This window comes from Dreissena polymorpha, chromosome 3 (genome assembly GCF_020536995.1).
Source record: "Dreissena polymorpha isolate Duluth1 chromosome 3, UMN_Dpol_1.0, whole genome shotgun sequence".
Lineage (NCBI taxonomy): Eukaryota > Metazoa > Mollusca > Bivalvia > Myida > Dreissenidae > Dreissena > Dreissena polymorpha.
In genome coordinates this window covers 69,396,095-69,468,183 of record NC_068357.1, presented here as the reverse complement: position 1 = coordinate 69,468,183, position 72,089 = coordinate 69,396,095, and the positions used below count along the sequence as shown (strand labels likewise).

Below are 72,089 nucleotides of genomic sequence, written 5' to 3'. Positions count from 1 at the left end.
ATGCCTAGCGTCTAGAAAAAAAGGCATTGGCAAACAGCGTAGACCCAGATTAGACGCCGCATGATGCGGCGTCTCATCAGGGTCTGCGCTGTTTGCTTAAAGAAATTTCTGTAAGAAATATTCAAAATATAGAAATAAATATACTAGACATCACTAATTTTGGAAATAAATGGATTCAATTTAGAAGGATGGGAGTGTCCACCAGACATAAATCGGTTAATGTGATTTACATGTGAAAATTACCAGCTGGCCTATCACAATAGCATTTAAAGCCCATAAACACTCAGAATCAACGAATATTTTGTACACTATTTCGAAAACTAAAGTTAACACATATTAAATCAATGTTCCTTATAGCAATAGCAAAAATTGCAAAGCTATATGTGGTCTGGTAACATAGATTTAACAAGATACAAAATGCTATTTTTTGTTTTGTTTTGTGTGTTAATATATTCAACTAATGTCCATGTACCTTGTTAGTGTTCGGGTGTCGTATGAATAGATCTCGTTGCAGGAAATTAAAATGGAATGAATTGCGCCACAATTTTTTTATATGAAAACCAGCATTTTGTTTATCGTTAAATCTATGCTACCATACCACGTCTAGCGTTGAAATGCTGCCTATGGCTATAAAGAACACTGATTGTGTATGTGTTATCTTAATTTTATGAAATATTTTGCGAAACATGTTCGTTGGTTTCAAGTATTTATGTTACATAAATAATGCAATAGTTAAGTATTATATAAATAGATACACACACATCCATGCCATTATGCTTTGAAAACTTGAAATTGAACTTGAATTTCATTACTTCTAATATTTGAATTTTTAACTCAAAATATTTGGAATTGTTATGAATTAATTTATTCAAAATGATAATAATATTTAATATGCCCCGCGCGTGGGACTTAACCCATTTATGCCTAGCGTCTAGAAAAAAGGCCTTGGAAAACAGCGTAGACCCAGATGAGACGCCGCATGATGCGGCGTCTCATCTGGGTCTGCGCTGTTTGCTTATAGGAATTTTTGTAAGAAATATTCTAAATATAGAAATAAATATACTAAACATCCCTAATTTTGGAAATAAAATGATCCAATGTAGCAGGATGGGAGAGTCCACTAGGCATAAATGGGTTAATATCGTAGTTCGGTGTCCGATAATGCCGTTTAAGCGAGTATTGATGAGCACTTTCTGTTAATACAAAATGTACGTTTGCAAATTAACTTGCAACATGTTTGTTCCGTAAAACTAACTTACTAAATATCGTAGACATGTTTCGCGGAATATATAAATATTCCCCTAGGCCCTACCCCCTCGAACATGTGCAACTACATGCTTATTAGTTTTATTTTACATCGGTAAGAAATATTTGCTATGTTTGCAATAATTCGTACACAACCTTTTTGTATAGCTCTATCAAATAATATATGGACTGATGTAATTCTATCATAAAATGATACTGTCTTGTGTATGTAATCATGATATGTGTTGAATATCCAAAGCTTTGAACCCTTTTTGTTTAATACATATTAAAATATAATAATCATCGCACATGCAGGTTACTGGGTCGGTTACGTAACGTTACGTCAGTTACTGGGCCAGTTACGTCGCAATCCATCACCGAGGGGTAACGCGTTGCTAATTTGACTTAATTAATATTAGGCCCTTCAAAAATGCTTCTAGAGTTTATCGTCCCCGGGCGGGTAGGTATTTGGTTGCATGAACGAGAAAACAGGTTATTTATAATGTGAACAAGTTAAAAAGTGTAAAAGCAATGCTTAAAATGATCCATTTGCCGAAAATGCACATACGGTTCGATTCAAAAACTTTAATAATAAAACAATTAAAAAACATATATGTAATAGATTTTTCTTTAGTCGCTTAAAAGGCTTAAACGTCTGTAAATTGTTGACGGTGTTGTTGTTTTTTTTAAATTAATTTTTTTACACTTCCAAAATTCTCATTTGAATGGTGATTTTTTCCAACAACTTCATTGTTTTAAGCGTTGCGGATGGGTTGTTTTATAAGTTGTTTTTTTTATATTTTGTATTTCGCTTTTAAGACGTGCCTTCAAAAATGTGTCTAGTCTTGTAGGTCTCAAAAGATTCTGTTGTTTGTTTACACCCATATACAATCTATACTGATCCTCTGACATCGTTTTGATTATTTTACCAAAGTAGTAAACTGCAAGCCAATATTGCAGTAATTTTAATATAGAATTACTTTAGTAAACTCCACAATATGACGCTTATATTTATAGTTCAGCGTGCTAAAATTGTTAAATGAAAATGTAATCAGAGACAAACTTTTGTATTGGCTTGTTGCTTGTGGTTTGCTGCCTGGATGGTAGGTGTCGAAAAGTCACGGGGACCCTAAAAACAAGATCAAATTTGTATGGCTCGTGTCCATCAGAGCGCAATCAGACGTAACAATGATATTGGGCTAGATACAGCTATATTGGAGTTATTGGTATTATTAATGATCGTTGATTGGGGTATAAACAAAAGTCTTTTGTTGTTATCAGTTTGAGTGTAATATACTTGCAAACTCACATTTAAATTTCAAAAAAAGTTTAATAGACCTATTAACTTATCGCCCCAATGGTGCAAAAAGGCACCATTGACTTAAGAAGGTACATAGTACCGTTTTGCACCGATGGGGCGTTATCATGTAAAAAATAAACTCAACGACAGCAATTCTTATTAATTAGTATTATTGATCTTGAATTTATATTCGAACATGTGTTATATCAATATTGTTTTCAAATGTAACCGGTGCATACCACTGACTTCGTTCGCATGTACATCGGACTTGGTTTATGCATAACATATCATAACGTCGTATCAATCAGATACAATGTATTAACCTCTGAAAAGCCAGCTATCATACTGGTACTAAAGGCCATAGCGTGCCCATAAGCATCTTTAAGCCATTAAACGGACAAGAGTTCTTTCATTTCAAAGCCGGCAATAATTTTAATATAAATACCGCGCAATCATTAATTACACTAACAGACGAAGACTTCAACTGCCATCGCTACAGGGATTTAGGTCGGGGAGCCTCACCGGCACGGGGAATTCGTGCATCTGGCCAATGATGTAACCATCTTGCCCGTCTAACATCGTCTTGAATATGAAATTGCAATTATTTCACTCGATTGCAGTAAAGCACGCCCATTTATCATGCATTAGCGAATGCGCGCTGTTCCGCATGATTACCAGGATGTGACAAGGCGCTGGTCATCGCAGGTCGAGTAGTGCACCGGACATTTCAACGGTCAAGATGGCACCCAGCTAAGGAACTGAAATAGCAGACCCAGGCATCACAACATGAGGCATGCACTGGAATTTCTTTGACACTTGACAGCATTCATCGTGTCGCCAAGTGAGGCACTTTGAAATCGGTGCCCGTTACATTAATTTATGGAACTTGCTCAACACTCGGGAAGTCATCACGCCAGACTAATTTTGTTTAGTCTTGGCGGCTAAGATCTTGCTGACCATGATTGCGTTCTAAACCCCAAAACCACAACTTCCATGGGAAAATGAGCATGAGAATTTGCGTATCGATATTCCAGAAACATCAAACATGACCATTGCATTACATGTACACCCTTAATGAGAATAATACGGCTGTAAATTACACGTTGCCATACTTTCATTTGGATTGTTATAATCAAAACATATACATTTGTAGAAACATTTACGGGCATAACGTCATTTTGTCAACTCTTCTTAAAAGAAATGCCTAGAAAATTATTGTTCAAATGGTTTAAATGTGTAAATGTTCACTTTACTGTGTACATCTAGAAGTGAGATTAATGCGCATGTCCGCGCATGCGCGTGGTCGACTATCAGCACGTGTCATCGGAATAATTTCAAATTAGATACGAAACTTCTCCAAATATCACCGCTTGATAGCTTTGATAAAACATTTCTTCGGCTATAAATCAAATGCATTCCCTTTGAGTCCTTCTCGATTCGGCTTTTGATAATTTGATGAACTTTATTGTAGCTAATGGCCGTATAAATATGTGTCTTTAGTGAATATTAATGTATCTTTCTGATCGCTTATTAAGATAAATTTAACGTTTGGATTGCCACGTGTGATTTTACACGTCAACAAAGCGCTAAAAATAATTTGTAAATCTTGTCATAGGTCAGGTGCGACGAATAAAGACACATGTATACGTTTTAACGTATGCTATATATAGCAGTTCAGTTGTGAATATGAATCATACTTGTTCCTTATCCTTAATTCCGGCAATTGCGGTAGTAATAGCTCTTATGAAGAGTGGGTAAGGAATGTATTTCAAGCATCGAGAAAGAACCCGCCTTGTCTTAAACTAATACTTACCTGCTTTTGTATAAAACCCGGATTTTTTACTTTTCCGTTATGCTGCTTTTACGTTTAGTAGAGAGTCGTTTCCATGTCATACACAAAATACACATTCATTCAGCGATACGATCAATTAAATGTAGGCACATATTTGCATGTAATTCATTCTCAAACGTATATTCGCTTCAGATATAAACCTTACTAAGTTTTTGAGCCTAAACAAATTTTATGAAACATTGTTAGTAAAATCAATATATAACAGTATTTATAGTCCAATATTAGGAATTTAGTATTAGTTTATTAAAGAATAAAAAGTAATGAATCAATGTGGCCATATAGCGCCCAGCTGCTCGAGGAGTTTAACGTGAGATCTAAAATGCAAAATCTCAGATTGCACCATCGAGTTGGGCCGGGATAGCGTACAAATACGTAAGTACCCTAAATTCATAGCACATTGCGGATCTTTTAAAGTTACATTTCTTTGGAAAATCTTTCGGTTACTGTCGTGAGATGTAACACACGTTGTGAAGAGCAAAGAGCAAAGAAGGAGTAATAAAGCGTTTGAGAAAAATGATGATCGAGATACATGTATCTGAAAGAACAACTGCGTAAGATAACTGTTATATGTTAAAACAAAAATGCCAGCACCAGCTTCAGTTCGGTAATCTATATTATATAACGTCATAGGCACCAGATGCCAATTAAGATAAACTTTACGTAGAACAGGTCGAGCGTAGGTGAAGTTGCGTGAAACGCTGGGCAACATCATATATTTCATGTTATATCGATGGGAAACACGCTGATGGTATTTCCGGGAATATTACACCAGCAGTCCGCTTGATCAAACACGAAAGATAATACTATAGGAATCATCTTGTAAGTATTTATGCGATAGAAAAACATTTGCAGGATTTTGTTTAGTCCCTAGAAACGATTTCGAAACTAAGTAATGTTAAGGCGGAAACAACTTAATGTGTGTCTCATCCGATCAAGTTACATTTCCAGGGGAATGTTTCCTTGTGAGCATTGCTCGCCAATTTGATGTTTTCAATACGGATTCAGTAAATTTCAAAGACCAAAATGACAAGCACTTTATACAAGAGCCAAGCAGGTACAAAGCAACACAGAGCTATACCAATATATTTCTTATAACTGGCATTAAATTCACATGTTAAATTGTTCATGTACCCACCCCTGCAGCATTTTACTACACCATGACGTACGAAAGGAATGCACTCTATTCACATTCTAATTGTAAATATGCTGAGCACGTGGGTCAAACAATAGCAACCATGATTTTCCGAAAAATCCACATGAGGTTATAATCTGGGGCGTTCATGAAAGTATCTAAACGATGCTCAATCTAAATGAGCCTTTGATTTTTCAATCCTTTCTGCACTTTTGTTGTTTAAGTCACAATGTCTGTTCGTTATAATATGAATATCATAAGCATATTTCGGACTACAGTAAATATTTCCATCCTACCTCGAGGCCTTCAAACTCGGTTCACATCACTCTACTCGGGATGCAATATTGTTTATACTCCTCAACTGTCTATGATAAGTAATAATATGCGATGTATTTGTTTGTAGCCATTGATGGAGGGGTATCAAGATAAGAATTAACCATTTAAAAACAAAGAGTTGAGCAGTTGTTTAAGTTTGGGTAAAATGGAAACCAAGTTGATACCAAATGATGTTATGGCTTATCTTAAAGCAACATTCATTAAGACTTGGTTTTATAGTTCATGTCACAGGTGGTTAGCGTGTGGCTATGCTATTAATTAGTGAAAACATCATTTTGAATGATAAATAATCATATTATAACAAAAAATTAACTTTTCTGAAAAAAAAAAATTTCACTATCAAATATATATATATATTTGATAGTGAAATATTTTTTTTCAGAAAAGTTAATTTTTCGTTATAATATGATTATTTATCATTCAAAATGATGTTTTCACTAATTAATATCATAGCCACACGCTAACCACCTGTGGTTCATGTATCATTCACATTCCTTTCACGGCGTAGCATGTCTCACTTATTAACCAATTATTTTATGTGAAATATCTAAAGGTGTGATAACTGTAAGTATCTAATTTCGTTCGTTTTTGTCAATTATCGATTATCATTGGTTTCTTTAATTATCAAAAGGTACACTCGAAAACGTACTGAAATTAATTCCGGAAGCAAATGGTACTTTTTAGAGACGCAGCACACACGCGATCTGCCCCCATTAACATACAACCATTAATACATGAAGAAATACATGGTTAAATGCTATTATCAAGCGAAGGCATGTATGCCAAATCAAAGCATCAGCGAAAGTGTATTGTCAGTGAGTAACCGTGCATTATTTAGTATATGGTTATACAATTTAGATAGAATTACGTAAGAAATAATAAGCTTATTTCATTACTTCACCTGCCTGGTTGAACTGACCTACAGGCCTAGCGATCTCGTGCGTAATGAATGTTTGTCTTGGCTAAACCCATTCATGCCTAGCGTCCTGAAAAAAGGACATTGCAAACAGCGTAGACCCAGATGAGACGCCGCATGATGCGGCGTCTCATCTGGGTCTGCGCTGTTTGCTTAAAGGAATTTCAGTAAGTTATATTCTAAATATAGAAATAAATATACTTGACATCCCTAATTTTGGAAATAAATTGATCCAATTCAGAAGAATGGGAGAGTCCACTAGGTATAAATGGGTTAAATGAGGCTGTATCATGCGCTGCCAGAAAAATTTCTTCAGAAACGGTTACGGTGGCCTGTGTAAAAAAGGTATGTATCTTCATGTTACAAGCTTATTCCATATCATCCTGTAACAAGCTTATTCCAGTCAATGTACATACCGAGGTTTATTTATCGCTAGAGTGGAAAGTTTGGTATATTATACACAATTTTGCGCGATAAATGCATGAACGCAGAGTGGCAGTGTAAGATCGTTGCCAGAGGGACACCTGATCAAACCTTTGGTAGCCAGTGGTCATTTTCAATTATCTTGATCGTGGTGTGGTACATCAATGCGGTCATCGTTACGGATTTAATCAGGCGACTGTTGTAACATGACTTTAATAAGATCCAACAAATCATCTGTATGCGATTGTTATCGATCTGTCTTCAAGCGTTTGGTTACGATTCGAATACGAATTTATTATGCATAAAAACGAATGACCGTAAAATTACACCATCGTTTTACTATTGGCATTTTAGATAAAGTGTAATTCCACGAGAATGATAAGCGAGTGAAAAACATTTGCATGACTGTGACTGTATTATATTTGAAACTAATAGTGTTGCACAGACGCTTGACTTGAAATATCGTTTGAATGGAAGTATTATAACGAACAAAGTACAAAATAAAACGCATTGAAATAGGTAAACTACCGGTAATATCGATGTGGTAATCATTAAATTGTATAATTACCGTTCATGTTATTGACGATGAAATATCTTGATTACCGTTAATTATTATTTCATGTCCATTATATGAATAGGTGCGTAAAGTGTCATCCCACATTGGACTGTGCAGTCCGCACAGACTAATCATGGATGACTTTTCCCGCTTTAATGGATTTGTTTGTTTCAAAGAGGTATCTTCTAAAGAGAAATAAGGTGAGGTCGGAAAGTGTTTTGTCTGGGGCGACAGTTTACGAACATGCAAGTCCAGTTTACGAGAACGAGGCTTATATTGTAACGTTAAACTTGTTTGCTTGTATTTGTAACAGGCATTATGTGTCATCAGAGGCATAACAAGCCGTGGTTATGTCATATACATACGTCTGTTTACATAATATTTCTTTTAGTTTTACGCAGAAAAAAATGTATATTGTATTCAAGTCTTGAATACAGAAGCGTAAGTTATCATAAACAGATCCAACCCAGTTTATGTTTTGGTACGATCTCAAATTACGGCGTCTTATTAAAAATGCCGAAAATCCTTCATTTGAACGTAATTATACAACTGCAGTAATATGTTACCATTAAAAATGAAGACTGAAAATTCAGTAATATGCTTTCCATTGGAACTCGGGAATAAAAATGCAATAATATGCTACGTGAAAAGTGCCACTTATCTCAATCGCATCAATTACTGAAGCAGATGAAAATTTTGACAAGCAAGTTTCAATACGCACCGCGCATGAACTTATAATTATGAGTCCGCCAGGGTCAAGCAAACACAGACTTTTGTAAGATCATATGATTGCCGATGAATCAGGCTTTTGGTTAACTGGGGTGAAAGCTATCAAATGCATCTTACAAAGACCCCGGCAACACAGACATAAAACTGGTAAAAACGTTCAAACACTGATAGATTCAAGACGGACATGCGACTGTTGGCTGTAACAGATTTACATCTTAGGCATGACCGTCATAAAACACTAGGTTAGGTCGAAAGTGAAAACGTCGCTCAATTTCATGTGAATTATTAAAAGAGGAAAGTCAAAAGTTTAAAGGTTACAAAAGGTTTATAACATTAAAAGTGAAACACCGGATGAATTTCTGTGTTATTTTGACGGTTATCATTTTTACAATCAATTGTGGTAGAAAGTTCACGCAGAAGTTGAGATGACAGCTAATCATGAATAGTATTTACGCGTAATCATGAGGCAATTATAATTATCTGAAAATTTTTACGATAAGAATGTCATTTTCGCGCTCTAAAATTACTCGCGTCGTGCCTAATCTGTTCCGATAACGCAATCTGGCTTCTCCTATTGGATAATCATGGGTCTGATAAGCCACGCCGTCGTGAGTTATTGGTTAGCGAAGACGGACGCTTGTTAGACAACCATTACGGAGATAATTAGCGAATAAAATTCAGAGCTCATTACAGATAATTTCCGATATTTTTCAGAACCATGTGCATCGGGTACAGACTCCGATATGGTGCGTCCACGCAACCACCATGGCTCAAATTAAAACTGGAACATGTAATATGGCGTCAGATTAGAAACCAATATCAGGCATTCTTGTGATATTAACTAGTAACGTAAATTCTTCTAAAGGCACTTTCTTTTTTTTTTTGCTTTTCTAAAGCTATTAACAAACCACAGTTGTGTGCCAATTATTTCAGCATTCCGGTTTCGATTCCAATGGTAATGGCTGCCCGTAGAGTTCTGCAAACAATCAGGCAAACATGCAAACACACGTGGGGTCATAACAAGGCTAAATGACGGGGTTGGTTCCTTTGATGGTACGGCGCCTGGTTCCCATACGTCACAGACACACCTGCCGCGGGATTTCCATGCAAGATGTTGACCCGTGATATGATTGGCAGGTCATGGGGAATGACTTATAGCCAGGATATGTTTTACATGTATTAACATGGAAACAAATGTAAAATGTCGGTCTCGTTTTTCGTTTTACACGTGTCATTGAAAGTTAAAACTCAAAATACATCTTATGTTAATTTTTCGCAGTTGAGGAAATTTTAAAGAACTCACGAATTTGAAATTACAAGCCGCAATATCAATAATCAGATTGTTTATCTGTATAAATAAAGATGGCGACTTATGGACATTCAGCGCGAATACCTTAATGTGGGGTTGTAAGTGAAAAGGAACAACATTGTGCCTAATGCGAAAACTTGATGTTGCATTTACGTTCAATATAATGTATCTTAACCGTTTACGGCATCGACCACCTGACGTTATAAATACGAATCGTGTTGTAAAATGCATGCGTCTTATACATAAAAACAATTCGTACTATCGATGTTATATCTCGCTTTAAAACGAAGTAACCATATTATCGCTCACGTATTAAAGCGAGATTATACGATTTGTGTATGTGTTAAATGGTAATATAATGATAAAAATAAGTTACAATAACACAAAAATGGCAAGAAAAAGTATACATAAAGACGAATTTCATAAAACGCAGCAAGGACAAATTAGCGCCCCGAGCCGATTGTGGCGAATATATTTCGTACATATTTTCCTACAATAACCGAATCATTCGTCTTTTTACTAGGATCGGAGTTAGTGTTCGTGTGTCGTATGTATAGATATCGTTGCAGGAAATTAAAAAGATCAGTAAAACACAATCGTGCCTTCGTGTCGTATGAACGAATCTGCATTTAAACTAAATTTAGATTCACATCGTACATGCATGATATACATGCTTGCGAATTCGACTGTACATACATTTTCGATTTCAGAATTAAATATCTGGTTTATTTCGGGTTTTTAATACATGTTCTTCTTAACTTTTATTTTAATTTAAATTGAAATATGTATAATAAGTTTTTTTACACATTTTATATCAATTCATAAATATTTGACAAAATCGTATAATCTCGCTTTAAAACAACTATTTATTTAGCCTACATGAGCGCTCAATAAATAGTAATTACTAAGATTCCATTCACGAGGAACTTTACGATCAAAAAGTGCACATACTCGTTGAGCAAGCGTTTAGTTTCGATAATTTTAAATACTAGTCAATGGTGAAATTATATTCGTAAACGTACGGTGTATGTTAATTTCATTTGAATTGCAATTAGGTTGTGAATCTTTACAAGCGAGCCTTTTATCAACCTTTTCACCTGATTCTGACCAACGTATAATGTTTAAAATAGTTCACCAAACTATACTACATTTTTGAAAAGAGTTATTAAATTCTATCCAAATTATTGTAGTTTTATCCGTGTAGTAAGAATACGCTATTTAAATTATTACTGATATAGTATATTTCGTAAAATAACTATGTACACATTTTTATTTTACTGACAAATTTATTTTTATTTTATTTAGTGAAATAATTATGTTAATGTTTCTTTAAATTAAAAAATCGGACAGTACCAGGTCGTTTTTCAGTATTCCAATCCCAGATATTAATTTCTGAGTAACCGTTAAATGTGTTTTAGTTCAGATAAGTGTTCTTATAGTGTTCATAGAATCTAGGATCCGAGTTAAGTTGTTTGGTGGCGACATCACAAGTTGTGGTCCAAAAGTCACTTAACCGATCATTTGTATGTGCGCATGTATTTTGAAGCCGTTTTTTTAAGACATTTCTTGATTATAATTTCCTTAGTCACGAATGTTATTTTGCTTGTTTAAATTATATAATGCATTTTTTATTAATCTTCAAGCGCTCGGTTATATTACCTAAGACGAAAAATTGTGCATTTATTATGAATAAAAACGAATGACCGTAAAAGTACACCATTTTTATCGGCATTTTAGATAAAGTTTAATGCGACGAGAATGGTAAGCGAGTGAAAAGCATTTGTATGACTGTGATTGTATTAGATTTGAAATTACTATTTTTTCGTAATAATACTCACCAATACGCGCTTCTGTTGCGCCGACGCCTATATGAAATTATTTCGTGGCTTTTTAAATACTTTGTTATGAACACATACTTATGCAACTCGAAATATCAACGTTTTAAGACGTTAATACTGGTAACATGCATAATGGTAAAAGTCAAGTTTAGTCTGTAATAATCGCGTTAATAGGCCTAGCGTGCAAAATTCAATGCAGTTCGCGCCGGTTGTTATATCCATACGCAGTATAACCAGAACTCCTTATGAACCCACGCGCATAAGGCACGTAATCAAAGCCAAGGGGAGTGGCCGTTCCGTCTCCGGGTACAGTGCACGATGACCGTGGGATGTCACTTCAAAAGGAAAGCCCGGGTTTGAAATGGTAAACCACGCGGAGCGAATTGAGGATTTAAGCGTATGAAATATTACCATCGCTCTCTGGTAATCGTGTAATTATTGGACATTATGGGTTTCTGCTTCTGGTTTTGCACGTGGATTATGACTATTATATTATATTTTATTGAATCTTGATTCGTGTATAATTAAATATAAGAATAATTAAGTCATGCAAACGTTTACAAAGCAAAAAAATATCTTTTTTTTTTCATTCCGTTGAGTGTTTGGTAAAGTCGTGCAAAGATCACGAGTTCTCTTCATTTGGCCCCTTAGAAATAAGTATCAGAACGGAATAAATGAGTGCTCATTCTTGACATCGTCCACCAGTTGATATATTTCCTAAGACAGAGCAAAAGCTTTTGTACAGCTGATAAACATAATCACTGATTTGCATTTTATTTAACTAGTAATCCGAAAACCTTAAAGGGATCTTTTCACGGTTCGGTAAATTGACAAAATTGAAAGAAGTTGTTTCAGATTCGCAAATTTTCGTTTTAGTTATGATATTTGTGAGGAAATAGTAATATTGAACATTTACCATAGTCTAATATAGCCATTATATGCATCTTTTGCCGATTTAAAAACCTAAATATTATAAAGCGTTGCAACGCGAAACGATTGAATAATTTGGAGAGTTCTTTTGTTGTCGTTTAAATTTACGAAACTACGAAGATTGCTTATATAAGGTATAAAATACGCCATGCATTAACACTCGGCAGAATAGCCGAGAGGGCTAATGCGTTTTTACTTCAGGACTCCGGGGGTCACTGGTTCGAGCCCCGGTGCGAGCTACATTTTTTCCTTTTTTTTATATGATTCTTGATTTTTCACTGAAGCTTTTAAGATCCAAAGTTTACATTTATCAAAATAAAGCATTTAATGACTAACTTCAAAATATGCAAAAATCTGTGAAAAGGCCCCTTTAATACATATTTTAATACTTGCCGTTTTAATATTGGGCTGTGTAAGTACCGGTATAATACATGTTCAACATACTAATAAAGCGTTGTAGTAAAAACCGTCTATTTAACACCAGACAAGAATACTTGCTTTTTGGGTAAAATAATGCACCGAGACACTATCTGACTATCAGGACACTATAACTTTTGTATACATGTAAACATAAAATGGTAAGGTTTTTTTGTCGTTGCCATGGTTATGTTTTGTGTATTTTACATCGATAAAATTGACAGCTTTTGAAATTAACTTAAATAATCCGTCGCAAGGAATAAACAAGGGATTTTACCTAAATAATGTATCAAAAATATTATTCCAGGAAGTTATATTGTTATATATATATATATGTATGAACTATCCCGTTTTCATCGTTTTTTTAACAAAAATATTTTTGTCGCCATTTGCTCAATCTATGATATAGAAGCAAAGCGCAATATTTTCACTCTACGCTGGTATGTACGCTGATTGAAGGTCTTCTGGGCCCACATTCCCACCACGCAATTCGTGGACCTAAGCCTAAAAATAAAGACTTTTTTCAAATTGGAATATTCAAGAATTTCTTAAGTTTTGAGTCAAACTTGGCATTAACCACCTCAATCTACAGCCCGCACTTACAACACGTTCTTAATGACATACATTTGCAGTGGTGGCCTGTATGTATTCAAACGCAGGAAGTATTTTTCTTGGTTCTTAGTCTGTTCTCTATTCTGAAGTCTCCGCTGGACCTCGATAGCGCCCAAGAACATATAAATCGTGTTCTGAGAAAACTGGGCATAATGCATGTTCGTTCAGTGTCGTCCCAGATTAGCCTGTGCAATCCACACAGGCTAATCAGGGACGACACTTTCCGCCTAAATTGGATTTTTGCTAAGAAGAGACTTAATTTAAACGAAAAATGTCATAAAAGCAGAAAGTGTTGTTCCAGATTAGCCTGTGCAGTCCGCACAGGCTATCATGGGACGACACTTTATGAACATGCATTATGCCCAGTTTTCTCAGAACGCGACTCATGTTGACTGATAGGTGCGTTTCAACGTTTATTAAGAACGAATCGGTAATGGTCGAGCCGATTTTTATTGTAACAGTTTGCAATAAATTGCTACATAAAACGTGTATTGCATTGCAAATATATTTACCCGCAATAAACGTAGCGCAGTTTGCACAAGAAACGATGCGACGAACTTGAGTCACGAACAAACACAGAATCTTTAGCTTAAAGCAGTGCGGTATTGACGAATAATGCATAACGAAAATAACGGTTTTGATTATAAGTGACTTCCACCACCGTTCCCATTATCAACAATGTTCATATTATAAGTCGCGTTCTGGAAAAACGGGGCTGAAAGTCATATGTATAACGTGTAGTTAGCCTGTTTGGATTGCACAGGCTAATATTGGAAGACTATTTCCGCATATATACTGGATTTTCGTTTAGAAGAGAACGATTAGCCTGTGCGGACTGCTTTTTCCAGAACGAAGCTTGTAGTATAATCGTTCCTTATCATAATTACGATTAATACAAGCGTATATTAATGTATGTATTTCGTAAGCAGAACAAGTTGTTTCGAACAAACAATTATAAATGCAAACAATTGAATATATTCAATGAATGATTGATGCAACAATGTATTTGTTGCGTATTCAAATGGTCACAGCTTGATGTAACCTGGTAATAGTATTTTGTTTTCAAAGGCACAAGAGTATTTAAAAGCGGTTTCGTCTTTTTGTTTCCAGACCTGTGAACCTACCAGCCCATATGTGAGTCTCGTTCTGGGGAAGCTTCGGTTTATTTATGTTCGACAAGTGTCGTCCCCGATAAGCCTGTGCAGTCCACGCATGCAAATTCGGAGAGCACTTTTCGCCTTCACTGGATTTTCGTTTAGAAGAGACATTGTTCAATCGAAAAAAATCTATAAAAGTGGATAGAGGCGCACCGTTACGCCTGTGCCGACAGCAGCGGCTTTTCTGAGATGACAAATTAAGCAAAAGCGTTAACCTAGTTTTCCCAGAACGCGGCGCATTTTCTTAGATCGTATTATTTGATGCAACACAAAGTCAGAGAACACAGTAGCCATGGCCAATTAAGTCTATAGACCAGCAATAATAGTCGACAAATAAACTTATAGTGCGCTGTTTCCTTGTTCGATATTTGTTGTGAATCACACAATACTAAGGACGTCATTATTAATATATATTATGTCATTATGTTATCAGTTTATACTCGATAATAATCATTTATTATAGCACATCACACATTTTCATTGGATCACTTGAACGAAATGTACAATGGCTCTCATACTGGGGTTGATGTTAACTACTTAGTACTAAGTGGCAACAATCTTTTATGAATCAGTTTTATTTCAACGGGAACCATTGCCGACCGGAAGTGTTTCATAATTATCATTGTTGTACACTAAAGTGGTTGTCAGAATATTCAATAATTTCGCTTAAAACAAAATTAAGTGTATTTTCGCGCTATATTAAATATTGAGGAAACACAGATAACTTTTAATGATACGGCCATTAAGCATTTTGTTACGCTGTTGTCAAGAGCGCACAGGCAATAAATGCGTTAAGTTATACTCCTGTGAGATATTATTGAAGGTCCTGGCCGTGTTCGTAAGTGAACAATTCCGGTGCAAAGTCATCCGAATTTATGGTGCATTATGCCATTTATCGGCAGTTTGTGCGATTGGATCCCGGCCAAACCATTGTCCTTATCTAAAATGTCCTCAGTGAACTGAGCCGAGTATTTGAGTTCATGGATAATGGTAGATTTTGTAAGAAGTTAAAATGCAGTTAAACTTTCTTACATCTCTTGAAACTTTAATTTGCTTACGGTAAAGCGGGTGTCGCGACCCCAGTTTTGTGGGTGAAAGGGGCATGGCAAGGTCAGACTGGAATGGTGACGCTGCATATGTGTAGCAACTTGTTTTTAGATCTTTGCGTCCATACACCAGCAAAATTATAATTATTATTAATTTTTATATTTAATGAAATAAAGCCTACAATAATAGTGCTGTAGTGGTTCAATAAAATATTTAGAGTACATGTACGTGGTTAATTAAGTAAAAGACAAACACGTACCAATTTAATTTTTAACCCATTTATGCCTAGCGTCCTGAAAAAAGAACATGCGGCGTCTCATCTGGGTCTACGCTGTTTGCTTAAAAGGAATTTCTTTATGAAATATTCTAAATATAGAAATAAATATACTTGACATCCCTAATTTTGGAAATAAATTGATCCAATTTAGAAGGCTGGGAGAGTCAACTAGGCATAAATGGGTTAATTCGCCGAAATATCGAACCTTCACCTGTAGTTTTACGATATTTACAAGCTTTGCTTCCTTTGGCGTTGTACAATTTCTTCGGTATAAAGAGTATCACTTTTATAACATAGCCTTTATTAAAGTTCAGTCATTAACACCATCTAAATGCGAGCTCGTTTAGTCATATTTTAATTACGTTTACGACGGAAACCGTAGATGAAATAGCACCGTTCTTCGTTTTAAGAACAATTAAAACTTTACAAAGACAGCGCGCACGATCCTCCGCTTTGATAGGATAATGTACATTTTTTGTCAGTCACCTGATGTTATGACCACAAAGACATATTTGGCACTGAATATCTGTAGTATTTGTATAGTTTATGTAAAGCTGCAAATTTCTAAATTAAAACAAGAAATGCAGCTATAAAGGAATCTAAATTTGAAATGTCTTATCAATTAATTTAGTGGATTTTTTTAACTTTGAAAGCAAGAAGTGTACATCTGAGCTACTTCCGCACTCAATTAGAGTATAATTACCCCTTCAAAATGCGAGGTTTTAAGCAGATTTCTTTTTTTCTCCTTTTTGAATAACAACTGCACTGCGGGGAATCACGTGGTTTTATTTTGATATGGAACACGGAAAATGGCGGCGTCATTGTCTCGGTAAGAGTATTATTTTTTCTTCTTGTAACTAAATGTTTGGTTTTAATTTGTTAAGATGTAGCCTATCATAGGCGGAATCGAATTCAGCATGTAATGGTACCTAACATTTCACGTGTTACTGAGTAATTTTCTCGCTTACCCTTTGAATTCGTACACATGCGAATGCATGACAGTGATAGTTTTCACGGATTTAAATGAATACTTCACAAATATGATAAATATCGACATTCCTTTAATCCTTTTCTTTTTAAATATATACCAGGTTTTCTTTACATTACAAACAAATTGTCTGAGAGTCTGAAAACATCGCAGTTTCTGCATAATAAATCAAAAAAACAAAAATGATATGTTTCACGGAATACAAATTTATGATATGTTTCACGTTAATTGCATGATATGTTTCACGTATTGTCTAAAGGCGAAAAATAAAACGTCGGATATTTTCTCAGTTACTAGTATATGTTTTAGCACTTAGTACCGGTAAAGCCCAGGACAAAGTACGGTTATTTTAACCGGCAGCCGTGATACGTATGATCGACCATGTTTTGAAAATGGCGTAAACTCTAACACATAAATTAACCGCGACCCTCTCTTCACTTAACTGAAGTTTTGTCTTAATAATGGAATATCTAACCTTAGTGCATTGTGTTTAATGTGCGTATTATGCTTAATTTTCGCAGATGTCTCTCCTACCGCACGAGCCGCTCGCACTTCTACAACCTTGCAGAAGAGTCCGAGGAAATCGTATTTGCGCCACCAGGTTAATGCAAAATCTGCGTAGAAGGCACCCCTGTTTTGACTGTGTACGAAAAAAAGATCGAAAGGTCAGAAAGAAGATGGGCACAATGTGCTCTCAATGACGTCTTTACAGCTCGGGTCCTTCGGTTTACGCTGGGAAACGCGCGAAGAAATCCTGCTATCTGACAAGATGGGCATTAATTAACGAAAATAAAAGACCGTATGGCAGAAGAAATAATTTTGATCTGACAATTTTCAAAAACGGCAGTTTGCTTTACAAATTAAAAGTTAAAACTATTCAAAATCAGGGTACAATTTATTCACATATTGTTTATCATTCCCACGTCTTATATAAGCGTTGTTTAAGTTATTATCACATGCTATAGAGTTTGAGACATAGCCGCCGATGCAGCATATTGACTTATGTCTAAGAAGTGTGTTGTGAATATTCATCCAAATGGTGAACAGATTTTCAATTTAATGCTGGTATGTTATTATATATGTTGTTGCATACAAACGAATTTTGTAACATTGTCATGTACTCAATATGCCAGATTAAATTCTATACTTTCAAAAGGGTGTGGGCTAAGTTAAGCTATTCAAATGTAAACTGCCGCCTTAATTTTGATGTCTTATAAATTGCTGTTTCTAAATGATTGTACAATAACACAACGCTGTTTTTCTTTATTTATTTCAAAACAATAATAGGAAATATGGATTTGCGTTTATGTGTTCACTAATCAGCAATATCACAGATAATTAAATTAAATCACAGAGTTAATCACGAGAACATAGCACAACAAAATCACCATAATCACCTTCAAAAACTAAAATAATAAACAAAAGCGTATCACTCTCCCTGAGGATAATCATCACGATATGGCTGTGTACAAATTGCATCTATACGATCAATTGACATGAATCACTTACTATACATTGGGTCAAAATTTGTTGCAGTTTCTTAAGCTGATGGCGTATAATTACGTGCAACTGCATTAGTATTTCCCTTTTTATCATGTTTGCAAAATTTCTGATGCCTATACAATTCGGCGTGTGAGTGTATGTCTTTCCTCATTTGCATGCATGATTCTTGGCCCCAAGATGCATAGCCATGTGATCATCATATTGGTCTCTCCTATTCATTTGATGTCTGCATGTGTCGCATTTAAACGTCGCTTCTTGAAGGTGTGCCATGTGCGTTCTTATGTCTGCCATTATTGCGAAAGACCTCCCGCATGTCTCGCAGGCAAAATCTTTAGTTTCGTTATGTCCTGCGCACCGACATGAAAGAAAAGACCAGTGTGCATATGAAAACATACACGTAAAAACAAAAGATCTACACGTTAGACTTTGGTGCCTCGCATTCCTGTAGTTCAATACATAACATTGCTGTGTAACCATTAAACAACTGGTCAAGTATTTCATATTTTATGGGGTGATTTGACGTTTTATGAAGCAAAAAATAGTAGATTTAACTTTATCCAATGCGAATGTTTTTAAAATTTTGTCATTCTAGAAAATACGAAATTTGTCACATCCGCCACTAAAAACGGTGCAACGAAACACAATCGAATAAACCTGGTGATTTTGGTTTTCTTTTTCGAAAATGCTTCGTACCAATGGAGTATACATTCCGTGTGTTGTCAATGGGTATGTACATTTCTAAAGAGCAATCATCAGCAATTACAATAATGACAACGCAAATATTTTACCGATTTCGAAATAATTTTGGTTGCAATGTGTCGGAATAATCGGCTATACACAGTTATAAAATATAATTGGGGGGGGGGGGGGAATAGTCATCTGTGCTTAAATACACAATGTTTTTCTAACTATCATTTCTGAAAATGCCTAATATTCACAATACCATCTTACCTGTGTCTTGTTAAATTAGCTTTGCTGTAGAACATCCGTCCACAACATTTGTATGGCGCTACCCCCGTATGTTTTCTTTCATGATCTCTTAACCCTGAGGCGCTTTGAAAAGCCTTGCCGCAAATTCGACACAACCAGTCTGAAAATAAATATTACCCTAGCTCTCTAACAATTGTTACGTGAAACATATCTTACACAATGTATTCCGTGAAACATATCATTTTTTATTTACGCGTTTATTTATTTACATATTAAGTGGTAAGCCGTCCAGAATATCATACATATTCCAAATTATGTTTCTCAAATTTCTCATGCAATAATATGGTATGACCTATGTTAATTTTATGAAATATATGACACAATGTCTTTATTCCGTGAAAACTTCCATTTTAAATAATTTACTTTGAAATAAATTCAAAGGTGATATGAGAAAAGTAGGTAGTTAATTTATAAAAGTAAGATATCATTAGACGCGGATTTCGATTCCGCATATGATAGGCTACATCATTTCAAGCTAATATCTCGAATTTAAGTACAAGAAGCAAAAAAGTTACTCTTACCGAGACAATGACGCCGCCATTTTCCGTGTTCCATATCAAAATAAAACCACGTGATTCCCCGCAGTGAACTGGCTCCGAATGCAATCCCACTATAGCTCTTCATGACAGCCACAACAAACAAAATTAAAGAACGACATCAAAACGAGTTATTTAGTGGAAACATCTTTTCTCATTGTTTAAGTATGAGTTACATAGAGTAATCAGTTAGCTACCTACGTAATAAGAAGCATACATCTGCTACATGGCCGGTCATTTCATGAAACTTGATCAATGCCCTCACACAATGACCCCAATCATGTTCGAAGTTTTAATTGAACGTATGTGATAAAATCAGTGGTTTGGAGAGGTTGCACGTTTACCTGTACAAAAAGTACCAAAAGTATGCATAATTCAGTCGGAAGGCGAATTTTATTGATGGATTATTCCATTATATAATACAACGCATACTACAAAGGGCCATCATTGGAAACATTATACAGGTAGACAGTTGATGGGACACATTTCGAATACAGACCTAAGTAAGAGTATTCAGAACATCGTCGGATGCACACGATCGACCCACTCCACTCCTCTCCGTTTAAATGTTTCCAATTCTTGAATGCGATGGAAAGATTAGTCGTGACAGTTTAAATGACTTCTTAGCGATGGTTTTTACGCGGGGCACTACTGCAAATTGTGTTCTCCGCAAAAATGGTAACATTTCATTATGCGAAGGGCACTTTTTGGAGCCGATTGTTAGAAAATTAACGAGCGCCACTCATTCCTTTTACAAAATCAATGTTTAAATGCCTCATACTACGACGAACAAGTTGGCACTCTCGCAATTAAATGCGGTTGCTTTTTCAATCTCAACAGATGGACAATCCAAAGCCCATTGTAAACTGGTAATGGTTCAAAAACTGAAGTTTTATTAAGTAACATGGTTGAAACCTTGCTGTCAGAGCTTAATCAAAGTCTTTAAAACGTGATCGCAGTGATCGAATCATTTAAAATTTACGAAGAACTGCTGAGTTACATTGACTTCCCAGTATGACGCAGAATGTTGTTTTCATTTATCGAAATGTTCTATAAATACAATCACGTTTGACCAGATATCTTTACAACGAGAAAAAAAGTGGACTTTTATCCGGAAACAATATATGACTGAATATTTCAAAGTAACCAGATTGAGATGTTTAGTCTTGGCGATGCTACATAAAACGTATTTGATAACAACTCAGTCTACTATCCTTTTGTCACAAAATCGAGCATTCGCATTAACGTACAGAAAATAATTGCACACGTAAAACATAACTTAGTCGATATGAATACGTTTGCATGCATATCATTTTATCAATATAAATTAAATAACAATTTTAATTTTATTGCATGACAAAGTTGGTTAAGGAAAAACGAGTGTACACGAATATAACTATAGTACATCATTCCTTTAATGATAACACGTTCAAAACTCCTTTCTGCCGATGACCATGCCTTACGAAATTAAACAGTAATGATAGTGATGTCAAAACAATAACGCGATGTTTAAGAACCATGACGTCAGTGAGGAAACGACCTGGGACCTTTGACATAGCTGTCGTCTTATCAAACCACACCATTACGAATGTGACAGAAATGAATTAGATCATTTTGAAAACGCCGAGTTTAATTACCAGCGCAATAGGTTGAAATCGCCGAACAATCGCCGTAGCAGTTTGCAGTCGCATATTACATTAACATTTCGAGAGATTGTGCCCATGTGTTAATTTCGTGTCACCATAAAGGCATCGTTTTCAATTAAGACATCGTTCCGTTCCTTAGTCGGACATATTGCATCTGGCCTATTTTCGTCTCGTGACACGCTCAAGTGCCCGTATATGCGCACACACCTGCGCAGTGTTACCGCATCGCTGGTGCAATACCGGGTCAGGTCAAACCAAAACGAAACGACCAGTTTATAAAGGTTTAATTATAGAAATTACGATGTGTCAACACGCAGCTGTCCAAGACAGAAATAATCAAGTTTCATTCTGAAAATTTTCATACTCTTTTGAGAGGCCCTTCTCACACTTTGGGTAAATCGGTCTATAGCCTTCAAAATCGAGTCGACACTATTGGGTCTTATTTTAATAAGTTGTTTAAGGCATGTTTAGACCTGAATAAGCTCTTCGATGCTTAACACTGACCATTCGAATCGTGGGAACTTAAGTTATCTGTTTTTTAAACGCATTGTTCTTGTACATTTTCAAGGCGACGGATTGGCGTTTCAGTCGTTTCATGGATCTTGCAATTAAGAGTGTAATTTGACAATGACTTTTCAGTTACACTAAGGTTTTTTTTTGTTAATGGTGTCACTATTGATTTACCGGTAATTTAAATGCCAGAACGCAAAAACTAATTTATTTTTTCTTTCATAGTTTAGGAAAATGTGTTTTAAAGTGCATGATACTTTGCAGAGGTTGTTGGTTAAAATGTAAAACAATCCAAGTGAAAAGCCAACAAGATTGGAAAAAATAAAGGCTAGTTGCATCACAATTTTCATATGCATACATGTGTACAATGTATACGTAAAATAAACATGTTCCGAAAAGATGTAACACAGTTCGGCAATTGGTCACTTGTGATAAATAAAGGATGTCGTAAATTTTTTGTTTATCTCCTGCTGCCCTATGCATCTGACGTTTCACTTTTATTATATTTGTTTATAAACAAAACGTACAACTATTGTTCAGTCGGTGAACTACTATGTTAGGGCCTCAATAAGATTATATTGATACTAAAAATACCCAGTCATGTTCTTGAGTGTTTCAATTAGTGGTCCCGCTTTGGATGCCGATATGACGCGAAGTGTTGCGGACAATGGGCGAGAATTACACGCAGTATTGTACAAGGTGACATATGGCCGTCCGGTAGGGGGCATTGCACACCCAATCTGTCCAAAAATATTGGGCCCGGCTAATAGTTCCCGGTATGACCCTTAAATAGCCCTTTCCGACAACTTTCCCTCCGTATATGCCGTCGCAGCATTTCAATGGGGGCAAATTGGGAATAATAGCGGAGTGTTAATTATAGTGCTACGTGCTTTTGTAAATAAAATTACGGAGCGAAATTGAGACGTTTTCAAAGATTGAAGAAAATAATTGAGGCGTTTATGGATCTTGGTCCCTCGACGAAAAAGTCATTAACATGCACGTAAATTACCTTTTATCAACTTATCGTCTCGTGCGCCTCAATACAGAGAAAAAAGATTACAATACTGTCGCGTATTGGACTTTAATTCGTATAAATATGTGCTAAATTTGAGCAATGTGTTCTACGTTAAGACGCTTTAAATATAATTAACGAAAGGTCACAATGCCAAGGAAAGTTCAAGACACTCGTATTCTATGTATTTGACCATGCACATCTGGAAAGGTCATTGGTTCTTTAACTTCTTTTGTTATGGATCATGATGTCGTAATAACACAATCGCGTTTTTAAGCTCAACTACATCAATTAGGTCGAAGATGGTTATCCATCTGATCCAACATTAGAAACGAATTCTATATTTGGGCCGTGCTCTGTGAAAAAATGGGTTTAATGCATGTGTGTAAACACTAAAGTATCGTCCCAGATAAGCCTGTGCAGTCCGCAGGGACGAAACTTTCAGCCTAATCAGCATGTGCGGACTAAACTTTCTAATCTGGGACGAAACTACGCACATGCATTAAACCCCCTTTTCACAGAGCACGGCCCATTTAACAATTTCACACATGTGCATGTATATTGGAAAGGGCACACTACGTCTGACGTAAACACGTGCAGTCACGTCTGCCGTAAATACGTGCAGTCACGTCTGACGTAAACACGTGCAGTCTTTTCTGCAAAACGTGGAATTCATCAAATATTACCAAGTGATACTTTGCTCTCGCTTTTTCAATCCTTTTAAAACACAAATGTTTGACAAGGAAATCTAACTCGGTAATGTTTGCCCCTTCTAATATGCTTCTAATATACAATGACTGCCATTTTTCGCATGACAATACAATGTTTCAAGTAAATGTAAACCTGGAAATGTGAAAGATGACACAGTAAGATCTACCGTTACTCGCAAACAGTAATATGCCTTTGCTTGAATGTGGGCATGGGCCAATAACACGTCTTTATTACCGGTATATGGGTGGTGCACATTATGTGCTTTTTTCACGGGTTAGTAACGGTCAAATAAATTCCTTTTTACCCGTGCCTGTTCGGGGATTGTTCTGTGTGGGTTTCTATGACGTAAGAAGCACACTACAAACGTTAGACAAATGTAAATTATGTTCGAAAAGTTGTAAACCCAGAACTCAGTTAATGTTTGCATTTCTTTAGCTGTAGCGTTTGCAATAATTACTGGCGTTACATTGAGTTTATGATTGTTCGCGACAGGAAGTGCAAAGATCCATGAAAGCCTAGGCTCCAGTTTCTCAATCATGTGAACATTATCGTCTCGTGCGTTCTCTAGTACAGTGTACGTACCGGTAATTCGCAAGAATGGTTCACGTTGACCGATGCGGAAATCACCTTAACATTCTTGAGACTCAGTCCAGAACAGATGTATTGCTTCGTTGGCATTTTTTTTTCTGGCGTACCTATATTTTACTGGTGGTATAACGTCTAATACCGGTAATGAAAACGTGTAATTACGAAATTACGAGGCTATCATTTCTGGAGTTTACGCCAGCGTGTCTGTTCTCGGACCAAACTGACCGATCCCGAAAGCCAGTTAGCTTTCTGATGATGTTAGAAACTTGCCGAATATGATAATATTTACATAACAATTTGGAAATTTTCCAGAACCAAAGGGAAACGCCGCAATATTTCATGTTCTCTATTTACATAACATGAAAATCTCGTTAAACACATCTACACCGCCTGGTCTTGCAAAAGGTCAAGCCGACCGCTGGGCGAAAATTGAGGCAATTTTATGGATGCTTAACCCCATGCAACTTGTGGTCACTTCTGATAACATCACGTCATTTTTGAAGCACCGATCTGTCCAGGTACTCGTAATTATGGTCATTAAAAAGCCTTTGACTCGCGGACCGGTCATTTTATTATTTTTATTGTTTTACAACTCAATAGACGAGTGTATAATAAACAGCAATGATATTTGAAAGTTTTACGGAGAAAATCCATTTATGCCTAGCGTCTAGAAAAAAGGCCTTGGCAAACAGCGTAGACCCAGATGAGACGCCGCATGATGCGGCGTCTCATCAGGGTCTGCGCTGTTTGATTAAAAGAATGTCTGTAAGAAATATTCTAAATATAGAAATAAATATAATAGACATCCCTAATTTTGGAAATAAATTGATTCAATTTAGAAGGATGGGAGTGTCCACTAGGCATAAATGGGTTAATGTTCGAAATGCGATCAGGATAGCTGCCAAAAGATGTTCATTTGCGAACGCGCGTTTTGTTTTGAAGCAAAATTAATTTTATTCACAATGAAAATACAACTATTTAAAAGCTGCAAAAGCAAAAACACGTGTGTTGCAGCTTTGATTCAATAAATGGTTAAGAAAGCGCTCTTGGAAATTCAATGAAATTATGAGCAAATGTTCTTGGAAATTCAGTGAAATTTTGAGCAAATGTTCTTGGAAATTCAGTGAAATTATGAGTAAATGTGTACTTGCGAATTAGTTTGTTTTCAGACAATAGTCTGAATATACATGACAAAGAGTACGTTATTCAATATAACATTGTTTTAGAAAGTATCAATTAACTTTCGTTTGTACTTAATAGCTTATGAATTATAGCTGCAGTATCAAGCCTTGTGAATTTCGTGTGTGAAATACAATGCACGTGTATATTTTGCGTGATCTTGAGCTATAGGGTGTTGTTATGGACGAGAGTCAACCAACATCGGCTTTGAATCTAGTGGCTTTAACGCGCCGCGACTCCGGCTTATCAGTTAAGGGTGGTACATAAGAGTAATTGCTCAATAATATCACGTTGTGTCAACTGGAACGTCATAACTGCGACACGAATATAAATCTCCCCGCGCTAAACATGCGCCGGCATGCACAAGTATGAACTGGTAGTACGATACTGTTCATAATATAGCGCAAGATATAAAACAAACTTATGCGAATGTGTATGTTTTATTGTCATTTTCGCTCTCTGAACATGAACTTAAAAAGTTTATTACGAGACAAGTGTTCTAAAAATGCACGATCTTTTGAATATATATATGGGCATTTAAAGTAACAAAAACCATATATACATGTATAAATATGTAGTGTAATAAAAACGAGTAATTTTAATGTTCAAACATTCAGAGAAAATGAGTTTTAAACAAATATTTTTAATGTTTCATGATATGCTTTATGCTATGAATGTCACCAATTTCCTCATATTCAATATACAAAAAGAAATGTTTTTTTACATTTTTGTCGGGGTGCGAGGGGGAGGGCAACAGTTCACAGTTATTTATTTAATTTCCATTTCTCCCACCAACTCATATTTCTTTTAAAATTCGAGTAAAAAATACATAAATGTTGGCCATCTTTTGTGAATTTAGTTTTATTAAAATTAAATGTATAAAATGTAATGTAAATTGTTTCCTTGATCTTTATCATACAATCTGTATTTGTGTGTTTCTCTGGTATTGTAAAAATATCGTAATTTGGAGAAGCAGTTTTCATATACAACAGCCGAGGACTTCGAAGTAACTTACATAACAAAGTCCATTTTTTTGATACTATTATTCACGTAACTGTGAAACGTTAAGTTGTTATGAATATAATAATAATATTAAACACAATCTACATGTACCAATTTTTCATCGTCTGCCGTTAGCAGAAAACAAAAGAATATCGATTTCACCTACTACTTTAAAAGAACCCAGCTGTTTCCAAAGTACAGCCGTTTGTCCCACAGCCAAATATTACGTCAAGTGATCGAATATGACATCGCTGTGATAACATGTTGAGCAAACAAGAAGGGTCAACCCGGGGTCATTGGGTCATGAAGAGAGGTATTATTAGATATTGCTAAATACCGATATATAAAGCTAGCAATGACTTCTACAAACACTTTAAATCGTTAGGTAAACTTACCCAACACTTTTAGATAGAATAATATTTAAACATTCGCTGCAGTGAAATGTAGAGCAAGAATTGTTATCGAAGTCTTAACATTTTGTATGGTTAAGTACAAGGCGGTCAATGAAAAACAAGTCGAAAATCGCGTACATATGAAAATCAATTCTTTAAGTGTTTCTGTAACAGCAGCTTAAACTAACGTTTTGCGTATAACATTGGAGTGTAATGCTGCGTAATTTTTAACGGATTATCTCCTTAGTGAATTACAACCCTGTTATGCACTTCATCAGTAAACGTACTTAATAAATACTACATATACTGTATGTATCAAACATATTTGTACTATATTATGATGAAAACGTACATTTAGCCGACACCACACAAATAAACTTCAAGTAAACAGTATTTATATTTATTTTGGTCAGTTGGTTTTTAAGCCGTTTCAAACAGAATTTCAGTCGATCACGTCGGTCGGTTACCGGTATATTGCGTTGTATTTTTGAAATAATGGGAAACGTGTGCATAAGGCAGATCAATTTCGCGTGGCCAGTTGATTTTTTTTACCGTTTTCAACCGAATTTCTGTCATATCGTGGCGGTCAGTTGTGTAACGTATCCTTTTTTAGATATTGGGAAGCGTGTTCTTTTAGATATTGGGAAGCGTGTTCTTTTAGATATTGAGAAGCGTGTTCTTTTAGATATTGAGAAGCGTGTTCTTTTAGATATTGGGAAGCGTGTTCATACGCTTACCGGTAAGTATCAAAACCAAAAAACCAACCAAGTTGGCATTCGGACTAAGTAAACCCGGAGCTTGATTAAAAACAAGAACAGGCTTTAGAACGAAATATAAGCTAACGATGGTTAACAGACAGTAGGTTAAAATACAAAATGAACAAGATGTGTTTGTGAAACACAATGTCCCCCTATATGATGTTTGACCTTGTAGGATGACCTTGACCTTGTGAAGGATGACCTTGACCTTTCACCACTCAAAATGTGCAGCTCCATGAGATACACATGCATGCCAAATATCAAGTTGCTATCTTCAATATTGCGAAAGTATTCATAAAATTAGCGATTTGGGCCACATATATTTGACCTCTGACCTTGAAGGATGACCTTGACCTTTCACCACTCAAAATGTGCAGCTCCATGAGATGCACATGCATGCCAAATATCAAGTTGCTATCTTCAATATTGCAAAAAGTATTCATAAAATTAGCGATTTGGGCCACATATATTTGACCTCTGACCTTGAAGGATGACCTTGACCTTTCACCACTAAAAATGTGCAGCTCCATGAGATGCACATGCATGCCAAATATCAAGTTGCTATCTTCAATATTGCAAAAGTATTCATAAAATGAGCGATTTTGGCCACATATATTTGACCTCTGACCTTGAAGGATGACCTTGACCTTTCACCACTCAAAATGTGCAGCTTCATGAGATACACATGCATGCCAAATATGAAGTTGCTATCTTTAATATAGCAAAAATTATTGCAAAATGTTTAAGTTGGCGCAAACAGACCAACAGACAAACCAACCAACAGCAGACCAACAGACAGACAGGGCAAAAACAATATGTCCCCCACTACTATAGTGGGGGACATAAAAAGGCAAAACTAACATGGGGCATATAACCGCTAATTTGCTGAGTGATATTGGTCTAAGAGGGGCTCAATTCAAGACATGTTTGGTGGGCCAGTTTTAAAAGATGAACACAAAGCGGAAAGATTTACAAAAATACATTTTTATTTCAAAACAGAACAATCACATAACAAATTAGCCTACAAACCAGTCAAAGCATAACAGTAAACAATGAACAACGTTTTAGTTATTTCAAAATTATAAGAATAAATTAAACACGGGTACATAGTTGACGCTGGTTTGTTTCTTTAGAAATACTAACCATGACATAATCCATGGAAGAAACGTTGAACCAATTTAAACATGCTAAAAATGCATTTTGGATTGGAAGATATTTAATAAACTAAATAACTAAATAGTGGAACAGAGCATTTTAAGAACTGTTCACTAGTTTCTTTAAGTTGCATTATTTACCATTATTGTATAACAGGGGGGGGGGGTATTCAAATTAAGGACATACATGTGCACCTGAAATAGTAATCTTACTTTTCTGGATTTTACAAGATACATGATTGCGTTGTTTCTATATCCCTTCAGTACATAAATAGCAAAATCCACTTGAGAATAAATCTCACAATTGAAATAATACAAAATAAGAGTTTATATACGTCAGCACCAGTATTTGTCTTCTGGATTTGCAGATTCATAACATAAACAAGGGCTGTTTGTAAACCATGCATGCCCCCATAAGGGCTGTCAGTTGTAGTGGGAGCCATTGTGTGAATACGTTTTTTGTCACTGTGACCTTTGACCTAGTAACCTGAAAATCGAAAGGGGTTATCTGCCAGTCATGATCAATGTACCTATGAAGTTTCATGATCCTAGGCCTAATCATTCTCAAGTTATCATCAGGAAACCATTTACTGTTTCGAGTCACTGTGACCTTGACCTTTGACCTAGTGACCTGAAAATTAATAGGGGTCATCTACCAGTCATGATCAATGTACCTATGAAGTTTCATGATCCTAGGCATAAGTTCTTGAGTTGTCATCCGGAAACCATTTTTCTGCTTTGGGTCACCGTGACCTTGACCTTTGACCTAGTGACCTGAAAATCAATAGGGGTCATCTGTGAGTCATGATCAATGTATCTATGAAGTTTCATGATCCTTGGTGTAAGCATTCTTGAGTTTTCATACGGAAACCATTTTACTATTTCGAGTCACTGTGACCTTGACCTTTGACCTAGTGACCTGAAAATCGATAGGGGTCATCTACCAGTCATGATCAATGTTCCTATGAAGTTTCATGATCCTAGGCCAAAGCATTCTTGAGTTATCATCCGGAATCCATTTTACTATTTCAAGTCACTATGACCTTGACCTTTGACCTAGTGACCTGAAAATCAATAGGGGTCATCTGCCAGTCATGATCATTATACCTATGAAGTTTCATGATCCTAGGCCTAAGCGTTCTTGAGTTATCATCCGGAAACCATCTGGTGGACGGACCAACCAACCGACGGACCGACATGTGCAAAACAATATACCTCCTCTTCTTCAAAAGGGGGCATAATAAATGTTATGGCCTGACACGAGTTTTATTGTACTTTTTATATTCTAAGGGAGAGCATCAACAAGAACAACTTAACAGATCCACAAAGAGTTGTCCATCTTTATCTGCATTTGCTTTAGGTTTCCTACATAGTTGCATTCAGAAAGTTCAGTAACTCTTCCCTGTTCTTGTCCCTCTGCAAACATTAAACAAACAAATCATATTGTATAATTACCTTTTCAGACAAACAATCTCAGTTGTGTAAGAACGTCTACCAGTATTTTCTGTAACTCATAGTCCATACACAGATATTCAGGTCACTGATAATCAACAGATCTGCTAAATAAAATACCTACCAAAGTGAACGTTTAAAGGTCTTCTTCCCAGATTTTGGAATTTGCTCTAGTTCCTCATAAAATGCTATAAATGTATATATCATAACTGAGGAGATCTAGTATAAAACAAGAATATGGGCTGTGCTCTGGGAAAAGGGGGTTTAACGCATGTGCATAGTGTTGTCCAAGATTAGCCTGTGCAGTCTGCACATGCTTATCAGGGACAACACTTTCCACTTTTATGATATTTTTCCTTTAAAGAAAGTCTTTCCTTAGCAAAAATCCAGTTTAGGCGTAAAGTGTCGTCCCTGATTAGCCAGTGTGAATAGCACAGGCTTATCTGGGAAAACACTTTTCACACATGCATTAGACCACCTTTTCACAAAGCACGGCTCAATTTATGGAAAAAAAATCGCCACATGGGCTTGAACCACTGACCTTTGGATTAAAAAGATCCACCATGGGGTCTGTCACTTAACAGTGTGCATTTATACTTAATATAAGCAATCCACCAATTGTCACAAAATATAACAAAAACAAAACAAATTAGAGTTATTTATATTGTGTTTGTAACGCTTCATTATTTCATCAATTTCTAATGAAGATTTCTCAATAGATATTGTATTTTCAATATTAGTTTGTCAGTGTTTTTTTGCACAATAAAGATACATTTGTTTTTTCTGAATCTATAACAAACAAGAGGGCCATGGTGGCCCTGTATCGCTCCACTGTTTTTTTTTATGCGAAAAAAGCTTGCAATGCGCATGGGTTGAAATGTACTCAAGCATGTGACTTTCTCTTTCTATCACTCATCCCACTGGGTGCTTAAAGTTGGAAGGGTTTATATATGGAAAATGTTACTAAGGTGTTAACTAAACAGACTAAAAAGCTCGGGAATTGTCACACAGGTCCTTTGCTTATAACGTAGGTGCATTTATCTCTCCAAAAGATATTGTCGTTCTTTCTATTTCATATATTTTTAGATGCTGAAGATCAAATCTACGCATGTTCTACAAGATTAATGAAAGTTCCTTCATTCATTCATGAATCTTTTTCCAAAATTCCAAAAAGTGTTTGTGGGTTTCAAAGTTTCTGTTAGTTATATAGTTCATGACATATGCAAAATACCTAATGACGTAGATCACCTGAACTTTACTCATTCTTGAGGCATTAGTGAGTGTAGCAGGATCGTTAACGTGGTGAAGAAATTGTTTATTGTACAAAGAAGATATTTGCCTGAGGAAACTTAAAGTTACGAGTTTTTCAGGTTCATGAGGTGCCGAAAGGCAGTAGGATTGTTATTACTTTGTAGAGCAGGCTTTTTCAACGTAAATGTTTATGAGACAAAAAATTGAATTATAATTCATCAAGATGTTGCGATTATGGCAAAACTACTTGCATATGGCGTGAGGTTTAAAGAGATATCATGACAAACAATTAGCTTGACCTTACTTCCTTTACTTTTTACATCTGATGTTGGTTACCTGTCATGTTTGTTTTTGAAAAATACTAGGATTGTCATATATTGAAATAAGGTATCTGACCTATTCTCTGATAGGTTGCTAGTAATAGACTTAGCGGGATTGTTCATGGCATCGGTAGAATATACTTTTAATAGATACATCTTTTTTTAAGTTGAATTTCCTTACTTTTTTGCTACTGAATATTGAAATCACTTTATTTCAATGTAACAATTTGTTGTTAATTTTATCTTGAACAAATATTTTTTGCAATCTGTTTATAAATCTGTTTATAAATCATAAAATGATTTATTTTTTTTTCATAAAATGATGTCATTCATTTTTTTTTGGATAAATATAATAGAACAAGAATTTTGAGAATGTTAACATAAAAGAACAAGGCTATTGTCAAGCAATATGGTTCCCTACCGGCTCCACCATTGTCAGAAATTCCACCATTTTCAGATTATTTTATTTTTGGTTGCCATTGCAACCACAATTTTTGACGTAGGAACAAAATGAAATGACGTGCATAATGTCCATATTGCCATCTATCCATGTTACAAGTTTCATGAACAAATTTAGAGCTTTTAAAGTTATCGCAGGATTCAGAAAACCACCATTTTCAGCATGTACTAACCATTTGGAGAAAACAAACTAAACAATACAAATTTTATATAAAATGTTATATACAAACAAGGTTAATGGACTAAATATAAACAAACACACTTAAGTGTTCTTCTTGTGTTAATGATGTATTAAACTGAATTAAATTAATATATTTAATTTGTTTACCTTTCAATACCTTGCATTTCACATCTTTAGTTCAATGCTATTTCAATTAACTGAACAGCGTGACAAACATAATAAAGCAGAATATGCATATGAATCTGTTTATACACAGATCCACTATCATATAAATCTAATCATGTTTGTCTATTTCCATGTTCGAAAGATCCTCTTCTAAATTGTTTTACCTCGCAAGTAAACTGAACTCCAATTTGCAAACAGAAACACTGGTTTCCGTGACACAAATTCACTGTGCACATTTCTAAACAAAATATGTGTTTCTTGTATCTAAAACGTAGTCTTTTTCGTTGACAAACACATTTCATTATTCCTATCAAACTTTATGATGTCAGTCGTTAATTCGATTGGTTTTGTCATTTCAATAATCTTAATTATCGCTTTACAACAGCGCCATTTGCATACGAAATACCGAACACATTTTAAGAAACCGATTTTAATTGGAAGATTGGGAAATGACAGCCAATTATATCGCTCGTTTTAAAAATGCTTAGGCAGAATCTACTAGTGTAAAATGCGGAGAGATTTCGCGGGCCGCGAATATATTAAGCGTATGTTCATTTTTGTGACCCCGGGGCAGGGTCAAATTTGACCCCAGGGGTATAATTTGAACAAACAAAGTAGAGAACTATTTAATGTCACTACATACCGAATTTGGTAGCCCTAAGCCCCACAGTTATGGACAATTAGATTTTTTAAGTTTGCACAAAATAGGCTTTATATAAGCATATGTTCAATTTGGTGACCCCCAGGGCAGGGTCAAATTTGACCCCAGGGGCATAATTTGAATAAATTTGGTAGAGGACTATTAGATGTCTCTACATACCAAATTTGATAGCCCTAGGCCCAATGGTTATGAACGAGAAAATTTTGAAAGTTTTCACAAAATAGGCCTAATATAAGCAATTTTTCAATTTTGTGACCCCCGGGGAGGGGTCAAATTTGACCCCAGGGGCATAATTTTAACAAATTTGAAAGAGGTTCACCCAAGGAACATTTGTGAGAAGTTTTATCAGAATTGGACTTGTAGTTTAGGAGAAGAAGATGTTTAAAGAAAAAGTTAACGCACGCACAACGGACACAGGACCATGACATAAGCCCCGCTGGCCAGAGGCCAGCGAAGCTAAAAATTAGAAAATTGAACTTTCAACAATCTTTGAACAATTCCCTCTAACGGCTACAATACTGTTTATTGAAAACATAGATCGACATCTGAATGCCACTTGAACCAATATAAGAATCATGCAGAAGTCAACCCGATGCCAACGTGACGAGTTTCAAACATTTGGGCCGTGCTCTGTAAAAAGGGGTTTTAACCCTTTGCATGCTGGGAAATTTGTCGTCTGCTAAAATGTTGTCTGCTGAATTTTTTTAATTAGCATTTTCTTCAATTTTTTTCAAAGAATACTATCAGAATAGCAAACAGTTTGGATCCTGATGAGACGCCACGTTCTGTGGCATCTCATCTGGATCCAAACTGTTTGCAAACGCCTTCAAAATTCGGTCCCAGCACTGAACAGGTTAATACATAAGGGTAAAGTGTTGTCCCAGATTAGCCTATGCAGTTTGCACAGGCTAATAAGGGACGACACTTTCCGCCTGATATGGATTTTCTACAAGAACAGTCTTCATTTCAAGGAACAAGAGGGCCATGATGGCCCTGTATCGCTCCACTGTTTTTTTATGCGAAAAAAGCGTGCAATGCGCATGGGTTGAAATGTACTCAAGCATGTGACTTTCTCTTTCTATCCCTCGTCCCACTTGGCGCTTAAAGTTGGAAGGGTGAGCATTTTTATATATGGAAAACGTTACTACGGTGTTAACTAAACAGACTAAAAAGCCCGGGAATTGTCGCACAGGTCCTTTGCTTATAACGTAGGTACATTTATCTCTCCAAAAGATATTGTTGTTCTTTCTGTTTCACATATTTTTAGATGCTGAAGATCAAATCTACGCATTTGATTTGAAACAGATTCACAAGACCCATAGGAATCAAAATGCCTTAACCCTTTACCAAACGACACATTTTGGACTGTCCCAATTTGAAAGAGGTTGCAGACGACAATTTAATTGTAATGGAATCTGAAGGAAATGATCAGGTAGGGTAGAAATAATTGTGATAAAAGGAGAAATTACTCATCTTGAGCAATTTCTCATTTTATCACAATTATTTATAAAGTCGTCAGCTACAAACCCGTAAAATCCTGTTAGTGTTTGGTAAAGGGTTAATAATCTCTGGTTCCTTCTCAGAGCCTTTCACAAATTTATAACAAATACAATAGTAGCATCTTTCTTTGTAAACAATCATCTCAAAATATAATCAACAACCCACACATCCCTAAGACCAACAGGCCTGAGAATATTATGATAATCTAAAGATTATTTCTTTATATTTATAAATGTATTTAATAAAGTAATACATTTGACTTCTAAGATCAATTCATAACTTATATGAAGAAAATTATAAAATGGTCAGAAATATATATATATGGATCATTGATATATGAATCATATCCACAATTCGTGAGTCACGATGCCCAAATGGAACAATGAATCATTAGTAATTAAAAAGCAGCATATACGATAGTTAAGAACATTGCACATCATTAATTCCAACACCTTCTCTTGGATACAAAGTTTGAGTTTACCATGCAGTATTATATATTGACTTTTCTTGAAATAATTATGTTCATGGAAGATGTGTTTTTAAAATCAATAAGATATTATTAAACTGGTTTAAACACTACAAAAAAAGACATGAAATTAACATGTCATCAGAAATATTTTTATCCGGATATATGGTCACTTTCGACATATTTAAATAAAACCAGACTTTTTTCAGTTTATAAGAAAAAAATGCATAACACATGTTCTTACTTCAATTCCTTTGTAAGCAATCACCATCTGATCTAAAATGGCACTAAATGACAGAGTTTTATCTCATGTTTAAAAGATGTTGTTGGTCAGAGCCACACAGCTGCAGTAATCACCCCTGGTAAAGGTCATATGTTCAGTTTTGTGACCCCCGGGGCAGGGTCAAATTTGAGCCCAGGGGAATAATTTGAACAAATTTGGTAGAGGCCTATTAGATGTCACTACATACCAAATTTAGTAGCCCTTGGCTCTATAATAATAAACAAGAAGATTTTTAAAGTTTGCACAAAAATGGCCTTATTTAAGCATATGTTCATTTTTGTGACCCCCGGGGTAGGGTCAAATTTGACCCTAGGGGCATTATTTGAACAAACTAAGTAGAGAACTATTACATGTCACTTCATTGTACATACCAAATTTGGTAGCCCTATGCCATATGGTTATGGACAAGAAGTTTTTAAAGTTTTCCCAAAAAAGGCCTTATATAAGCATATGTTCAATTTTGTGACCCTTAAGGCAGGTTCAAACTTGACCCCAAGGGCATAATTTGAACAAATTTGGTAGAGGACTATAAGATGCCACTACATACCAAATTTGGTAGCCCTAGGCCCAATGGTTATGGATGGGAAGATTTGTAAAGTTTTCACAAAATAGACCCTATATAAGCATATGTTCAATTTTGTGACCCCCGGGGCAGGGTCAAATTTGACCCCAGGGGCATAATTTAAACAAATTTGGTAGAGGACGATTAGATGTCTCTACATACCAAATTTGATAGCCCTAGGCCCAATGGTTATTGAGGACAGGATTTTGAAAGTTTTCACAAAATAGGCCTTATATAAGCAAATTTTCAATTTTGTGACCCCTGGGGCATAATTTGAACAAATTTGAAAGAGGTTCACCCCAGGAACATTCCTGAGAAATTTCATCAGAATTGGACCAGTAGTTTAGGAGAAGATGTTTAAAGAAAACGTTAACGCACGGACGCACGCACGACGGACACAGGACCATGACATGAGCCCTGCTGGCCTCTGGCCAGTGGCGCTAAAAACACAACAAAAGTGGAAAGTATCATCCCTGATTAGCCCGTTCGGACTGCACAGGCTAATCTTTGACAACACTTTATGCACATGCATTTAACCCCTTTCTCACAGAGCGTGGCCGATATCAAATCTGGGCCGGACTTGGGGTACCTGTAAGTCAATCTTGGTTTTCTTGATCTTGCGTTGTATCTTCTTCCCTGACAGAGCACTCCTTTCTTCTTTATGCTTCTTATTTTTGTGCTTCTCTCTCATGAACTTAAGTTAAGAAGTTGAGAAAAAAAATTGCAAAATTGTTTCTTATAACAATCTTATCAAAATACAACCCAAAATGCATTCAAATTGATAAAACAATACCAATTTGGTAAATTTTTAAATCGTCTATTTCCAAACAAGCAATATCTGTTGATTACCTTGGAGCAAATATGACAATTGAACAAAGCATATTCTAAATTAAATATTATTGTACAAAGTTTCTCATAAACATGTATGATGCAGAGTTGAAGAAACACTAATGCCCCTTGTGGAAGCCTTGTAATGAGTCACCCATTTAACCCTTTGCATGCTGGGAAATTTGTCGTCTGCTAAAATGTCGTCTGCAGAATTTCTAAAATTAGCATTTTCTTCGATTTTTTTCAAAGAATATTATCAGAATAGCAAACAGTTTGGATCCTGATGAGACGCCACGTTCTGTGGCGTCTCATCTGGATCCAAACTGTTTGCAAAGGCCTTCAAAATTCGGTTCCGGCACTGAAAGGGTTAAATTAGTATTAGAGCATAAATAGGTCAATGTCAAGGTCAACACGAGGTCAGGTGACGAGAGTGAGTTGAGTGTTGATTGGTTAACTCTTTCCCACTTAGATACCTATTACGACGCATTTGTGGTCCCTTAGAAAGTTAAATTTATGGCCTTTCTTACTAGATTCAAATTTTTATGGCTTCATTTCCAACCCTTAGATACTGATGAGCAGCAAACAGCATAAAACCTGAACAGACTGCGAGTTCTGAAGTATCAAAGCACTGTAGGAAGCATTAATGCTGCTGGATGAAATAAGAAACAGTCAGCGTGGGTTAACTCTTTCAGTGCTGGAACCGAATTTTGAAGGCCTTTGCAAACAGTTTGGATCCAGATGAGACACCATAGAATGTGGCGTCTCATCAGGATCCAAACTGTTTGCTATTCTGATAGTGTTCTTTGAAAAAAAATCGAAGAAAATGCTTATTTTAGAAATTCAGCAGATGACATTTTAGCAGACGATAAATTTCCCAGCATGCAAAGGGTTAACCAAGTATATGGGCCGTCTGAATTTGAATAAGTCTTAGTCCAAAAGACGGTCATTGTCAATATCAAAATGAGTTAGGGGTGATGCGGGTGCGTTGAAAGTATGCAAGGCATCATCAATGCAAGTATCAAATAGATTTGTATCAAGGGGTATTGATGTTATTCCACAAGTGTCACTTTTAAATAACCAAACATTTTGACCTACTGAATTGGTTATTTGACCTTCTGAAATAGTTTAGGTTCAAAAGGTCAATCAATGTCAAGGTCAGAATGAAGTCAGGTAATGTTGATGTGTTCAAAAGACATCATCTAAACAAGAATCAAAGCATCTTTGAAGCGCTATTGATGCTAGACAAAACATACCATTTTCGGTTAACCTTGTATCGACACAAAGACTGATGAAAAGACAGTGAGACAAGCGTACTGGCCAATGGCTATTTGCTTCCACCAATCAGAAGAAGTCAGGACAAATAAATACTTTGCAGTTTAATAAACATCAACTTTTGAACTCGCACCCTTTTAAATGCATTGAATGATGGTCTGTTGAATAAGCTTTTAAATAAATACTTGTAAGGAAACATTTGGAATCAAAAATGGATGATTGACTGAGTATTGCTGAGAATTGAGTGAAGGGTATCACAATTCTGTCTTTGTTGCTAATTATTTGGTTATGACTGTTTAATAGTATCTTCATTGAATAATGAATCAATTTAATATAAACATTTTATGCTTTAAAATAGAGTTTGCAATAATAGTCTTTTCAAATGTCATTGAACTTTTTTAACAACATATTTACTTATGAAGGGAACTTATTTCTATGCCACCGCCCCAATTTGTAACTCTTTTGGTAATAGTGTTACAATAGCTTATGGATTGTTATAAATAGGGTTATGTTTTTAATTTAAAACTAAAAAAATATTGATGTTTGTTTGTCCACTCAACCAGTCAATGCTTGCAAATGAAACAACTGTAAAGAAATATTACTGAATGTATGACATTAAAAAAAACACCTAAGTTTTCCCCACCTGCGACAACTGTACCGGTCCTTTCTTTTCTCCACTTTTACGTCTTTTCTTGCTTTTCTTTTTCCTCTATGCAATATATGTCGATTCAACAGCAACGGTTGATACATGCCCGATGCGCAAAGGAAGGGTATAGCAAGACGACACAGTTCGCCATCATGTGTGTAAATTGGCCCAATAGAATTGTCACCATTTCCAGAAGTGAGTGGAAATCCATTAAATGGAAAAAATATTGGTTAGTATGGGGAAATCTAATAACAAACAATAAAACATTACCTTTCAATTCACAAAACAGGCAAATGGACTTTTGTGCCAATACATTTATTTTTTGAGTACCATTTATAATAAAAGCACCTTTAATAGCAGGAAACATTGAATGTCTTGAATGTCAAACTACTATTGAGTACAAAGTATTCGTATAAAATATTCTAAAAACAATAGTACAACTTTTAGTACCGTATTGATTATGTTTTATTTATGTTGAAACCTTACATTAAAATTATGCATAGCTTTATTAAAGACGTGTAAACACTATGTCAAATTCCAGTCAAATTTATTACAGGTTACTACAACACTTGTTCTAGTCTGAGACAATGTCTTCCAATTGTAATAAAATTTACAGGTAATAAAATCCAGTTTTAAGCAGCATTACATTTAAATTTCTTCAAAGCTACAACAGAAAGAATGAAGGACAAAACAGATATTTCTTTATAGAAGTTTATAACAAGTACCTCATGCTTTTCTTTACTTTTGCTCTTCTGTCTCTTTTTGTGTGAATGTTCTAAAATACAAAATTGTTTAACAGTCAGACGGAACACAATTTTTTAATTACAAGAAATCCAATGACAAAACATTATAATGTCTGGAGATATGACACTTTTGGAAATGACTGGTTAGAAAGTCTTAAATATTCATTGTATGTTGTGTTTTTAGCTGGGCATTTCTAAGCTATTCTACTTACCCCGGCATAGATATCAGTGTCCGAGCCAAGGAAAGGTTTTTCAATAAGCTAATTTCTCAAGAATGGCTTAAAAGATGTTATAACAAGAGTGCCAAACTGATACAAGATACGCCCGTTCAAAGGTTTTGAACACCATGCTCAATGCTTGAAATGCACTAAGTAACCTCGAGACCTAGTTATTGACCCGGCATGACCCATATTTGAACTTGACCTAGAAATCATTTAGACGTAACATCTCACTAAATTCGGTGAAGATCAGATGAAAACTACTTCAATTAGAGAGCAGACACCATGCTAAATGCTTGAAATGAACTAAGTGACATGGTGACCTCGTTTTTGACCCTGCATGACCCATATTTGAACATGACCTACATATCATCTAGACACAACTTCTGACCAAATTAGGTGAAGAACGGATGAAAACTACTTTGTCACAGACGTGATGAATACCCCCACATGCCGCATTGACACATAATATTTTGCATGTCGTCTTCACAAAAAACAGCAGACACCATGCTCAATTTTTAAAACGCACTAAGTGACCTCTTGAACTAGTTTTTGACCCAGAAAGGCCCATGTTCTAACTTGGCCTTAAGATCATCTCCATAAAACTTCTGACCAAGTTTGGTAAAGATTGGATGTAAACTACTTGAAATAGAGAGCGGACACCATGCTGAATGTTAAAAAACGCACTAAGTGACCCCGTGACCTAGTTTTAGGCCCCGAATGGCCCATGTTCAAACTTGTCCTAGAGATCATTTAGATAAAACTGGTGACCAAGTTTGGTGAAGATTGGATGAAAACTACTTGAATTAGAGAGCGGACAACATGTTGAGGTTTAAAACACACTAAGATACCCCGTGACCTAGTTTTTGACCCAGCATGATCCATATTCAAACTTGACCTAGACATCATCTAGATACAACTTCTGACCAAGTTTGGTGAAGATTGGATGAAAACTACTTGAATTAGAGAGCGGACAAGATTGTGATGTTTAAAACGCCCTAAGTGACCCCGTGACCTTGTTTTTGACCCGGCATGACCCATATTCAGACTTGCTCTAGACATTATCAAGATACAACTTCTGACCGATTTTGGTGAAGATTAGATAAAAACTACTTGAATTAGAGAGCGGACAACATGGTGAGGTTTAAAACAAACTAAGTGACCCCATGACCTGGTTTTGACCCGGCATGGCCCATGTTCGAACTTGACCTACACATCATCTAGTTACAATTTCTGACCAAGTGTGGTGAAGATCGGATTTAAACTACTTGAAATAGAGAGCGGACACCATGCTCAATGTGTAAAACGTACTAAGTGACCCCGTGACCTAGTTTTTGACCCGGCAAGGCCCATGTTCAAACTTGGCCTTAAGATCATCTAGATACAACTTCTGACCAAGTTTGGTGAAGATCGGATGAAAACTATTGAATTAGAGAGCGGACAACATGCTGAATGTTTAAAATGTACTAAGTGACCCCGTGACCTAGTTTTTGACCCGGCAAGGCCCATGTTCGAACTTGGCCGTAAGATCATCTAGATACAACTTCTGACCAAGTTTGGTGAAGATCGGATGAAAACTATTTGAATTAGTGAGCGGACAACATTGTAATGTTTAAAACACCCTAAGTGACCCTGTGGCCTTGTTTTTGACCCTTCATGACCCATATTCAAACTTGCTCTAGACATTATCAAGATACAACTTCTGACCAATTTTGGTGAAGATTGGATAAAAACTACTTTAATTAGAGAGCGGGTGAGGTTTAAAACACACTAAGTGACCCCGTGACCTAGTTTTTGACCCGGCATGGCCCATGTTCGAACTTGATCTACACATCATCTAGTTACAACTTCTGACCAAGTGTGGTGTAGATCGGATTTAAACTACTTGAAATAGAGAGCGGACACCATGCTCAATGTGTAAAACGTACTACATATAAGTGATCCTGTGACCTAGTTTTTGATCTGGCATGGCCCATGTTCGAACTTGGCCTTCAGATCATCTAGATAAAACTTCTGACCAAGTTTGGTGATGATCGGATGAAAACTACTTGAATTAGAGAGCGGACAACATGCTGAATGTTTAGTACTAAGTGACCTGTGACCTGGTTTTTGACCCGGCAAGGCCCATGTTCGAACTTGGCCTTAAGATCATCTAGATACAACTTCTGAGCAAGTTTGGTGAAGATGGGATGAAAACTACTTGAATTAGAGAGCGGACAACATGCTGAATGTTTAAAACGCACTAATTGACCACGTGACCTTATTTTTGACCCGGCAAGGCCCATGTACGAACTTGGCCTAGACATCATGTAGATACAACTTCTGACCAAGTTTGGTGAAGATCGGGTGAAAACTACTTGAATTAGAGAGCGGACACTTAATACGGACCGACCGACCGACAGACAAGTTCACTCCTATATACCCCCCTAAACTTCGTTTGTGGGGGTATAATTATAGATCAATTTAATCTTAGAAATTAACATCTGCACTTTATAGGCAGGTGCTTGTTTCTGGAGAATGGCCTGCCGACACACGGATTTCTTTCAAACATAAAATATATACGCTTCATATTCAAATGACAATATTGGTCAAGGTCTGTAATTCTAGGTTGAATATAAACTTATATTTGCTTAGACACTAGATGCATGTAGATAAAAGTAGCTAGTCTTTCATACTGTGCACTTGAAATGAAACTTGATACATAGATTCCTAATATTCAAGGACTCAACTTAAGGTGTGAAAAAAGTCAAGGTAACTGATTCTTAATACCTAAAGAACTGATTCAAAATACCTAAAGAACTGATTCTAAATACCTAAAGAACTGATTCTAAATACCTAAAGAACTGATTCTAAATACCTAAAGAACTGATTCTAAATTCCTAAAGAAGTCTAACACTTAGACCACTCGGCCATCTGTGCTCTTACAATGAGTGATGTATGTTATACTCTATCAGGGGTGTCAATTGGCCCAAATTTGAAATCCGGAAAATTAAGCCGTAGGATAAAGTGAAGAGAGGGCCCAACCCCCCCGAGCCCTAGCTTATTGTTCTTTTTTTATAGTCTTTCTAGGTGCAATTTCTGGTGAGTACAATGCGAAGTATTATAAACCAAACCATCCGTAACACCGCAGGTGTATTTGTCATTCTAAACAAATGATATTAAGAACTTCGAAATGTAATTAACAAACCAGCGTATCCGAAAACGACTTTCCGAAAACATGTCGCGATACATCATTTGCAAATGAAATTAAATATGCATATCGTTTGACTGCAGAAAATGAAAACCAGTAACCTAGCAAATACGCAGTCAATATATAATTTGATTAACATATTGTTTTAAAATATGATATTGCAGTGCTTTACTTAGCCAGTGCCTGCTCATGTCAGTGCCAGCTGCTTACCAATCAGAAATCAATAAATAAAATCGGTACCAAGCGCAAATGTCCGGAATGCCGACGATGCTATAACAATATTCGTTCTGAAATGATCCCGCACTAAAAGAATTTTGTCCCTACCCCCACCCGCCTTAAACAAACTCATCGGATTTACATTCACATCAAAATCAACCCTGGACGGCTCAAATCCGGATTTCCGGAATAATCCGGAAAATTGACAACCATGTCTATATATAAGTAATCCTCAAAGTGTCACAAAATATAACGACAACAACAACAGAACTCTCCAAATTATTCAATCGTTTCGCATTGCAAGGCTTTATTACTTTCAGGATTTTAAATTGTCAAAAGATGCATAAAATGGATATTTTAGAGCATGGTAATTGTTCAGTATTACTGTTTCCTCACAAATATCATAACTTCAATGAAAATTTGCTAACCTGAAACATTTTTTTTAACTTTGTAAATTTACCAAAACATAAAAAGGCCCCTTTAAGGTTAACAGTCAAAGTCATTGTTACTAAATATTTGGTGAACATTGTTAAATTAATTGTATAAGCTTTGTACAAAATTTATTACCAGCTGATGAATCTGAGTCAGTCGAATCTGAAGATGATGTAGATGAAGATGAGGAGGAAGAGGAAGAAGAATCTGATGATGATGATGAACTGCTGGATGAGTCTCTACTTCGATGTTTTCTTTTCCTTTTTGAAACTGAAATATGCATAAACAAAAACCAAAACAATTTTGATGTCTTAGTGGTTCACAGAAGTGAAAATACCAGTTTTAATGCTTGTGGATCACCATGTTTTTATTATTGAAAGTAATTGCAGTACTAAAGAAATCTGCATCCATATGACACAGAGGACACCACAGGACATATGATCAAATGTGCATGAAAAATCACCATGTTATGATGACAATTAAAGGGGCCTTTTCACAGATTTTGGCATTTTTTTAACTTATTCATTAAATGCTTTATATTGATAAATGTAAACATTGGATCATAAAAGCTCCAGTAAAAAATCAAGAAAAAATTTAAAAAAAGGAAAAGAACATTGCCCGGAGCAGGTTTCGAACCAGTGACCCCTGGAGTCCTGCCAGAGTCCTGAAGTAAAAACGCTTTAGCCTACTGAGCTATTCCGCCGAATACACATTCTTGACGTATTTTATACCTTATATAAGCAATCTTAGTAGTTTCTCAAAATTTAACGACAAAAACAGAACTTTCCAAATTATTCAATTGTTTCGCGTTGCAACGCTTTATAATTTTTAGGTTTTAAAATCGTCAAAAGATGCATATAATGGCTATATTAGAGCATGGTTAATGTTCAGTATTACTGTTTCCTCACAAATATCATAACTAAAACGAAAACTTACGAATCTGATACAACTTTTTTCAATTTTGTCAATTTACCAAAGCGTGAAAAGATCCCTTTAATGGTGCAAACCAATTTCAAAATCTTGTTATGCACAACATAGTCTCTAATAATTTCTGCTTTAACTACACACAGAATGTCTTTATATGTAAGTGAAAATATCTGTTATTTTAATTTATAACAAGTTATACAATATAAATGTATCGAGTTTTTCATAATTTTTTCTTTATATAATATTCTAAAACTAAAAAAGTCTTACAATGCTTTACTTTGTATTTATTTATTGGTATTACTTAGTGCATTTGGTTCATCTCTTGATGCAGAGGAACTACATGTACTTCCAATGCTGTGCTTTCTTTCATCTGGCCTATGCAGCCTCCTTATATCATGGTCTTCTGAAATAAAGTTCATTTAGAAAATTGAACACCTTCAAATCAGAACCCCATAACTCATGTTTGGACACAGACAAATAAACTATACATTTTACATCTGATAAAAAGACAAAGGCTTATGAAAGGTGAAACCAGTCACAGTTAAAAAACATTTCCAAAATGATCATTATTTGTTTAATGTAAATGCCACTCGCTTTCCTGTTTCCAGCCATATCAGCAAGAAAGTGATTAGCGTTTATTTCGTATTTATATTTGCTCTTTATCTTGTCTTTACTGGCTGCAAATTGTCTGTAATTTTGTAACCCACAAAGAAATTTCCATGGTGTGAATGCCTGATAAAATAAGTACCGTAATTACTCTATGTTTTCGGACACTCTAAGTTTTCGGACACCCCCTTTTTTAGCAAAAATAATTATTTTCGTGACTCTTTATTTTCGGACACACGAGTTTTCGTCCGTTATTTATGTCTCTAAGTTATCGGACAGTATATTTTACAGCCCTATTTTACCAAATTTCGAACCTGTTTTCGATATCTAATGACACTTCGATCATGTCGTTTTACAACCAGATAAACATCATAAAACATTGCGGGTGCATGCCTGAGGGCAATGGACCATTACATTTGCGTTATTGGGTAAATAACCTAGTAAACCGGTATTAAACAATGGTTTCGCCCGATAGCATAAGCGTTATGACAATTACCAGGGGTAGTGCCAATTACTAGTAACATTTCAATTATCTACCGCAATGGTACTATCCCTTCTCAGCAGTCTTCACGCTAAATATTTTAGCCAAATAGCCCTTCGGGCTAATAAGATGGAATTTTTAATAGCCCGAAGACATGTTCAATAGCCCGAGGAGGTCAGTTTAAATTTTATGACTTTTTTGGCCAGGAACACCAAAATAGTTATTAACAATCAGAAAATCTACTTCCATTAGTAAAAACAGATGCATGTGATTACAGTAATAAAGGGTATAATGTTTCCTTTTGAAATGCATTTTATACAAAATGCACCTGATAATTATGCTGTTTATTGTAACTTTATTATTACACATGTTCTCATTCAATGATTCCATTAATCAGTTTGACCGATGTTTGGTTTTATTTTAAAGCAAATGAAATTATTATCATGTTTAAAAAATATCCGAAGAACTTCAAAAATACATCAGGCTATTAAAATAACAGATTATAACCGTATTATTACTAGGACAATCGCCGGTGAATTTCTGAATTGTCGGCATGTGGCTTCAGAACAAAAGGCCACTGGGTGTGTTAATTGCCCAATCTACCAAGTGACAATGTCTGCTTCTTTAATTTACTCCCGATGTTTTGATAAGCATGTGTCAACCGTGAAAAGTATTGTATATTCGTAAACAAATTATAAGTAGCAAAATAGGTCACGTAGCAGAACGTCAGATTACAGAATAAACGAAAGTACTACAATTATTAATAATACATTGTAAAACTTATTCTAATACGCAAAAATAATTGATTAAAACACATGGAAACCTAACTGTAATAAGGATCAATTTGTTTTAACCCAATGCGTACAATATCCCTTACAGACTCTTTTATTTTTATTGAAAAATTACTTGTCCATTTTTCATGAATTATAAATACATTTTCGGAAAACGCTTCTTAAATTAAATACGCTTCTAGATTGGTCATTATTTTAAAACATTACGAAGTGCCCGATGCGCGAACATCCCGGAACGTGATCTACGCATGTTCAGTTTGAATAACCTCATCTTGATTGGGCGTCAATTGCATCATTACTTAAAATAGCAACATACCCGGATGTTTACACGACGGTTTAGAAAAATGGCGGCCGCATGCTTTAAAACGTATAACTTTATTTTAGGCATTTAAATAGCAAATTTAAACGTGCTTCTTAAAAACGCGTATAAATCAGGTTATTGATATGACGCTCAAATATTTAATCGACCGATCGGGCTATTTTATAAGCATTTAGGATCGACCGACCGGCCAAAGAATCGACTCGGGCTTCGGGCTTATAGGCTAATTCGAAGACTGCTTCTCAGTAAAATAACTGTGACAAATACTAAATGTTTCAAATTGTGATGCACCCTATTACAAGTTTTACGAACAATCGAAGGTGTTACACAACAACTATTGGAAATGAACAAACAAAATATTCATAGTTTGCTTTTTTTATTGCGCTTATTACAGGTTCATACAAGCATGTATCGGTACATCACATGCTCATTTTTGAACTCGTTGGTCAAAGTACAACCTTGAAGTAACTTTCTGTCAAATAAATTAAGCATTTACAATTATTTAAAATGCAGTGCAAACATGTATAACTGTAATTTATACTATACGGCATGGTATTTTACAAGCGCGTGCTATTACCGGTAGTCGTTGATACAATTGACGCTATTTTCGGACACTTCCATTTTCGACTCTAAGTTTTCGGACACCTGTATTTTGTTAATATTTTTTGTATCCAAGTTTTCGGACACGAAAATTTTTTTTATTTTTAAGTGTCCGAAAACATAGTGTTATTACGGTAATTTGCAGATAAATCGCTGATAAGGAGTCTTCAATAGCAAACTTGTGAACTTATAGAATGTACGCCGTTTTTTTTTACAAATGTCAAATTAAGGCCACTCAACTATGAAAGTTTGAACAAGATATTTATCACAAAGTTGAAGAGAAGGCTTCAGGAGATAGGTTCTTAGGTTCGGACGGATGAAAAAGTGCAAACCTTAATTCCTACAAATGATAATTATAAACATCTTTAAACAATCAAAAGTACTTCTCATGCAGTCCATATGGCATAGTGCAGAAAAGTTGGTTTGGGAAACAGGCCGTACATTCCACCGATTGCCAAATACGAGAATTTTACAAAGCTTCGAGTTACTTATATTTTCATTCTTATTTCAAGGCAGCTTAACGGCCGACATGTTTTCCGGATTCAAAACAAGTTCACAATATAATAAAAGCATGCCAATGAAACAATGATTCAACAAGGTAACCAAAAGTTGAATATAAAGCGGAAAACCTTACCTGCCATTTTCTTTGCGGTTACAACACACTATAAGTTCTAAACTATGTTTCCTGAAGTTTGCTTACAATGCAAAACTGTTTACGGGATGACACGGTGTAGATGCATATCGGTGGCCTTTCTGTCAAAATGCTGACTCTCTGTTCATTCTCCGCTGCCTCTCTGTCATAAACAAGAAAAATGGATGATCGTAAGTTACTAAACAGTAAATAAAATCTAAAATTAAAACCCTTAAACACATTTGTGCATAAACAGAGGTCGTCTATGAGTTCTCTGGAGCGCACTGGCAATGGTTTTAATATAGTTGTTCGTTCAATTTAATAATCTTTAACATTCATATTTACATCCATTAATAATTTTCACATATGCTTGTTAGCATTTCATCAAGTAGAGAAATGTTAAAAAATAACACTACACTCGATTATCAAGCAAATATTAAGTTTCTTGATAATAATTATCGTTAGATTTTTATAACATTACATTTTAATAACATTTTCCCATTGTGGAAAGCAATTAAGTTATTAAATAATAAAAGGTTAATAGGAGTCAAACCACAATTTTAAAATAGACGGTCTATTGTGTTTATAGATTCAGCTTACACCAGTAACACCCCGAGAGTGAAGAATCAACGGGGTTTTCAGATATACCACCAAGAAACCCACAAATTCATTATTACAAATCCAAATTGAACATTCTCTGTATCAACTGCCAATCGATAGCGAACAAAAAACTGGAGTTCCAAAACTTGATCCACACACGCGTACCAGACATCATCGCCGCAACAGAATCCTGGCTGACTAAGGACCACTACAACAGTGAAATCTTCCCCGAGTCATTAGGCTACAAAGTCTTCCGAAGGGATAGAGTCAAAGGAAAAGGCGGTGGAGTCTTCATACTGACTAAAAACACCATTCTCTCATCTGTACTGACTAAACTTAACACTGATTGTGAGATCCTATGGATCAAAATACCAATAAAGGAAAGTCAGCCACTCAATGTCGCAGCCTACTACAGACCACATGAGTCTGACATGGAAAGCCTTATCGAGCTAGAGAAATTCCTTGCACTGGCCAGTAAGGTCAAAGGACCAAAACTCATCCTAGGTGACTTCAATTTCCCCAAACTCCTTTGGGATACAGATCACACACCATCCCCTAAACCAGGATGCAGCACCTCCTCTGTATATGACAAATTTCTCGAGGTCATAGAAGACTTTTGCCTCACCCAGATGGTGAACGAAAGTACTCGGCAAGGAAACATTCTGGATCTGTTCCTTACCACAAACCACACCCTTGTTGACAGAGTTGAGATAGTACCAGGAATCTCAGATCATGATATTGTCTCTGCAACTGTCAAAGCAAGGCCTACAATCCTCAAACAGATCCCCAGAACCTGCCGTCTCTATAAAAAGGCAAACTGGCCTGAATTTAGGGAATACATACAGGATGCTACCCAAAAAACCCTCCTGCAAGCGGACACACTTACCATCGAGGAACTCTGGAGTCGCTTCAAATCCATGATAGAGGATGGTATCTCCAGCTTTGTCCCGACCAAACAAATTGGGTCCAAAAAGTCTCTCCCATGGGTCACAAAAGAAATCAAAAAGCTTATCCACAAGAGAGACATGCTCTTTGCCAAATACACAAAATACAAAACAAAACAAAAGCACAGTCCAACCTGGCAAAAAGTTAAAAATCTAAAAACACTCATTAAAAATAAAATCAAAAAAGCCTGCAACTCCTACTTGGAAGGTATCCTGGACATCGCAGCGAACAACACTGAGGATGGCAAATTTTCCTCAAAGAAGCTGTTCACCCTCCTAAAAAGCTCAAAACAAGATTAAGAAACTATCTCTACCCTAAAAGACCAAACTGACTGGAACCCTTAAATCCGAAAACAAAGAAAAGGCAAACATTTTGAATATACAGTTTCAGTCTGTATTCTCAGGTACCACTCCCCTATCTCTGAAGCAGTCCTGCTTGCAGAAGCTACGCAGATGGATACCTCGTCAGTTCCTCTGCTATCCCCAGATGGAGGACATCTCCATCAGTAAAGTGGGCATCCTCAAACTCCTAGGCAACCTCAAGGTAGACAAAGCGGCAGGCCCAGACCAGATTAGACCAGTGGTACTAAAGGAACTACGACATGAACTTTCTGACTTTATCAACATTCTTTTTCATAAATCCCTGTCAACTGGTGAGATCCCACGTGAATGGGCCAAGGCAAATGTATACCATGTCTATAAGAAAGGAGACACCAGTGACCCAGCAAACTATCGTCCTAATTCTCTGACCTGTATCCTTTGTAAAATCCTGGAACATGTAGTTGCTTCTCATCTTTCCAAGCACTTCAACACCCACAACATTCTGTACGAACTTCAGCATAGCTTTCGAGACCGACGCTCCTGTGAGACACAACTGATTGAGTTAACGGACCAGCTTGTCAACAACCTAGCAACAGGCCGCCAAACTGATCTCATCCTTCTTGACTTCAGCAAGGCCTTTGACAAGGTAAACCATCTAAAACTCCTCTATCTCCTCCAAGAATATGGCGTCTCCTCTCAGGTTCTAGGCTGGACCCGTTCCTTCCTCTTTGGCAGAAGTCAGACAGTTGTATTGGATGGTGAGTGCTCCACAGAAGTCCCAGTAACCTCTGGTGTCCCCCAAGGCTCTGTCCTTGGACCACTTCTCTTTCTTATATATATAAACCAACTCCCTTCTTCCGTCACTAAATCCAACGTTCGCCTTTTTGCAGACGATACGGCTATTTACCTCACTGTAAACTCTCTCTCAGATTGTGCATCTCTGCAACAAGACCTAGACAAGCTTCAGGAATGGGAACAAGAGTGGGACATGGAATTTAACCCATCCAAATGCCAGGTCCTACACATCACAAGGAACCACAACGTCATTGAACACAGTTACTTTCTCCATGGCCAAGCTCTTGAGTCCGTCTCTGATGCTAAATATCTTGGACTCGATCTCTCTTCTGACCTCAGCTATAATACACACATTGACAGAATCACCAACAATGCAAACAAATCACTAGGCTTCATTAAAAGGAACATCACAACACATAATAAAAAGGTACGAGAACTCGCATACAAGTCTCTGGTCCGACCACAAGTTGAATACGCTTCCACTGTCTGGAGCCCATGGACCAAAACTGCCATCAATACAGTGGAAAGAGTGCAGAACCGGGTTGCACGCTGGGTGCAGCGAGATTACTCTCCCTTTTTCAGTGTCTCGGCCATGGTACAAGATCTAGGCTGGAGATCGCTCGCAGATCGTTAAAATGACAGCAAACTCATCATGTTCTACAAAATCTATCACAACCTTGTTGCCATACCTCTCCCACAATATGTAAAAGCACCAATCCGCTTCACTAGACACATGCACCCACTGTATCTACAAAAGATACAGACAGGATCACTCTACCACTATTACTCCTTTTTCCCACACAGCATCACACTATGGGACAAGCTCTCAGCTGATATCGCTACCCTATCCGATATTGAAAAGTTCAAGAGGGCAGTGGTAAATGTGCGGTACTAGTCTGTTAAATAATGTTTTTAACCCTCACTTTTATCTTTCACCTTCACTAAACTCTTTTAACCACTTGACTTCTCTCCATTCTCCTGGAGATTTCAAGCTTTTAGTCTCACTACCCAACAATATCCTTTGCTGGGTCCTTTTTACCTTTCACACTCACTAATGTTCCTGACGTGCACCTTTTCCCTGCCTATAATACTCGAAAGAGCGGTTGGCAGTATACAGAGATAGAGATAGATAGATTCAGTGATTTACACAAGGACTGTACAGAATATAAACACACCGTTAAGAACTTTATTTAACATCTTAAGTTATTGAAATACATTTGCAAAAATCTTAAGTGCATAAACGACAGTTTTTCTTGCAATTTGTGCCGATATCTTAAAGGGTCCTTTTCACGTGTTGGTAAATTGACAAAATTAAAACAAGAAATGTGTTTGTCAGAAACACTATATGTCCTCTACTGCGCCGCTTTGAAGCTATATATTTGACCTTTGACCTTGAAGGATGACATTGACCTTGACCTTTCACCGCTCAAAATGTGCAGCTCCATGAGATACACATGCATGCCAAATATCAAGTTGCTATCTTCAATATTGCAAAAGTTATGGCAAATGTTGAAGTTTGACGCAAACAAATAAACAAACAAACAAACAGACAGACAGACAGGGCAAAACAATATGTCCCCCACTTTAGTGGTGGGGGACATAAAAAGTTGTTTCATATTTGCAAATTTTCGTTTAAGTTTTGATTTTTGTAAGGGAATAGTTATACGGAGCATTTACCGTGCTCTAAAATATCCATTATATACATCTTTTGACGATTTGAAAACCTGAAAATTATAAAGCGTTTGCACAACGCGAAACGATTGAATAATTTGGAAAGTTCTGTTGTTATAATTATATTTTGTGAAACTACTTGGATTGCTTATATAAAGTATAAAATACATTCCATCATAGCATGAGCACGAATGGCGGAGTGGTCTAAGCGGAAGACTTTTTACTCCAGGACTCCAGGGGTCAGTGGGTCAAGCTCAGTTGATGGTTACATTTTTTTCTCTTTTTTAATTGTATTCTTGTTTTCCTTTCTACCGAAGATTTTTAGGTCCAACTTTTAAATTTACCAAAATAAAGCATTAATGACAAACTTCAATACATGACAAAATCTGTGAAAAGGCCCGTTTAAAGTATAGGAATTAATCCTTGAAAACGTCTGAAATCGGTGACAAAATATCACGTTGCATGCAGCACAACCGTGTATATGACTTCATTATACATGGAATTTATGAACAACAAGAGGGGCTTATTAAATAAAGTAACTATGATGTATTTTACATTGCTATAAGCAGCATAAAAATCCGTATTTTAGGCACTAGTTGAAATTCTTTAGAAAAATTGTTTTTATAAAGTTATTTGGAAAAAAGCAGCACTTACCGGCGTGTTTATTTCTATTAACATTTAATTGGGATTTCAACAAAGTCACGTGATCCTGCACATAATGCCGAAACTAAACAAAATCACAATTAGATATGATCTTTACTACAATATTTGGCAATAGCTGTAAAAGTGAAATAGCCATAAAGATATGGAAATATAAAAATACGATGAGCTGTGTATTGATCGGTTTAAAATCACAGAAATAAAATAGTAGCTGCCATTTTTATGTCAGAAAAAAGCTTTATTTTTTATTAGCTTTGCGATGGCTAGGTTTACGTTTGGTTTAATATTCTTTATTGAAAATGATGTAACGCAAATGCAACAATTCTTTATACATATATGGATGCAAGTCATGCCTATCAGCTCTGCACAATTTTTCATTGATTTTGTTTTTATTTCTTTTTAACCAATAATGATCTCATAAATGGGATTCAAAGTGATATTATGGGCATTTTTCACTGTTGAATTGATCTGAAAAGAATTAACATTCAAAAGAGTTAGGTAGAATGTGGTAACTGACCAATTATCTGCAACTCATCTTGCTACCAGTTGTTTATTAAAATACCCCGGTACATATTGTATTCGATATTTTACATGACTCACCAAGTCTTCTAAGCTGAAATGATCCGTAAAACAAAATTGTGTCTTTGTGTCGTATGAACGAATCTGTACTAAAACTTAATTTAGATTCGCATAGTACATCGAATCATTTTTGTCGTCAGTTGTCAAAACGAAAGTACGCTAATTGATATTAAAATGCATTATTTTTCTCTTTCCGGGATATTGATTTAGTATGTTGATGCTGCATTAACAAAAATAAGTGTATATGAAGTGAAAACACCAAAAACAAACAACGGTTCCGATAGACACCTATAAACATAGCATATACTGTTAGATGCCCATTATATCACTTTAAGTATTTTGGGACATACTTAGGAAATTTTAACTCTGCTTATCAATTTATGAAACAGGACTTGTCATGATTGTAAGTCCCATGCAAAGATAAATTTAAGTCTAAGCAAGTTTTAATGTATTCGTCTTGTGTTTATTAGATTTATATCTGCTTTCATGGGTTTTAAACCGAAATGACCTTTAAAATAGTGAATTTTGTATTTAATTTTATATGTAAAATGCTTACCGTAGCTTACCAAGAACATGTTTCAATTTAGTTTTATCATGCATATTTTTAAAAAAGATCTTTATCCGTTTTCACAAAGATCCTTAAGCATTGTTTTTACCTACACTCCTACATATATAAAGAATAAATTCGGATGTTTGTGATGAAAGTCCTACATATTACGTAACCACTTACTTATGTTCGACCGGTCATTGTCGGCTCTGGTACTATATAAATGTACCCGGGATACGGAAAATATACTGAAACGTACCCGGGAATTCTCACGCTAAATTGGTCTTTGTCGGCTATTTTTTTCAAATTAATTATGTTCATAGTTATGACAATATTATGTAAAATGGCCTCTGCATTATCAAAAATCTTACTAAAAATCATGTCGAGGCAGGTTAAGTTCAACGAGAATTGCAATTTTTCAATCTCATCGTTAATGAACGCATTTCATTTTTTCTGTCATATATATATAATGTGTGTGTGTGTGTGAGGGGGGAGCCCGAATCCTTGTAAACCACACCAGTCCGGTAACCATCAGACATAGAAACTCAAATGCGTCTGAGCTGTGTCGAAAAAAAAATAACACAACAAATTGTATTTTGTAGGTGTTGTGTAACCTAGGAAGTCGTCTAGCAATTACGCATGCGCATTTGTTACTAGAAGACATAAAACAGACACCAATTAATTTCATCTTTGTTTCATTTGTTTATGTTTAATGTAAGTTAACCAAAGTAGATATATACTTTTAATGAAAGGTAACTTTTCGATAATATATTGTCACTGATACAATCACAGTGGCTGACATTCCTTATTTTCTCTGGACCGTGTCAAATATCATTATAAACACTAGTCACTATCCGGATGTGTCAACTTTCATTCAACCAATGTACCAATTATAGTTCTTTTACTTATAATGTCGCTCCTTATAATTCCATTCTTCACGACATAAAGTTATGGGGAAACCTCCATAGCAAACATATAAGGCTTTGATTTGTAGTGAAATAAGGTGGTTAGGGTGTTGTTTTGATATTAATTAGTGATTTCATTTTGAATGATAAATAATCATATTATAACGAAAAATTAACTTATTTAAAAAAATATTTCACTATTAAATATATATATAACAAGGTATGCAACTCAAAATCACCCCAAAACGGGGTGCATCACTTTGAACAGCCATATCTTCATCAATTGTGCAGCGATTTTCACGATCTTGGTCTTATTCAACGCAGAAATGAATTTCCTTTCTGGAAATGCATATGTCTTGCAATATGTTTACAAATGCTGGGTCAACTTTTAAGAAATAACTCGATACACAACTCGCATGACCCAGTTGACAATGATCATGCAGTCTTTATGAATGAAATCTCCAGTTGTAAAGACACACCTCCGCATTGGACCAATGAAATCACTTGTGTCTTTAAAATGTCAGTTAGTTGAAATGTATGTTAACAAAGGTTTCAAACGGCGCTGGACAGTTAGTCTTGATGCATAATGTAACGACAAGAACGGTTATAATGTTTTTTCATACGTTTTATTGAATTATGGTATCGAGGTACATGACCTTTGTAGGGAAGCTGCCCTTTACTCCTTGAAGATTTCAGTCTTAAAGACCGCATGATTATTTTACAAAACGAGACGTATAATAGTTTCACCCTTGGCGGGCGGGCGTTCGGTCGGCGTCCACAGCAGTTTCCGCTCTCTATTTCAAATAGTTTTCATCCGATCTTCTCCAAACTTGGTCAGAAGTTGTATGTAGACAATATCTAGGTCAAGTTTAAATATGGGTCATGCCAGGTCAAAAACTAGGTCATGTGGTCACTTAGTGCATTTCAAGGATTAAGCATGGTTTCAGCTCTAACTGAAGAAGTTTTCATCCGATTTTCACCAAATTTGATCAGAAGTTATCTAGACAATATCTAGGTCAAGTTCGAATATAGTGCATGTAGGGTTAAAAACTAGGTCACAGAGTAACTAAATGCATTTCAAGGATTTAGCATGGTGTCCGCTCTCTAACTGAATTAGTTTTCATCAGATCTTCACCTTCTTTAGTCAGAAGTTGTATCTAGACAATATCTAGGCCAAGTTTAAATATGGGTAATGCCGGGTCAAAAACTTGGTCAAGGGGTCACCAAGTGCTTTTCAAGGATTTAGCATGGTGTCTGCTCTCTAATTGAAGTAGTTTTCATCTGATATTCACCAAATTTTGTTAGAAGTTGTGTCTAAATGATATCTAGTTAAAGTTCAAATATGGGTCATGCAGGGTCAAAAACTAGGTCACGAGGTCACTAGTGCATTTCAAGCATTTAGCATGGTGTCCGCTCTCTAATTGAAGTAGTTTTCCTCTGATCTTCACCAAATTTGGTCAGAAGTTGTGTATACATTATATTTAGGTCAAGGTCAAATATAGGTCATGCAGGGTCAAAAACTAGGTCATGAGGTCACTTAGTGCATTTCAAGCATTTAGCATGGTGTCCGCTCTCTAATTGAAGTAGTTTTCCTCTGATCTTCACCAAATTTTGTCAGAAGTTTTGTCTAGATTATGTCCAAAACCTTCAAACGGGCGTATCTTGTGACAGATTGGCACTCTTGTTCAGTATAATTTGATGCATCTTAGCATTTCGTTTTCACAAAACATGATCCATGCGCAGAACTCATACACAGTCATTGAAATTCAGATTTAAATCTACAAGTAAGTCGGGCTAGTACTATGGGAATTTGAACAAGCCCGAGTCAGATTTTACTAGCCCAAACATTTTTGTTAAAAATGCAGATAAACATAACATAAAACATCCAAAGAAGCATTCATTTATTCAATCTTTAGAATACAATACAAATCTCTTATTAATTTCATCATCATCCAAGTTAGCTTCCTCGTCATCTGAGCCACCCTCTTTCGGATCCTTAAATATGAAGAAATTAATTTCAAACACTGATTTCAATCAAATCACAACTATAAATATATACATAAAGTTTAGGTAAAAAATTAGCAGAAATGTATCCCATATATCCATGTGAAAGAGAGAGCAAACCTGAACCACCAGAAAATATATAAGCAATTAAGTGCCAGGTGCTCTACAAAAAGCTAGTTGACAAATGTGTCAATCACAGTTACCTCAGATTCGCATTCCTCAACGACGTACTTGAATGACAACTGTTTGGCCCTTACTCTCTGTGTCTCGAACGCAACGCAAATCATTGATTTTACATAGTAGTAATCCGGGAACCACAAAATCATGAGCTTTATGCGCAGTAATCCAAGTATCGGGTGATTGCCCAGCACGTGTGCGCAGTGTGTTAAAACATAAGCGGCTGTTGATTTAGGCGGCTCAAAACTTTGTTTACAAATATTGAAAATGAAAGTGGAACTCGTTTTCTGTTTAATGAATTGTACAAGCACGTCGGGCTTGTAAAATTGGATTTCCTACAAGCCCGAAAGAAAACATACTAGTTTTTTGCTGTCGGACTAGTGCCAATTTCGACGACTGCATACAGACATACTGAGTTGACCAGTTCACTGAAAGCTTTCGCAGTGTAGATTTTCTACCAGAGTCTTGTCACATTTATTTCATGCTGTAAATCAATAATTTTTAACTTCATGAAAGAAACCAATGTACATACAGGTGGGAAAATTATGCAATTAAATTGACATTTCATGGGTTCACCAGAACACTTCTCTTCTTTATTGCAAGACCTGACACTTTGAGAGGTCATTGGCAAGAAAAGATCATGCTGCCCAGCCAGTACAGTACTTTGATTCTAGTCAGTGTGTTGGTGATGTTAGTTCCAGTACATGTGCAAACAGGTAAATATTAGGGTAAGATGAGTTTTGTTAAATTTAAGAATGAACTTCTGTTAATGTTTGTTTCATATTTTCTTTGACCGTGTATCATCAAAGATATTAAGGCCCACTATCTGTCATTTTTACAGCCCAAAATAGGTTACCTTTCTCGCCATTTTTAAACAAAAACTTACTTAATAATTGTTTCTGTATGGTATGATTTTTTAAATTAAGTTCCATAGTGTCAGATTGTTTTGACAAATTCATGGCATGAAACAATTTAAAGCAGAGCTCTACTTTAACAGTAGTCTGATTGTTCGTGACAACCAAAATATTTGTCTGGTAAAGTAACACAATAATCTGCTAAACTAACGGGACAAGTGAAAAGATTCAAGGTCTTCTCATTCTCTTTTAAATAAGCAATAAATATGCTGTAAAAAACAGTAATTAGTCTGGACTTTGCTTACCCATTTTTATGTTGAAATTTAAACTATAAAGAACAAAATAGGGCTACACTTATGATCAATATCTTAGTATTAGCAAGGGAAATAAAAATATCAATACTGTTTCAGTTAATTCACTTATATTTAGTTGTACATTTACCACATCTTTTTTAGCTCGGCTGTTTTCGGAGAAAACCCGAGGTATTGTCATAGCCAGCTCGTCGTCCGCCGTCCGCATCGTGCTAAAACCTTTACATTTTGTTAAGGTTTTGAACATTGGCTCTAAAATCAGAGTGCTTCAACTTTGAAACTTCATATGTAGCTTCACCTTGATGAGTTCTACATTCCACACCCATTTTTGGGTCACTAGGTCAACGGTCATGGTCACTCTGACCTCTAAAAAATTAAAAAAATTATGACAAGCTTTTAATTATTCAAAACTGCACCCACAGCCAAGCGTGGCACCCGTTATAAGGAGCTCATGTTTTCATGTGGTTTATTTACTTATGATTTTCAGTTGACTATTCATTGCATAGAAGGTTGAGGTGTGCGTGCAAGTTGAAATTTATGTTTAACAACCATTAGTTATTCAATTGAAGCTTTACGCATTTCTTTGGGATCATCATGCGAGGTTACAGACAAAGGCCCATCACAATGACCCACAATTTAGCAGAATGATGCCCATTATTTTGTCTTTGTAGCTAGTGATTTGTTTTGCTTGATATTTTACAGCCTGTGCCTTTTGGATTGGGGAAAAATACCACAATAAAATTGATGTTCAAACTAATTATCACATTTTTATTATGCAGTGCAACAGAATTATATCACTGTATAATTAAGTCAATGAACCAATAATTGAGTTTATTGTAGTAGTTTGGCATCTTTTTTAAGAAATTTTGGTCAGATTTGTTAGAAAAGTATGTTACATTTTGGAAAACTGCTTGTGTGAGGCTGCAATTTTTAGCAAAAATATGACATAATAATAATTATAAATGCTACTTTTGGTCAGGAAAAGTGAAACTGTAGGGTTGGACAAGTGCATTAAATAGTTATTGTCAAGCCCGAAAAAATTATTCTTTAAATATGAAATGATGCAAAAATTCTCTCATCTCACAGCTTTTGATATGACAAAATAATTTTTCTCTTCAGAAACGTACTGCACATTACCAGGATATTTGTATAATGGTTACTATGAACGGATTTCAAACACATTGATCATCCGGTGCGATGCTGGTTACACATTGATAGGGTCTCCGCAGCAAGTTTGTAACAGCTTGGGGATGTGGGATCCCCCTGAGATACCTAAATGCGTATCAAGTGAGTGAAAGTTAACTTTTTCCCATATGTGAAATTAACATGTTATTTTACTTTATTTCATCGGAACAAAATTGTGATTGCTATGGACACAGAATGATGTGAAAACTAAAATATGGATTATTAGTCTAGTAGGAACGGAGGTCCATGGTGCACGGTTGGAACCTTGTTAGCTCATCTATTTTTTGAAAAAAAATTATGAGCTATTGTCATCACCTTGGCGTTGGCGTCGGCGTCCGGTTAAGTTTTGCGTTTAGGTCCACTTTTCTCAGAAAGTATCAGTGCTATTGCATTCAAACTTGGTACACTTACTTACTATCATGAGGGGACTGGGCAGGCAAAGTTAGATAACTCTGGCGTGCATTTTGACTGAATTATGTGCCCTTTTTATACTTAGAAAATTGAAAATTTTGGTTAAGTTTTACGTTTAGGTCCACTTTTTTCAGAAAGTATCAATGCTATTGCATTCAAACTTGGTACACTTACTTACTATCATGAGGGGACTGGGCAGGCAAAGTTAGATAACTCTGGCGTGCATTTTGACAGAATTATGTGCCCTTTTTATACTTAGAAAATTGAAAATTTTGGTTAAGTTTTGTGTTAAGGTCCATTTTATTCCTTAAGTATCAAAGCTATTGCTTTCATACTTGCAACACTTACTAACTACCGTAAGGGGACTGTGCAGGCAAAGTTATGTAACTCTGACTGGCATTTGGACGGAATTATGGGCCCTTTATACTTAGAAAATTGAAAGTTTGGTTAAGTTTTGTGTTTTGGTCCACTTTACCCCTAAAGTATCATAGATATTGCTTTCATACTTGGAACACTCGCAAACTATCATAAGGGTACAGTAAAAGGACAAGTTGCATAACTCTGGATGTCATTTTTACGGAATATGGCCCTTTTTTGACTTAGTAACTTTGAATATATGGTTAAATTTTGTGTTTCGATCCACTTTACTTCTTAAGTATCAAGGCTATTGCTTTCAAACTTCAAATACTTTCATGCTATCATTAGGTTACTGTACCTGGCAAGTTGAATTTTACCTTGACCTTTGAATGACCTTGACTCTCAAGGTCAAATTATTAAATTTCTCTAAAATTGCCATAACTTCTTTATTTATGATTAGATTTGATTGATACTTTGACAAAACTACTCTTACCTGACATACCACAATAGACTCCACCCAAACCATCGCCCGTGCCCCCCCCCCCTACCCCCCCCCCCCCCTATTTTTTTTTTTTTTTTTTTTTTTTTTTTAAGATCATCTCACAAATGACCACCACACCCTCACACTATACCCCCCCCCCCCCACCCCACCCCCTCCCCAATTTTTTTTTTAAACGGTTAAAAAACAAAACTATTTATTTTGATTATTTTATGTTTGAAATACCGTCCAACCATCGCTACCAAGAATCCCCCCCCCCCCACCCCCCCTCCCCCCACCCGAATCCCCCCCCCCCCCCTATTTTTTATATTTTTTTAAGATCATCTCACAAATTACCACCACACCCTCACACTATACCCCCCCACCTCTTGTTTTTTAAATATGCTGATGATGTCCTACATTGTCTTTGGTAAAAGAAAAATTTTGTTCCCAAGAAAAATTTCATGCCCACAGGATCTAATTCCAAGATGGCCGCCAATATGGCCGACCCAAAACAGAGCTTTTTTTCCTTCTTTGTAATTGGCCATGGACGGACATTTCACAATTTTGACACGGCCAATCCACAAACCTGACATGGCCGTGAATATTTACAAAAACGACCGTTTTAAATCATGAAAAAGGACTTTTCGTGCTCAAAACTGTCAAAAACGGCCACTTTGGAACAGAAATATAAGTTTAATAACCTCGTTATTAATTCTGAATTCGCGCGTAATTGTCGACTCGCGTTACCGATGTTTGCTTGTTTTAATCAATTTTAAAGTGTTGTGTAACCGGTGAAACCGGCATAAAAATAGTAAAAGCTCTGCCTAGCAACGCCACTATCAAAAAAAGTTGCAACGCGGAACGCTCGTTACTACACGAAGAAAATAAAAAAAACGCAAAATTATCACGATTTATTGAAATTAGGATAACAGTGAAAAAAAAAAGCTTTCTACAGAAGGGTAAGTTTTAAAACATGCACATTGATAACATTATAAGGAAAGTTATTTGATAAAAGTGAAAGCATCTGCCGCGGCTTATGTATTGATGGAAGCTAGTCAAAACGGTCCCTAGTCAAAACGTCCCCTAGTATTGATGACCGAGACTACTTATTCGTATCTGTTATTCCTGTGGTAAAGAAGTGTTGGGACCAGGTATTTTAGTTGCATTTGGTACATGAATGTTTTGCAAATCGGATATATGTATATGTGTTGTTATTGTATCAAATACAGTAGTCATAGAAGGAAAATATGCCTTTATTGCATTATTTAAGGAAATTTTGATTAAATTCATTATAATTTTGATTATATTCAAGTGTTTAACAAGCTTTAACTATACTAATGCACTGAACTTTGAATTCACAATTTTGAGAAGTTCGCGACTTGTTTTTTCACAATTTTAAGAAGTTAGCAACTCAATTTTTCACAATTTTGAAAAGTTCGAGACTCAATTTTTCACAATTTTGACAAGTTTGCGACTCATTTTTTTCACAAAGTGAGGGGCCAGGGCCGCTTCACAAAGTCAGGAAAAAAGCCCTGGGAAATGCCGTTTTTTCGCAAATGACACAAAAAACATATATTTTCCATGATTTTGGTAAGCTTTTTAATTTAAGCAATTGGGAACATATTATTCTTATTAAACAAATAAGTTTTTTTGGTGAAAAATTAAACATTGTGTGAAAAAAATGACTGTATCAATGAAAAAAAGGTAAAAGAAACCTGTGTTTATGTCCTTATAACATGTTTCAATTTGTATCTGAAAAACAGTTTAGATACAATTATTATCCTAACTACATTTATACACACCTATGGGACTAAGGAATATGAATATATAATATTTCATGTGACTATTATAATATAAATGTGATTTGTAAGACAAGAAAAGTGGGTGGGGTAAATGTCAAATATAAAGAAAAAAATGCCTTATTGATATATTTTGAGATATACGAGGCTTGTTAACTTGTTATGTTTATGTATTTTGATCTTTTTGATACTTTTAAGTGTATGCACATTGTTATGCCCCCGGTAGGATAGAATATAGCAGTTGATCTGTCCATCCGTCCGTCTGTCTGTCCGTTTGTCCGAAAACTTTAACATTGGCCATAAATTTTACAATATTGAAGATACATGTAGCAACTTGATATTTGGAATGCATGTGTATCTTTTGGAGCTGCACATTTTGAGTGGTGAAAGGTCAAGGTCATCCTTCAAGGTTAAAAAAAACACCAAGGGAAGTAACTAGCTTTAAAGAAAGATAATTTCTATTTATCATTTTGCAGGTACAGGTTTTCTCTTGTTTTTAAACATAACTTTCATGTTCTCTTTATTATAATTGTAAAAATAAAGATAAAAATCATTTATCAACAAAGGGTATAGAATCTCTCACATTGAGATCTAGTAGTATCAGGGGCTCGCGCTGGATGATTCTAAGATTTTATTTGAAAATGCTGATGATAATCTACATTTTTTGTGATAAACAATTATTTTTGTACCCACGAAACTTATTGATCACATGGTTTCTAAAGCAAAGAAGGCTTCCAAGATGGACAGCCCATAAAATTATAAAATTGCGCAAACAGCATCTAATTTCGACCGTTTTGGTTAGCTTTTTAACCAGGTTTTCCGATGGAAAAAACTGGTTATTAGATTGACGAATGCGGGCAGGCGGGCTGGCTGGCTGGCTGGCGGGCGGGCGGAACAAGCTTGTCCGGGCCATAACTTTGTCGTTCATTGTGAGATTTTAAAATCATTTGGCACATTTGTTAACCATCATTAGACGGTGTGTCGCGCGAAAAAATTACGTCAATATCTCCAAGGTCAAGGTCACACTTTGAGTTCAATAAAATAGCCATAAATGAGCTTGTCTGGGCTATAACTATGTCATTCATTATGAGATTTTAAAATCATTTGGCACATTTGTTCACCATCATGGGACGGTGTGTCGCACGAAAGAATCACGTCAATATCTCCAATGTCAAGGTCGCCACGACTAAAAATAGATTTATTTTAAAACAAACTTACAAAGGGGGTTAATTTTGTTTGTTCATTTCAAAAGTTCAGTTTGCGTTGTCTCCCTTTATCAGATTTTTTTCACAATGAAAACCTGGTTTTGTGACAATTTTGTCCCTTGTTAATTTAAAGAATATATAACATATTATTTAAAAAAAAACTAAAACAATTAACTGTTTTTGATGAAATATATTACATGAATATATTATATGAAAACATGATTAAAAACATGTTAAATTGGTACACAAAATGGTTGTTTTTGCGTAGGACATTTTCAAGTATTACCTGAAAAGTTTTTTGGATGAAATTAACATGTCAACTGCATATATAAACCATAAAGAGACTTAAGAATAAAATGATAGATTATTTTATGTGAATATAATCCATGATTATTATATACAAGAAAATAAAAGTGGATGGGTCAAATGACAATCTGAAGAAAAAAATGCCTAATGCGCATGTTGATATATTTTAAGATAGTATAGTATATCATTTTTATGCCCCTTCGAAGAGGGGGTATATTGCTTTGCTCATGTTGGTCTGTCGGTCCGTCCACCAGGTGGTTTCCGGATGATAACTCAAGAACGCTTGGGCCTAGGATCATGAAACTTCATAGGTACATTGATCATGACTCGCAGATGACCCCTATTGATTTTGAGGTCACTAGGTCAAAGGTCAAGGTCACGGTGACCTGAAATAGTAAAATGGTTTCCGGATGATAACTCAAGAACGCTTAGGCCTAGGATCATGAAACTTGAAAGTTAGATTGATAATGACTCGCAGATGACCCCTATTGATATTCAGGTCACTAGGTCAAAGGTCAAGGTCACAGTGACCCAAAGTAGTAAAATGGTTTCCGGATGATAACTCAAGAATGCTTATGCCTAGGATCATGAAACTTCATAGGTACATTGATCATGACTCGCAGATGACCCCTATTGATTTTCAGGTCACAAGGTCAAAGGTCAAGGTCACGGCGACCCGAAATAGTAAAATGGTGTCCAGATGATAACTCAAGAACGCTTATGTCTAGGATCATGAAACTTGATAGGTAGATTGATCATGTCTTCAGTTGACCCCTATTGATTTTCAGGTCATTATATCAAAGGTCAAGGTCACGGTGACCTGAAATAGTAAAATGGTTTCCGGATGATAATTCAAGAACGCTTATGGCTACGCTCATAAAACTTCATAGGTTCATTGATCATGACTCGCAGATGACCCCTATTGATTTTGAGGTCACAAGGTCAAAGGTCAAGGTCACGGTTACCCGAAATAGTAAAATGGTTTCAGGATGATAAATCAATAACGCTTATGCCTAGGATCATGAAACTTCATAGGTACATTGATCATGACTCACAGATGACCGCTATCCATTTCGAGGTCATTAGGTCAAAGGTCAAGTTCACGGTGACCCGAAATAGTTAAATGGTTTCCGGATAATAACTGAAGAACGCTTATTCCTAGGATCATGAAACTTTATAGGTAGATTGATCATGAGTCGCAGTTGACCCCTATTGATTTTCAGGTCACTATATCAAAGGTCAAGGTCACGGTGACCTGAAATAGTAAAATGGTTTCCGGATGATAATTCAAGAACGTTTATGGCTACGATCATAAAACTTCATAGGTACATTGATCATGACTCGCAGATGACCCCTATTGATTTTGAGGTCACTAGGTCAAAGGTCAAGGTCACGGTTACCCGAAATAGTAAAATGGTTTCGGGATGATAACTCAAGAACGCTTATGCCTAGGATCATGAAACTTCATAGGTACATTGATCATGACTCACAGATGACCGCTATCCATTTCGAGGTCACTAGGTCAAAGGTCAAGTTCACGGTGACCCGAAATAGTAAAATGGTTTCCGGATAATAACTGAAGAACGCTTATTCCTAGGATCATGAAACTTTATAGGTAGATTGATCATGACTTGCAGATGACCCCTATTGATTTTCAGGTCACTAGGTCAAAGGTCAAGGTCACGGTGACCCGAAATAGTTAAATGGTTTCCGGATGATAACTCAAGAACGCTTATGGCTAGGATCATAAAACTTCATAGGTACATTAATCATAACTGGCAGATGACCCCAATAGATTTTCAGGTCACTAGGTCAAAGGTCAAGGTCACAGTGACAAAAAACATATTCACACTGTCACAATGGCTGTCACTACAATGGAGACCCCATATGGGGGGCATGCATGTTTTACAAACAGCCCTTGTTAAACTTGTTATGTTCACGGATATATGGATTTATTTTCGTACCGATTAGTACATGTACATTGCATGTACTTAGAAGCTAATTCCACTAACGCATAACACATCATTAACAGTATTGTGAATAAAAATAGGAAAACAAGATCATATAATTGTATGCACATAGCTTATGCATTATAACCCCCCAAATTAAAAACACTGTTTTAATATGTCTTTTACATTATCCGATAAAAAAACATTGTTTCGAAACAAAGATTGTTATTTTTACACACAAAAAATCTACCTAAGATGTGTATTTTTTTAATTTTTGTGTGGATATTAGGGTAAAGTGTCAATGCTGTTTACTAAAACTGAAACACTGCATAATACACAATTGCGAGACAAACTCTTAGTCTTTACTAAATTATGAAGTTTCTATATATTGTTCTTGTCACGTATACATTCTTTACTATGTGATTATTAGAAACATATTGCATTTAATCAAGTTAGTATATGGTTGCTCAACTTAATTAGATTTAATCTACTTACTTGATTGAATGCATTATGTTTCCTATAATCACATAGAAAGGAAAGTTTACGTTACAAGAACAATATAGAAAAAATATTGTGTAATAAGAATAGTATGTTCTTAATGGCTTAAATTAAAAAGCGTAACAAAATCATGGAACATATATTTTGTTTGTGTCATTTGCGAAAAAACGGCATTTCCTATGTTTTTGGTTGGCCATCTTGGCGGCCATCTTGGATTTAGGCACCGTGGGCATAATTTTTTTCTTGGGAACAATTTTTTACCCAAGACAATTTTGAACATCATCAGCATATTTAAAAAAAGGTTCCAATCATGCACTGTGGACCTCCGTTCCTACTAGACTATATGCGATTACTCAAAAAGTATTGATGCTTCAGCCTTGTTCATAAAATTTGGTTTGTGAATGAAGGGCCATATGGGAAATATGCCTGTTAGTTTTTTCGTCATTTACAAATTGTGGTTGCTGTGGTGACAGAAATATGTGTAAACTACAATCTTGAACATTGGACGTCTCAAAAAGTACTAAATCTTGGTTTATGGAACTTAGTTAAGGGAAAAAGGGCCATTTTGGGAGTATAAATGTATTTTCAGGTTTTTTTCTATTACATTTATTTTATTTATTATTAACTTTTTTGCTTTCTTTAGTAACTGAAATAAGTGAAATCCAAAATCTGAATATTCCTCTTCAGGCACCATAAACCCTGTAGACAGCTTCTGTTCTTTCTTTGTCAAAGCTTTTTTTTAAGCTCGGCTGTATTAGGAGAAAACCTGAGGTATTGTCATAGCCAGCTCGTCGTCCGCCGTCAGCCATCCGCCATAGGCGTCGTGCTAAAACCTTAACATTGGCTCTAAAATCAAAGTGCTTCCACCTACAACTTTGAAACTTCATATGTAGATGCACCTTGATGAGTTCTACGTGCCACACCCATTTTTGAGGCACTAGGTCAAAGGTCAAGGTCACTGTGACCTCTAATATAAAACTTTAACATAGGCTCTAAAATCAAAGTGCTTCTACCAACAACTTTGAAACTTCATATGTAGATGCACCTTGATGAGTTCTACACGCCACACCCATGTTTGGGTCACTAGGTCAAAGGTCACTGTGACCTCTAATATAAAACTTTTAACATAGGCTCTAAAATCAAAGTGCTTCCATCTAAAACTTTGAAACTTCATATGTAGATGCACCTTGATGATTTCTACATGCCACACCCAGTTTTGGGTCACTAGGTCAAAAGTCAAGGTCACTGTGACCTCTAAAAAAAAAAATTTTTTTCTGACAAGCTTTTGCAGCAGCGGAGCGTTGGCGCCCGTTATGCGGTATTCTTGTCTTTTCTATGGAACCTTTTGAACAATTAAAATCCTTCTGAACAATGAAAAATGATTTATTCATCTAGTCAAGCGTGTAATGTTTATAGGCCCCTTTAAATGTAATATACCAGTGTTCTGCTGTGGTATTGGCATTGCGCTATTGTTGGGTGCAAACTAATTAGAGATTCCAAATAATTGATTCAATTTTACATTCTATAATTGAATTGTTCAAAAATATATAAATGAAATAATTTTTTTTACATCATTTCATTATTATATGAATGTCTAACAAATAAATGAATTGCTGGGCTGAGATTATAGCTTGTAACCAGATATAGGGAAAAACAAACCTACAAATTGAAGGAAATATTCAAAGGAAACAACATTCTTTAAAGCTCAACTGAGCAACAAATGCTCTTTGGTGAGCTTTTGTTAAAATCATCTGCTCATGTCAATTAAAACCTTTTGAACAATCTAGAGTCCCCATTTATTGCCCAGTCTGAATGAAACTTGGTCAGAACATGTTGTCCCATACAATGACACCTTGGCCAAAATTTAATCTTGTTCATTTGTGATAAAAAACTTAGTCTTTAAGGCAGCTAAAGAAAAGCTTGAGAACTCTTTAGAAACACATTTTTGTGCCCAATATTGAAACTTGCTCATTACAACACTCTTGAAATATGTTAACTCTTTCAGTGCTGGAACCGAATTTTGAAGGCCTTTGCAAACAGTTTGGATCCAGATGAGACGCCACAGAATGTGGCGTCTCATCAGGATCCAAACTGTTTGCTATTCTGATAGTATTCTTCGAAAAAAATCGAAGCAATGCTAATTTTAGAAATTCTGCAGGCAACATTTTAGCAGACAACAAATTTCCCAGCATGCAAAGGGTTAAAAAGTCAGATCTGTGGAGAAAACTAGTAAGCATTATTCATGCACAAAAGATACAGATATTAGAGATTATTAAATGGCATACTATAAATTTGTATTGTATGTTTTACAACATTCCAGATGTGAAGTGCACAAAACCCTATGCAGTGAACGGTAACATTACTGGATATCGCGGCAGTAACTACTCAGTGGGCGACACTTTTACATTTACATGCAGTAGTTTGTACGCCATTCAGTATGATGATAACATAGTGCGAGAAGTGGCCTTCAGGTGTAGTCAGGACGGAATATGGGTGTCCTCGAGTGGTTTTAAAGTGGAACCAGCATGTACAGGTGAGATAGAGGGAATTGAAGCATGACGTAATGGTACTTATGACCTGGTGGCAAGGCTGACGTTACTTTTCAGTAAATTGGCCAATGGCAGCAAATTAAAAAAGAAGTTTAGCTAGTTTTTTTTGTGTACTAAAAGCGTTTTTTTTTGTTTGGTTAATATTAGCATGTTCAGCAGAAAATTTGGCTAAATAACCCTTTCAGTGCGGGAACCGAATTGTGAAGGCCTTTGCAAACAGTTTGGATCCTGATGAGACACCACAGAACGTGGCGTCTCATCAGGATCCAAACTGTTTGCTATTCTGATAGTATTCTTTGAAAAAAATCGAAGAAAATGCTAATTTGAGAAATTCAGCAGACGACATTTTAGCAGAAGACAAATTACCCAGCATGCAAAGGGATAAAATGTTTGTCCATCAATAGGCCTGTCTGTATTCATGTGGAGATGTAATCTAGTGCAGTTTTTGGTCAATTTGATATTTTGCATGTGGACTTAGATCCAGAGGACCTGTGCCAATATTCGCCAAACAATTCTCAGACTTAATTCTAAGAAAAATGAATACTTTTTAAACAGGAATATTTAAGAATTGCTTAAATTCTGGGTCAAGCTTGGCATTCTTAACTCTACATCATGTAGAACGTTTTGTTCATGGCATTATCACCAAAGTTAGCCTGTATATATAGAGAATAATAGGTTGGTGACGTGGATGGAATGGTTATCTGGCAAGTCGTAGGAATTTATCTGCTCACCCGATAAGATCTTCAGACGAGCCAGATAACCATTCTCCATCGACATCACCAACCTATTATTTTATTTATCATGTCACATTTACAACATTGGTTGCAATGTTTCTAAAATATCTAGTTTTCGAGTATTTTGTGTTTAAATATTTAATATGGGAAACATCACGCGCAAACAAAAAGATTGTGACGTTACGTCATGCAAAGCGATTAGGCTAGCTTCCATCTTGTAAAACAACAATCGAGTTACTCTTTATTAATTCAATACACAAAGACGAAATTATGCTGTTTAAATAATAATGTTTAAACAAACAGTACATTACATGTATTTGGTATTTTATTAATAGAAAAAATACAATTTATTAATAGAAAATAGTAAAGGCATGCGCATGCGCAGAGAGCGACTGACGGATATGCGAGGTCACGTGGTCAACTAGCCTAATAACTTTTGGGTTATTAGGTTACTTGGTTATCAGGCTGATTAAAAGGCATGTGACAGGATAAATATATTATAATCAAATACTTAGCATATTTTCTTTGTTATAAGTGTATTCTTTTTAGCTCACCTGAGCTTAACGTGCTATGGTGAGCTTTTGTGATCGCTTTTTATCCCTCGTCCGTTGTGCGGCGTCAACATTTGCCTTGTTAACTCTCCAGAGTCCACATTTATTGTCCAATCTTCATGAAATTTGGTCAGAAGATTGGTTTCAATGATATCTTGGATGAGTTCGAAAATGGTTACGTTTGCTTTAAAAACATGGCTGCCAAGGGGCAGGGCATTTTTCCTTATATGGCTATATATGGCTATAGTAAAATCTTGTTAACACTCTAGAGGCCACAGTTATTGTCTGATCTTCATAAAACTTGGTCAGAAGATTCATCCCAATAATATCTTGGACGAGTTCGAAAATGATGTCGGTTGGTTGAAAAACATGGCCGCCAGACGGCGGGGCATTTTTCCTTATATGGCTATAGTAAAACCTTGTTAACTCTAGAGGCCACATTTATTTTCTGATCTTCATGAAACTTGGTCAGAAGATTTGTCCCACTGATATCTTGGATAAGTTCAAAAATGGTAACCTTTGCTTGAAAAACATGGCTGCCAAGGGGCGGGGCATTTTTCCTTATATGGCTATAGTAAAATCTTGTTAACACTCTAGAGGCCACATTTATTGTCCAATCTTCATGAAACTTGGTCAGAAGATTCATCCCAATAATATCTTGGATGAGTTCGAAAATGATGCCGGTTGGTTGAAAAACATAGCCACCAGGGGGCGGGGCATTTTTCCTTATATGGCTATAGTAAAACCTTGTTAACACTCTAAAGGTCACATTTATTTCCAATCTTGATGAAATATGGTCAGAAGATTTGTCTTAATGATATCTTGGATGAGTTCGAAAATGGTTACGTTTGCTTGAAAACATGGCCGCCAAGGGGCGGGGCATTTTTCCTTATATGGCTATATAAGGCTATAGTAAAATCTTGTTTACACTCTAGAGGCCACATTTATAGTCGATCTTCATGAAACTCGGTCAGAAGATTCATCCCAGTAATATCTTGGCCGAGTTCAAAAATGATGACGGTTGTTGAAAAACATGGCCACCACAGGGGCGGGGCTATTTTCCTTATATGGCTATAGTAAAACCTTGTTAACACTCTAGAAGTCACATTTATTTTCCGATCATCATGAAACTTGGTCAGAAGATTTGTCCCAATGATATCTTGGATGAGTTCGAAAATGGTTTTGGTTGCTTTAAAAACATGGCCACCAGGGGCGGGGCATTTTTCCTTATATGGCTATATATGGCTATAGTAAAACCTTGTTAATACTCTAGAGTCCACATTCATTGTCCAATCTTCATGACATTTGGTCAGAAGATTGGTCTCAATGATATCTTGGATGAGTTTGAAAATAATTATGTTTGCTTGAAAAAAATGGCTCTCAAGGGGCGGGGCATTATTCCTTATATGGCTATAGTAAAATCTTGTTAACACTCTAGTTTCTTAAGTCTA

The 72,089-nt window shown here is 35.9% G+C and overlaps 2 protein-coding genes across 4 annotated transcripts in view; one reads left to right on the top strand and one right to left on the bottom strand.

Annotated features, from left to right (window-relative positions):
• Positions 1-28,859: 28,859 nt before the first annotated feature.
• Positions 28,860-48,303, bottom strand: LOC127874655 (corepressor interacting with RBPJ 1-like). Its single transcript, XM_052419130.1, has 7 exons — positions 48,249-48,303; positions 45,119-45,220; positions 44,026-44,160; positions 39,817-39,866; positions 39,089-39,154; positions 36,935-37,039; positions 28,860-30,461 (listed from the first exon to the last, which is right to left on the bottom strand). Exons 1-7 carry the CDS (start codon positions 48,253-48,255, stop codon positions 30,411-30,413), a joined length of 516 nt encoding a protein of 171 aa, XP_052275090.1. The 5' UTR covers positions 48,256-48,303; the 3' UTR covers positions 28,860-30,410.
• A 6,685-nt stretch (positions 48,304-54,988) lies between these two features.
• The window catches only part of LOC127874644 (sushi, von Willebrand factor type A, EGF and pentraxin domain-containing protein 1-like), a 496,927-nt gene continuing 479,826 nt past the window's right edge, over positions 54,989-72,089 (top strand). For all 3 annotated transcript variants that reach the window (XR_008047033.1, XR_008047032.1, XM_052419111.1), the window contains exons 1-4: positions 54,989-55,076; positions 58,052-58,164; positions 59,733-59,900; positions 69,125-69,337. Coding sequence is in view for 1 of the 3 variants with exons in the window: in XM_052419111.1 (XP_052275071.1) it covers positions 58,089-58,164; positions 59,733-59,900; positions 69,125-69,337 (457 nt within the window). In the remaining 2 variants the exon portion in view is untranslated. The remainder of the gene's footprint in view (positions 55,077-58,051; positions 58,165-59,732; positions 59,901-69,124; positions 69,338-72,089) is intronic.

Coding starts and splice junctions, on each gene's coding strand:
- LOC127874655 (XM_052419130.1), bottom strand. Junction 39,867..44,025: donor TGACTCAGATTCATCAGCTG/GTAATAAATTTT, acceptor TTTGTATTTTAG/AACATTCACACAAAAAGAGA. Junction 30,462..36,934: donor AAACCAAGATTGACTTACAG/GTACCCCAAGTC, acceptor TAATGTTTGCAG/AGGGACAAGAACAGGGAAGA.